Below are 72,089 nucleotides of genomic sequence, written 5' to 3' on the forward strand. Positions count from 1 at the left end.
GCTTCTAGGGTGGCACAATAAAGTGATGCCTCTTACTCTGGGTTTGTGGCAAATGCACATTTGAAAAGATATTTGGGGTTGGGACCATTCTTTTGTTACACATGTACCATGCTTAGCACATGGGATTGTGATCCCAGGTTGGGGTCCCTAGGTTCAATTAATAATATAATATAATATACATAGTGAGATGTCCTGTCCTGGGAGAGGTTTGTTTTTGTACATACTTCATTATTCTTTTTGAGCATGAATTGTAGAATAGAATTTAATACAGAATTCTATAGCATATGATGACTAGTTTCTCAGGTGATTTCTGAGATCATAATTTTACGTTAGATATTATATCACATGATCGATCGCTCTCTTTTTCTCCTTTTTTTTTAAGATTGAAAACATTTAATTAGGTGATTTGTAATAGGAATGTGGCCATAAATCCCTCTCAGTGAGAGACAACCTGAAACCTGAAAGAATGCAGCAGCTAAGGCACACAATGATCCTACAGCAGATGTACATGCGCTCCTAGCTAAATTGGAATGATTGAACCAAAACAACCATCCTTATCCTTTTCAGGGAAAAAATATATTTTAATTATTGGCATCTGCAATCTTCATCTGCTAAATACAGCTGAAAGTGCATGCCTTTCAAATCCATGTGAGATGAATTTGACCTTTACAACAATTATTGAAATACTTTAAAAGGTCCAAATTTGGTAGTTGAGGCTGGGAGGGTTGTGATGGTGAAGATAACTTTTTCCTGGGCACTATTGCTTTAATGCTGAGTATCTCCTTCACGGTGCTGAATACCTTCAACTTTAATTGACTTCATCATCCACTTTTGTATGAGCTAAGTGTTTATCACTTTTGAGGAAGTACTCAGCGCCTTCCTGGATTAGGATGCAGTACCATAAATGAAAGGGTTAGCAGATGCACTTAGATTCTTTATATCTTTCATTAGGAATAATCACAGGAACATTCTACCTACAGTTTTTTCTCCCTCTAGGAACCTCTTTTAATCTGAATACAGTTTAGTGATGGGGGAACCGAGATAGGTCAGGACATTTATTATAGCTTATTTAACTGAATTGATTTCCTACCCTTCTCCTTTCTCTTTTTGCATATAGATGTGACTGACCTAACCCCTCTCCTTATGTGTCACCTACACTCCCTAACTACTGACCCTGTGAATGTTCATGTTATCAGACACTGAAAATCTCCTAATTAATTTTTCTTACCATTATTTTAATGGCATCTGAAGTTTACAATTTAAGCACTGTTTTCCCATTTCACTGAATGCATGACATCTACATGAGCAAAATGTAGCAAGAAGAAAATATTTTTCACAGATTCAGAAACTTGACCACTAAACTGCTCACACATGAAACATATGTATTTGGTGAGGAATCACAGAGGCTCTAGCCATAAAGAGAGACAAAGTATTACAACATATTGCTAAAAGTGTCACTTGTGGAACAACCTATGTTGTATAGAGAGATCTCAAGTGGAGACGTGAGGACAAAATCAAACATCCAATGACTCTGGACACACATTTAAGAGTGAAGTTACTTGAATGAACATAACAAAGGCTTTTTTTCTCTTGAAAAATTCCAAATGAAACGTTTTCAGTCTATTTTACTCATTTATTTTTTCATGAGAAAATTATGAAACAAAATTTTTTTGGTTTCAGTTCAAATCAACATTTTCATTTCATTTGTAATAGATTTTATTATTTCCTTTAGGTTTTCAAATATTGAAAAATTCAAAATTTACACATTTGGATTTTTCTCCCTGTTTCTCCTTTATTTTTTTATTATTATTAGTCATTGAATACAGCAGAATAAATATCATCTTGGGATGAAAACAAAATTTATTTCCTCTTTCTCTTTTTCCAGACTGTTTCTTCTATGTGTTGATACTGGACACAGTGATCAAAGTGAATACCAGTGAGACATGGTACGCCCAATTTTCAGATCAATAAGGTTTAATGTGCAAGGTTTTCTATAGACATACTAGTTGAATACAAAGCCGAAAATGAACTACAATATATCTTACTTACTAAACCTGGAGAGCTAAGCAGTCACTCAGAAGGCTGTATACAGGAAAGGCTTTCTTCAGGGACTCTGCCAGGGAGTCAGTGGATCCTCTGATCCGACTGGCAGCACCTCCTGCGGAGTCAGGTGCTGATGGAGCACGCCCCTTTGTCTAAGTAGTAACTTCTTATACTCTTCCATAAACAAATTTCACCTAATTACCACTCTACTCATTATCATATGTACTAATTACCTACACTGGGTTTTCACCCTTAACTACATTCTATTCTTAACATCATAACTGGGGTCGTCAAACCAACATCTGGTGATAGGAGGGGCAGTGTAAAAATATGCATATTGGCATGAAAAAGTGTACCCGCAGGCGTTCAAGGATAACTTGTTGTGCCCATCACCGTTATCTATGTGCAGTTGCAAGCATACATGTTGTGTATTTTGTCTCGTTATGTGCTGTGGTATGCAGAAACTGAGATATGTGCAAGGTTATTCAGTAGTCCTATTCATCTCTGCCAAGCGGAAGATGTCGTGCTAGAGGGGTCAGAATAGCCAAGCAAGCAACTAAAGCTATGCTAGGCCTGCAGGACAGTGGTCAGGCAACTCAAATTGTACTGGGCCTCCAACACTGTTCTTCTCCTATATTGGGAAAGTTATAGAGTAGCAAATGGAAAGAGGAAACACTGTAACTCTGTCCTGCTGTATATTATAAAAACTTCTTCCACATTTGAAAAGTGTCAGAATGCCAAAGTGGCAGCATGTCATTTTAATGTTAGAGCATTCCATTTATCACTCTAATTTCTCCAAAGGAGGAATTTTTTTTTGTTACCTAATTGAACGAGAGTGCAAGAATTTACAATATCAATACATTTACACAACATTTAATTTTGTTTTCCACATCTAGTTGCACATTCCACTTTGAATTTTTCTTTTGGTGAACATGTGAGTTAGTCAAACTTGATCACAATATAGACAGAAGGTGAAATTTACACCTGTGGAAAAACCCAGCAAAAAGTCCATGCATAGCTTAAGTACTACATAAGCCCCTCCCACCCCTTTTTAACTAAACATTTGGAGAGCTAGTGAAGTTGTTTGAGAATGGGACAATATGATTACGTTTCTTTGAGGAAGTTAGCAGCAGCATTCTGAACTTGTTGGAGGTCTGGAAAGCTGGAAACTTGGAGAGGCTATGAGGAAGGGAGTCTCAATAGCCAAAGCAAAAAGAAAAGAAGCCATGAATGAGGATTCTATCAAAGGCGAATCAAGGGAATGCAGTCATGGCCAATGTTGCAGAAGTGATAATAATCAGAGTTGCAGACAGAAGAGGTGTGGAAGAAGAAAGAAGATTTAGGTTCAGAGATGATGTCAATAATACGGCAAAGTCTGAGCTGAGAAGGGAAAGAAGATAGAGCTGTATATGAGGCTGTTTTATTTTGGAAGTCCAAATAGGTAGAAATGTAAAAGATTCTGATAAAAAGATTAACCAACGTATCTAGACCCTCTCCCTCAAAGCAGAATTGTTCTCTACAAAACATTTTAAGTATTTTGTGCAATCTAGTTTTAAATGTGCCACGTAATGGAGTTTCCACTACTATTTCACAGCATAATACATCTCATTCTCAGTGACCTTTTCAAATAGTCAATTTGAATTTCTCCTTTTTAAAATTGATCTACTTATTTTTAAAATAACCTCTCCCACCTCTATGTTTACACTGCAATGTTTCCTCTTTGTCTTTTAACCAAGATTTATACGTTCAGTTCTTTTAATATTTCCTCATAAATCAATCCTTCCAGCACCTTGTTCAGTTTTCTTGCCTTCTTTGAACTCTCTCTAGTTTTTCAATCTCTTTCTGATAACAATTTACTCAGGAGTGTAAGTAATATTCCACATACAGTGGCATGCAGAGAACCACAAAGAGGGGGGTTCTGTCTCTTTGGTCTGTATTACTGCTTTGTATTCAACCCACCTTATGTTGGCCTTTTTATCTACCACATAATATTGTAATCTGCTTTCTAATTTGCTGTTTAATATCGCCCTCTAGGGCTCTTCACCACCACAATGTATTGGTTTCTCCCAGCCATGGTATATCTGTGTGAGAGAGATACGCCACTAAGGAGTCAATAGAAGTGCCTCCTACTGTACTTGTCACGAGCCACATGATGGCATTTCAACTCTTCAGAGTTCCAGGCTGCCAAAAAGGAGCACAAAGCTGGAGCAGCTTTCCACAAAATGAATAGAGGTAAAGCCAAAAAAATTATTATTTAATGAGCTATCAAACATATTGTTGCACAATAAACATCTCCCTTTAGGTACAAAAACTGTGCATATGTCTTCTTTCCTTACTTATTCTTGCCTCGAAAATTCTGCTGTATTTATTATTCCCCTGCTTGTTTTTCTGGCTTCTTTTAACTGCAGTTCTGGGTCATTTAGCATTTGTCTCTCCTCCAAATCAGAACTTTGTTCCTGTGGGTTTAACAGTTCAGTCTTTGCCTCTTTTAGTAAAGATAGGCTATATTTGATGGATGGAGGTAGTGAAATATACAACATGCTGTGAATATCTTACACACTTTAGACATATAATATAGTTGTGAGCCACTGGTTTATCAGCACATCTAGAATACATTATTAAGATGCAACATGTCATTTCAGTGATTATTCTTAGCTTTAAAACTTGATTATAATTTTCCTCTGGGGGATTTTGAGGACAAAGAACCTGAGTCATTATCCCTTTCTGCAAAGGATACATTCTGTCACCTAACTGATTAAAATGTAACAGTTTAACTGCATATTGATCAATTTCTGTTAGAAATAATTATGCCTACCCTAGTACTACCTTATTTCCTGTCTGAACACTTTTAAATGGATATGACAAATGGATATGAGTACGTAAGAGTCATGGCAAATGGATGACAAATGGCATGACAATGGCATGTCATGGCAAATCCATGACAAATGGATATGAGTACATGAGAGTCATGGCCAAAATTTTCAGAATTGTTTTGGGGTACCTTGGGTTTTGGATGCTCAAGTACAGAAACTTTTATAGGGCCTGAATTTCAGAAAGTGCTAAATACCCACCCTCTCACGCACCCCATGTTCCTTTAACACCCAACATCATTCCTAGCCTATGACTTTATTATTATTTACATATCTCCAGATGAGTGCCTGGCTGGTTATAGACTTGTAAGAAAGCATGGTACCTGCCCTGAGGACTATGCAATCTAAACTGCAGACTATGGCATGGTATCATCCTTTTGGATCATAGGACTGAGAATATCCAGGACTGGAAGTTATAAAACTCCATCAGAAGACAAGGGACAACAAACAGGGCTGGGAAAGAACAGAAGCTGGTTAGCCTACTTAACAGCTTACTTAAGGAAGACTAAGTCAGCTTGTCGGCTCCTGGGTGCCTAGGCTACAGTAATGTTTGTTTCACTCCAGCCAGTAAACTGTGTAAAGAGACCTTTCTTTCTTTTCTTTTCTTTTCCTTGGAGGAGGGGAGGAGAGAAAGGGAGCTAAGCTGTGTTTGCCTTTTTGAGCCTGGAAAGGGCTTTCTAAATACCCTGGAGTGGAAAGGGTTTGGACTCTTATTTCTGCCTGAAAAAGATTTCTAATTTTTTTCTCTGGGATACTTGAACCCAAAGACTGTGTCTTGGCTTCTGTCCTACTTGTCCTGGGGCCCATTCTTAAAAAAACAAATATTTCAGGAGATTGGAAGAGAGAAGTAATCTTGGGAAGGCAGGAGAGGGTTTTGGAGTTATTCCTGGACTGCTGCCTTTGCTCAAGGCCCAAGCCAGAGCTCACAAATGAGAAGAGCATGGGAGTTCCCTGTTTGCTCTGATGAGGGACCACCATAGGGGCATCTCTTTAACATGTAATAGAAGAAGTGTGACTGAGACCTCCCTTGTGGTGAGAAGGTATCATGGAACACATCCTGCACTTGATGGTGCAGCAACAGCAGTTCAACACAATCAAGAGCAGCAAAAGCAGCAATGTGCCAACAACTCAGGAGTGCATGCAGCAGACCCAGACTGCCTTGCTGTGGATATCAGTAAATGGTCCAGGAGGACGTGCAATTGGTGCACCAGGAAAGGAATTACCAGTTCCAAGAGTGTCTCCTGAAGCATGTCACTGACTTGCCCTGTATGGCAAATCTGTGGATTTTCAGAAGAGGTCCCAAGCATCCAGAGCCTTGTTCTATCTAACATGGGCCGAGACAACAGTCAGCAGGCAATCCTAAACATTTTCAAGCAAGTTGCTGCCATGGCCACCACTAGCCAGACTTTCACCCCAATTATTTTGGAAAAGATATTAAACTCTCCTGCCTCAGGGCATAAACTAGCTTAGAAAGGAGGGGTTAGGAAGCAACTTTCCCTGGTCACAGATTATTTCAGAACTCTTTAAAGCAAGGTTCTCCCATCTTCCTTTGAAGCATCTGACCCCCTCAGAGACAGAATATTGGACCGGATGGACCACCAATCTGATCTGCTGTGGCAATTCCAATATTCCTGAGAAAAAATTACTGTGATTCCTGTACTATAATTTCTCTACTTCCTGAACTATCATTGACTTCAACGGCAGTTTGTCAGGAAGAACTCTTAAAGGTCTGGGCCTCATCTATATTATTAATATGTAAATATCGTGCCTCATGTTACAAAAAGTTCTAGTTATCATTGATGAATATATCTCCAAGAATCCCAGTTTCACATAGTGTTCTATACTCATATTTCTCATCTTCATCATAAGTAATTTATTCTCTAGTTTTTTTTCTAAACCACCTTTGGCTCACTTCTCAAATCGTCTTTTCCTCTTTTTTTCTGGTCATGATTTTCTATTTCTTCCAAGATAAATTTGATCAAATACAATGTGACTTATCTCCTTCTCGTTCCCCCAAAATTCTCTCCTTTCTCCCCTGTCACATATGTAGAAGTTTTACCTCTACTCTCCTCTTCTAACTCCTCTCCCAGTTTGTCTCCTGATCTTTCTCATGCTCACTCTCTTCCCCACCCTTTTTCTTCTCTTTATCTTCTCGTTCTCCTTTGACTCTTTCCTATTCCTATACAAGCATACTTTAGTCTCGCAAATCTTAAAAAACAAAAGCAAAACAACCTTGACCTCACTTGTGTCTCCAAATAACGCCCCATCTCCCATCTCCCTTTCATCTCTAAGATCATTGAATGCACTGTCTACAATTGCTGACTGGAGTTTTTCTCCTCCAATTCCATTCTCAACCCTCTCTAATCTGACTTCTGCAAGTGAACTCCACTGAAAGCATTCTTGTCAAAATCTCTGATGACCTGGGGCTTCTGTCCAGCTCCTTGCTGCCACGCAGCTTCCAAACCCTAAACAGAGCCTTGTCACTTGTTGGTTCAGGACCTGACCTGGCCAAAGGAAAGAAATGCAGTGGGAAGTGGGTTGATGAAAATTCTAGTCCCTTGCTTAGCCAATCTATCACTCCAGTATAAGGTATATTTATACCAGAATAACTGTATCCACACAACGGGCTATGTGACGGACAGTGTTTGCTGGTTGTGTCACCTGCTGGTTAGGGCGTTAGGTGGCTGGTTGCTACATCCAGCACCCAGGGGTGCCTTAAGTCTTCCTTCCAGGACTGCTTCCTACCACCCATTCTTGTCAAATCTTTCAGTCTGTTCAGACTAGGGGGAGAAAAGATACCAACCGAACCTTCAACCCGCCCTGGGGCTCAGCAGGCAGGCCTTTCCAGGAGAAGGTTTATGCATTGCCCTTCTTCAGGAGCTTTTAAGGCAGGTCCTTCTCCCTGCCTTGTCAGGCTTCTTCTGATCTTTGAAGCTCCACTTCTATCTGGAGCATGCTTGGCAGGTGTGATTGGATGGGGTTGACTGGCCCAGAGTTGCTCCTTGACCTCCTCAGCTAGAGGGCTGGATTTATACACCCCATCACAGACTACACCAGTATATTAAATTGGTAAAACAATCATGCCCTTAACCAACATAGTTATACACCATGTGTAGATCAGGCTTTTATAAAACATCCTTGAAATATAAAAAAATGTACTTTAATGGAATAAGAATAACATGAAAATTGTATAGTGATGGTAGCTGAAGGAGCTGATCAGATCTGGAGAGCCTTTGAGTATTTAAGTTGTCATTTAGAATCTTAATATCCTGGTCCACAATGGGGTGGATTTTTCATATTTCTAACAGCATAAATTAATAGCTTCTGTGTGTTTATTTCCCCCCTGTAATTCATATTTACACTTCGATTGCTATTCTTTTCTCCCTCCTCCTTACAGTCTTATACTAAGATTAAAGAGTTTAACTCTCTTTGATGTCAAAATATTCATTTTATTATTTAGTTGCAAATTATATCTCTTAATAAATAGGTTTACTGAACAAATGCCTAAGAAGCCAATAACACACACGAAAACATCCTTTCTAATGTTTATACCTCCTCCTCCTAGAACTTTACTATTATTATTTGTACTGTGATAACACCTAAGAGCCATAGTCATGGGCCATTGTGCTAGGTGCTGTACAAATTCAGAACATAAAAAGTCAGGTCCCCAAACAATTAATAATATCATTAGGGGGCTTATGATCTAAAACTCTGTTCCTTTTAGTGTTATAAAGCCATATTTTCATTAATTTTACTGATTTTTATATTGTCAAATTCTGATGTTCAGTGGGATTTAGACATCTTACTCCCAGAGGAACTCCTGAAAATGCTATCCCTAGGCCAACATTTTAAATCCTGGGGGCCTGAAATTTGGCTCCTAAAGTCATATTAGGCACTTCACTGAAACTGTTCTAGTTTTTAAAAGTGCTGATCTTCCCATGGTGTGTGAAATAAGGGTGTTCAACACCTCTGAAAATGAAAGCTACATATTTAGGTTCATAAATATAGATTTAGGCATCCAGATTTGAAAATTCTGCCCATTGCTATTAATGATAAGCTTCATCAGGTGACAGTGATTAAGACAGGCTCTGTTGTATGACACTGAATTGTATTATGGAGAAATAGCATGATCACAAAAATAAAGACTATTAATGCATATGAACACAAAGACAGAATTAAATTTGCATTCTTAATTCAAGCACTTCCTGATGTTTGCCTGCTTAACTGTCCAGCTCTGATTCTCTTTAAATATGGGGCTGGGGTTTCTTTGTGTATTTATCATTAAATCACATTTAGTGTCTTTCATCCAACTGGATCATACAATGCATCTCAACCAATTTTACTTCATAGACACAAACACAAGTAACATGTAGATTAAAATATATTATACAGATATGATATATGCTGTACTTGTTTAATTGTGTAGTTTTAAAGGCAATGAGACAAATTCTCCACACAACAAAATACATTTTTTTAGCATAGGTATGCTATGTAGGTTTACAGTGAAATCTTTTTAGAGAAATCAAAACTCCACAATATAAAGGCTTCATCGATGGAAGCCCAATTAATGCTTCCGGGAATTGCATTGCTTAGTTATAACAACACTGTACAGTGATAGTGCACTGACAGTTAGCCCTATTGCATTTTACTAAAACTGGCAGTCAAGTTCTTTCAGTGAATGGGTGGGAGAAAAAAGAGATGAGGGAAGATCAGAATTAAAGACAAATTTGTAAGGTTTATGGAGTTTGTCAGAGGCTTAGAACTTAATGTGACTTTGAATAATTCAACAATTCCTTAACTTTAACTATGAGAACAAATGGAGACAGGTTGTGCTTTTTATATATCTTTTTTTGAGCTGAAATATGTATTAGCATACATCAAACTTTTACATTTAATTCTAAGTAAATGGAGGATACATTATCAGTTCTCCTGGGATATAAGATAGATTGCACTAGTAAAGGGAATGTCCTGATGCAGACTTTTTTAAGACATACTGATATACAAGTTGCAAAAGCTCTTTTCACTGTGCTCAGAACAATGTTATGCCTAGGCTAGAGGGAATAAATGTGTACTATTTAACCTGGGAAGTGGGCGGAGGGGAGGATTCACTGGACCCAGGACACAACTAAGTGCGTGGGACAACGAATGAAAAAAGGAGCGGGTGTGAGGGTCACAGGTTTAAACGAAGGGAACCAGAATGGGACAATGAGCAGGGAACCTCGGACAGCGCCCACTGCTCCCGGAAGGCATCAAGGGAGCCAGCGGACGCTGCCCAGAGGAACTCTGCCTGGATGCATGAATGAACAGAGGAATGGAAGCAGGCCCCACAGTCACAGAGCGCCCCCCAACAAACCTCCTCTCCCTGATCTTGTAGATGGCCACTTTGGCCAGGGCTAGGAGGAGGTTGACAAGTAGGTCCCGCGACTTTGTGGGGCCATGGATGGGGTGTGCATAGATGTACGGGTGCAGGGAGAAGTGCAGCCAGAACCTCAGCATGAGGTTCTGGAGGAGCTAGAACAAGGGCTGCAGCCTGGTGCACTCCAGGTACACGTGCGCCAATGTCTCCCTCACGCCGCAGAAGGGGCAAGTGTCGGGGAATTAGTTATCATCAGTCCAAATGTACAGGGCTCAGGAAGGGCCATAAAAGACTGTGCATATAAACTAGAATAGCATTTGTGTCCCTGCCATATCACATATTTAAAATATATTATCTCAGGGTTCTGTCAGGCAGACACAAATGCTCTGTGTCCCAATCGGAGGTTGAACATCTCATCATCCCTGTGGTACAAAGCTTCTATTGCTAAACATGCAATGCTTCAAGATGTCACACTTTAAAATTGTGACAAAAGCTGCCCCAGGACTGACTCTTGCTCAACATTGTTCTTGTGGCGGAAGGAAGACTGGGAGGAGGGCATGCAAGGGTGGAAATTTCTCATCTGTGGGTAGTTGGGGGAAAAACATGTGGCAATTTAATTTTTTTTTTTTAAATAAATTAGTTTGAAGCTGCTCAAGAGTTTCAAAGGCCAAAATAAATTCCGGAGGAGATTAGCGAGCAAAGAGCAATTAAGGCAGGCAAAGGGAACGATACATTAATTTGTCACATAACAGTTTTGAAATATATCACATGCCTATCACCCTCATCTATACTTATAGCCTGCAATGCGTGGACGGGCTACAACTTCTCAATAAGAGAGGTATGACATTTTTAACGTGGGCAAAATAATGTATTTTCCCCTAATTTCACACTTGGAAATCTCTGAATAGTTTTAGTTGAAACTTAATAAAATAAAACAAAATTCAGCCTGGGAAAGATGGAAATTAACAATCCAAACAGTTAAGTTTGGCAAAGTGTCAGGCAAACTTAACTATAGGTGTCAATATCAGCAGTGTCTATGTATCTCTATGTCTGCAAACACACAGAGTAGTCAAATTTTCAGTATTTCCAACCCATGTTCAAACATCATGAGTCAGATCCTAAAATTCATGAAATTGACTTAAAAATCATGACATTTTAAAGTATGTTTTCAGTTCTTTTTCCATTTATTTTTGTTGTTTCAGTTTTCGACTCCTTTAGGATTCATGCAGGAGACTAGAAACTTATCTTTTTTTTTTTTTTTTAATTTCAAGATGAGAATATCATGTAATTACATAAGTCCAGGAACTGGGGCCTTAGGAAAACGTCCAAATTTCATAAGTTTTGTGATAAAATTCCAAGAGATAACAACAGTGATTTTTCAAAAGAATTATTTCATTTTTAGAGAGACTTTTATTTTCAGTAGTATTCCCCATTTTAAGTCCAGTTATTGGCAAGAGGGCATTGTATTTCTGATCTGGCTGTTGGCTTGTTGTTCTTGGCAGCCTACCAGGCCATCCTGGACTCAAGTGATCTTCTCAGAGAAATAAAATAATTCCTCTCAGTAGGATGTGTTGAATTCTGGGTCTTAGTGGGTATGTCTACACAGCAAAGAAAAACCTGCTTCTGGCCCTTGCCAGTCAACTTGGGCTTGTGGGGCTTGAACAGTGGAGCTGTTTCACTGCTATGGGCTTGGGCTGGAAAGCTTTGGGGCTTTCCCACCTTGCAGGATCCTAGAGTCTGGGCTCCAGCCTCAGCCTGGAAGTCTACACAGCTATGAAACTGCCCCACAGTCCTAGCTCCATAAACCCAAATTGACTGGCATGGGCCAGCTGTGGGTGTCTAGTTGCTGTGTGGACATACTCCGTGAGGGCCTCTCACTTCAAACAAGGAAAGAATATGAAAGTAAATAAACAAATAAATACAAATTCTGAGCAAATTAAGAATCCTTGTAGGAGCAGCCTCTCAGACACACACATGCTCCTGCAGCACTGAGGGCTCCTGCCTCTCTGTCCTGTCATTGCCTTTATGGCTCTGTACCTGGCATTCAGAGGCTCCAGAAAAGAAGGGAACTGTGGCTGAATCAGGGACTTGGCCTGCATGACAGAACCACAAGCCTCCTGCCAATCCTCTACAGCTTCCAATAGTATTCATTTAGCCAACATCTATCCAAAATTATGTCCATAATGAAGCATCCAGGAGGGGGTTGAAAAACTCAAGGCAATCCCCAGCACACCGAGATGGTTGGAAAGAACGTACTGTTCCTACAGGCAGAGCTAGTGCAACTACTTTTTGGTTCACCCATTGGAGCTTTTGTCTGGCCTGAGTGTCCACTTTAGAGAATATGAGGACACACACACACAATAAAACCAGCTGTCATTCCAGTATACTCTGGTAATTGGTTAATTGCATTGTAGTATGTAGCCACCAGGCACAAAATGCAAATCTGCTATGATCCCCTCACTCATGTTGATTCTTATTATCAGCAGGTAATGTTTTGGTCAGGAAGAAGATCAGTGGGCTCGTGATGATATTTTACAATAATATCTCTGCATTTCTCAAGCAAGCATTTAGTGCTAATTCAATAGGTATTCTGGAAAGTTTCCCAAAGCTGAAGACAATGCCACAACCCTCTCTCCCCCGTGCAACCTCAAAGGCTTAAACTAGAGCATGGAAAAAAGGGGTCCTCCACTTCATTCCTGGTTGGGAGAGGAGTGCAGCCTTGGAGGCATAACCTGAGCTTGTAGCACCTGGAAAACCCCATACTGGGAAAGGGTATATAAATCCAGGCCCTCCAGTCTGAGTCCCTTCTCACAACTGGGTTAGCATAAAAGGGATGGAGGCCTGTGCTTAGCTCACGGAACTTCTTTGCTCTCTTTGGCTTCTCTCCTTCAAACTATATACAAATCCATTTCTTAAATGCTGTCGTTTTCTTGTGTTCCAAAATATCTGAATTTAAGTTTTCTACTCATCTAGTAACCTCTGTCAGCTCCTATAATAAAAACAAACAAACATTTTTGAAGAAAAATAAGAGTTCCCCCATTCTTTCATCTCTTCATTTCTCAGTGTCTGAAATTTGGGAGCTATGCTTAGGAGTTAGGTGGTTGGTTTTTTTCAGTCTCTAGGATTCTTGATTTTTTTTTTTAATGGACATTAAAATGGTGATCTGGAAGAGGGCATGAAGACTGCAAAGCAGGAAAATTAATGATCTGTGGACGATACTAAATTTGGAGACCTTAATAAATTAGGAACTTGTGTTGGAAATTAAACAGCAAAGCAAAGCAAGACAAAACAAAAATAACCCCAAGATGCTGTGGTAGAGGCATAGAGCCATTTTTTTCACCCTCTTATACTGTCACAGTACATGATATTTTTTAACCAAAATCAGTCAGATTCTACCCAAGACGGCCTTCACACTCACTCAATCTTTTTCCTTCTGTTTTTTTGCAGGTCATCTGAAAACCATGGTGACCTGTAAAGATGAAACCAATGAAGCGGGGTTGCTGTGTCAGTGATGAAGGAAAAAAGATTGTTAACTTTTTAAACCCTCAGTAGGGTGATCTAATGGAAGAATGATACTGTTCCTCAGAGATCTCTGGAATCAATCACTCCTCGAAGTTGGACCACCAGATTAGGTCCTTGATCTGAGGGACTACATGCATCCTGACACAAACTGGAGGATGCAATGGCCAGTGCATGACAAGACCTATGAATGAACTTTTCCTAAGGATGGTCAAATATAATTTGTGAGCCTTTTTTGTGCACACTTGTTTATCTTTTTCCTTCTCAGGTTCCAGTAGAATGACTGGGCTTGCTCTCTCTTTGACCCTCACTTTCATTTTTTTCACTTCCTTTTCTTTTTTAGATTTTTTTCAACACACTCTTAATGGGCACCAGGTAAACAACAGTAGTTTGTTGTTCATGAGCTCTCAAGGGTTTTTTTCCACAAGAGTTCACTGGAGGGACATGCAGTTCATTGGCTTGGCCAATCAGTTTTACTAGCTCAAAAGAAGACAGTGGAAACTGTGCAAGTTTTCACTAATTGCTGATTAGTTCAGCTCAGCAAGGTTGTAAGATGATGATTTCATCTTAAATAATATTTCTTGAAATAAATTAGGTGGCTCTTTTATGAAGACAAACTTTTAAAGATCTGAAAGTCAAATACCCCATCTCTGTTATCTGTGATCAAAAAGCCAAGTACAGCATAATGCTAGTGTGCTTTTATCTCTCTTCCCCTTTGGTTTTCTCACTTAAGATGAGAGCACTTCGATCATTTCTGCCTCGGCCACTTGACCACCAGGGATATCCTGAAGGATTTCCATTTCCATTTCTTTCTTGTTTTCAGAAAGCTTCACTTAATTTTGGAGAGATATCTGAATCCTCACTTACTATATTTGACAGCCTAATGGCTACAGTCATAACAGCTTTTCTGATTCAGAACTTCCTTGACAGTACATACTTTACCATCTGCCCACACTTCTCTCTATACAATAAGAAATGCCATTGTATATTATGTCCACAGTTGTTATGTTACCTTCACTTAATGGATAAAATGGCATTTAGAGGCATTCCAGCCTTTATACACATCAAATATGGATGCCCATTTTCCCTGGAGCAGAGGATTGTCTTCAAAAAGTGCTTTCCTGGAACTCAATGTAATCATGATGGCATGCATCTGCCAATACCTGTATTGAGCCATAAATCGGAATGATTATATTGGATTGTTCTCTCTTACCGCTTGAGAGAGATTGCAATAATAGCTTCCATTGAGTCAGGTTTATCATCTGCAAAAAGTTAGTTTCTAGAACAAAACAGTAGCGTTTGCACTGCTATGTAGCCCTTGACATGGTATTTGGTTACTCACATACCACCTAGACTGTCACAAGCTAGCTGTGATATAGCACATCCAAGAAGGCATTATGTGATCAGTTTAGTTTTTCCAATGGAACTCCTTGGGTACTAGCCTGCTGAGAAGAATGAAAAATAAGCATTGCAGAAGTTCTATGATATTTCAACATTTCCACTTATCTTTCAGAGCTGAACTGGGTAAAAATATGCCCTTCTTAGGCCAAAATCAACTAGGATATTCAGGAGGAAGGTACATATATATTTCAAAGCAAGACAGATGAGGAAAACTTTTATCTGTATTTAATTGAGGGTTTTCTATAATGTCCTTGATAACTTAGTATTTATTTGCTTTTGGTTCAGAAATCAGTTGCTCATCTGAACAATCCTTGATACACAAGTATGTCATCCTTACACAGAAGCAGGAACAGGCTTTACAAATGCGAAAAAAGTGTGTATGTCATATCAGTATTAAATGGTTGTAGAAAGCCAAAGTAGTCCACACAAGATATTCCAATACAAAACCTTGCATAATAGTGCTGTGTACCAGAAGGACAATAAATTAGTGTTACTACAAAATTATTAAAATTTATCATAACATTATAAAAGCTATAAATTAGTTAAAGCTTGTGTTTTAGATGATTTTTCATAATATTACTATATTATTACCACATTACTGCAAGAAAAAATCCAGCCTACAGTTTTTAGATCCATTCTGCTAAGCACTGCACAAATACAAAGAGAGAGGCAGTCCCTGCCCCAATGAGCTTACAGTATAAGTAGACAAGATAGACAAAGGGTACAAAGGGACACAGGAGATGAAGTGGATTACCTAAACTCACAGAGAAGGAGAGTGACAGAGCCAGGATTAATATCCAGGTCTCCTGACTCTCAATCCCATACTCTGTCCACTGGTCCAAGAGTAATAGATAGTAATGTTCAATAACTATCATTTTACTATACTTGCTATTTTATTATAAAAAGAAAAAAGAAATTATTGCTTTAGAACACGCATACTTTTCTTTCTGTACCGTTTTATGATCAAATTTAACTACATCTACTGTAAAAAAAACAAACCCTATAACTAGGGCTAAAATCCAAATTCATGCTCCTATCCAAAGGCTTCGGGGCAGGCTTGGTCACATGCAAATGAACATGAAGGTATACAAATTGGACTGTACAGTCATATGTACCGTTATTTCTTGAAGGAAGGTGTCACATTTTAAAGAATAAAATATTTTATTATTCAAAGTGAAATACAACAGTGGAATCTACTGAATGTTTCTTGAAGAAATAAACATATGAATTTGAAAGGATTCTGAATATCTTCTGTTCATCCAAGTGATATGTGTTATAGATGTTTTTTCTACTGTCTTGTGTTACTTGAGGTAAGAGCAAATTGAATAGAAATGTGCAAAAGAGTCATTTATATATTTGTGCTTACAAATTGCATCTTTCATGCTGCAGTTAGCTATTACAGGTTATTCCCCTAGTAATATTCTCCAGACCAGTAAGTATAAACTTGTAATTGATCTGAGAAAGAATTCTAAGGGTGATAAGTTTGTCATATTTATCTTACACATGTAGAATAAGGTAGTTTGCAATAGTAACCTTTCTTTAGTTATGAATGCATTATTTTAAGAGTATGGGTGTGTATATATATATATATATATAGTATAATACTTTGGTAACATTTAATAGATCCATATAATTTGACTTGCATGAATAAAAATACAATTTACACATTTTCTTCAGTAAATGATCAGTATTTTTTCAAGCGTGTAATGAAACTGCACCCTTGTGTTCATGTTATGATTAATGCATACCTTAATTTTAAAATATTAAAGAAACTGTGTATATGCATGTTTATGACCTAGGCAGTCTTTTGCTATTTTGCCATCCAAAGATATTTTTAGAATAATACATCTAAGGGAACAAAAGGGTAAAGATTACATACAGAAGGTTAAGTCTAGATTCAGTTCAGAATGAATGCATGCACAACTGAGTTGATGCATTTTTCGTGATTAAATCTCTGCTGTCACAGGCTATACCTACATGGGCATATACACTTGGGTACTGGATCATGTACCTACACACACATGTTCCCGATACTAGCACATATGCTGTTCTGGAATGGGTAGAACACGGTGTACATGCGTATACCCATGTCCAAAATGCCATTGTTGTCATATGAAGTTAGCATTACCATTTCAGGGATGGTATCCCAGGGTTTTGTGTTAACAGGGAGACACTTTCAGAACAGCTTTGGTGTGTGTTGTTGGTTCTGTGCCCTGTCTTCAAACATTTACTGATGACAGTTCCTGATCACATCACCCCTCACTGTTATTTCCTGCCAAACTGGGTGGAAGACGTAGAGCACTGGATGATGATTTGGTTCTGCTCCTGATCGTTAGTGTGAGACAAATAATTATGCAGTGGTGTAGGCAATCAGTGAGATTCTCGGTAGTATTTGGGCAGAACTTTTGGAAATGTTGAAGGTGGCTGACCTTGAGGGTTAATGACAATTCATCCACTCACATGGTGAATGCCAGTAGTGCCTCGGTATGCCCTTGGTGAACTATCACTTCTGCTGCAGGAGAACCAGCATGGTATGGTGGGATCACATCATTCTGGAAACCTGTAATGACCAGCAGTGGTTTCAGAACTTCAGAGTGAGGAAACAGACCTTCATGAGCTGTATGAGGTGCTTGCACCAAACCTGCAGCACCAGAACATTTGATTTAGGGAAGCCAAATTGGTACAGAAGCAGGTGCCATGTGTAAGCTGACAATACCAGACAGCTATAGTTCTCTTGAAAACCACTTTGGAGATGGAAAGTCCACTTTCGGAGTTTTGCATATTTGCAAGGCAATTAACACTGTGATCTAACCCAGGTGGTTACCAAGAGAAAAGTTCCAGAAATAATAGCTGGATTTGTGCAAGGCCATCAATGGCACCTATAGCCCAATACTTTGCACACCAAAAGGGGAAAGCGAGCATCTGAACTGAAAAAGTTTCTATTCACTTTTCCTGCAAGGCTTAGTGGATCACAGAAGCAGATTTATGACTACAGACATGGGAAACGCTGGAAAGGTTCATGATGCCAGGTTGCTGTGGAGATCAGGATTGTATTTGAAAGAGGAAGAAGGGACTTTATTCCCCAGAAATGATATTGTTATATACAGTGTGTTTGTCCCAACTGTTATTTTGAGGGACCCCACATACCTGCTTCTAACTTGGCTCATGAAACTGTACCTTGTGATTAATAAGCCTAGAAAAGAAAATTCAATTGCAAGGTCAGCTGCTGTAGAATGGTCACGCAGTGTGTGGATGGTAGGCTGAAATCTACACACCCATCAGGATGCTAATGTGGCCAACACTGTTCATATAAAAGTCACCTGCTGCATGCTCCATAATATTTGTAGGGTAAAGGGGTGTGCTTCCATCCAGAGTGGGCTTAGTACAAGTCAGTTTACATACTTTGTACAGGTAGCTGGGTTCCACCCATGCACATACTGGTCCTGGTTCCCAGCAGGCAAGGGAAATCAGGGAAGTCATAGGTGCACACCGTTGGAGGCCCAGTATAATTTGAGTTGCTTGTCCACTGCTTACAGGCTTAGTTGCTTGCTTGGGTATTTTGACCCGGGTAGCATGACATCTTTCAGTTGAATAGGATTACTGAATAATCTTGTAGATGTCTCAGTTTCTGCATACCACAGCACATAACAAGACAAAATACAGATACTGTATTGCTTGCAACTGCATATAAATAATGGTGATGGGAACAACTAGTTATTCTTGAACATTTGGGAGTACACTGTTTCATTGCCAAGGGGCATACTTTTATACTGCCCCTCCTATCACCAGATGTTGTTTTAACAACCCCAAATATTATAATAAAAATAAAATGTAGTTAAAAATAAAAACCCAATGTAAATAATTAGCATATATAATAATAAGTAAAAAAGTAATTAAGGGAAGGCTGTTTATAGAAAGGTATAAAAAGTCACTACTTAGACAAAGGGGAGTGCTCCATCAACACCTGACTCCGCCGGAAGTGCTGCCAGTCAGACCAGACGATACACTGACTCCCTGGCAGGGCCCCTGAAGAAAGCCTTTCCTGTATACAGCCTTCTGAGTGACTGCTTAGCTCTCTAGGCTTAGTAAGTATAATATATTGTAGTTAATTTTAGGTTTTGTATTTAACTAATATATTTATAAAAAACCTTGCACATTAAACCTTATTAATCTGCAAATCTGGCGTACCATATCTCACTGGTATCCACACTGATCACAAAGTGTCCAGTATCAACAATTGGCGTCCCTGGGTGGACTCGATCAGCTGTGAGTGAGATGATCTTTGAAGCGTATGGTACAAGGGTTTCTCTCACTGCTTGTCAGCAGAGTAGCAACCTGTCTGACACAGTTCTCTGTGAAGCTGTATTTGTGTTTGGATTGAGGAGAAGGGCATTATGTCCTCTACAGGAATGAGCTGTGAGTCAGGAAGTCAAGGGGTTGCCACTCCTGCCCTCCTTTCGTTAGAACAAGTCTCTGATATGAAAGCTTTTTTGAATGACCTGAGAAAGGACCCATGGTCTGGAGGAGCATTTAAGGTTAAAATGGCATATGCAGACTTAATGCTCCAGTGGGAACAATTCATAAAAACAAAGCCTGATTGTAAGAAAAAGCACTTGGCTGCTTTACATGGGCTCATTTTAGTAACTAAAATCCTTACTGAAGAGTTAGGGAAATTAGCCAAAAAAAACCCCAAAAAGCTGCATGAACAATTAATAGCATGCCAAGGTCAAGTACAAAACTTGAAAATAAAGTATGAATCTTCAGTGTCCCACTGTCTCACTCAGGCTAATTTGCTCTCTAACTCTCAGAGCAATGCAGAGGGGTACAAAAAGGAAGCTAGGCAGTGGGAAAAAACATCTCATATCTAAGAAGTGAAATGTAAAGACATGCAAGCTGCAGTACACGTCGTCCTAAAAAAGAAAAAAAAAGGAAACTGAGGGCCACTCCCATGCAGTTTGTCGGCAGCAGTTGTCTCAGCATACAAAGCAGTTGGCTGCTGCTCAGGGAATTATTGCTGCCATGTAGGCAGACAGAGGTTGTGACGGTGCAGAGAGTGTTGGTATGCAGGACTTTGATCTGTCAGCCCTTCGTCATGCAAAAGCTGCGTAGAATAAGAACCAGACAGATCAGAGCATAGAATGTCCTTCCCCTTATGCTCCTCTCAGGAAAATAGTAAAACAGCTGGCTGAGGGGGATATGCTGTGGGCTACTGTGCCCCTGGATCCTGTAATAATAAAAACAACAACAACAAAAAACTATTAAAAAAAACTCCACCACCCACCCTACCAACAAAATAAATAAAATACTAACACCTAAGCAAGTGCAGGCACTAAAAAAAGCTTAAAAAACCATCACCCCTAACAATGTGGTTGTCTGGTTTGCACAGCTTACCACAGTGTCTCAGTTAAATTATAGTAATTATGCCTGCTCTTAAGGGAATGTTTCCCATTAAACACCTTTTTGAGACGTCCTGTGGATACACAGAGAAGAGAGCACAGAGAGTTACCCTTATAAGGGATGTTTTTAAAGTAGTAGTCCTGGCAAGCACATTAAGATGCATTCTTATTAGAAGCAGCAAGCCCTAGGGGAACGCCCTAATGCTTATTTACGAAGTAAAAAAAATCCTGTAGTAAACTATGGGTCATAAGAAGGAAGGTCAAGACCTTATAAACACAGACTTTCCAACATGTTTCACAAAAGAGCTACATCTGCAAGTAAAAGTTGTTTTGGGTACTCTGAATTTAACAGCTATGACGTGGAAGGCACTGTTACAAAAAGTTCGGCAAGCTCATTTACTAGTGAGCCAAGCCTTCCCTAATGAGCCCCCCCCAAAAAAAGCTGCTGCACAGATGGGAGGACAAGTGGCTGCTCATATCACCTTTCAGAATCAAGGGAACATGGGTATGGGATTGTGCCATACCCCGAGGTATGTATTTACTCACACTCCTCAGGCGTGTTAGCTTACTTGTCTTCTATTTGCCTTCAGACATGTGCTTCTGGGGTTTAGATATGGACAATAAGGGGGTTATTGCACAACCATGTGCATGGACACATGGATATTTGCTAATGTAGATGTACCCACAGTAAAAGAGTGATGATTTTCTGAAGGGATAGGCAGGTGTTTTCAACCAGGAGTCTGAAAGCAAACGGAATTTCATTTTATGAGGTATCTGGCAAAGATGTGTAGAAATCCTTTGATAGATTACTCTTGACACATTAATAAAACAAGATAAAAATGATACAATAACTTTATAGAGCTTAGGGAATCAGTCTCTCTCTAGTACTTAGTAAATAGTTCAGTCTGTGAGCAGTGTACAGTACCAAACACACAGTCAGTGCGCCATTACTAATACAAGAATCTAAAAACCTTTTGTGGAATATTTACCTGCTTTCATTTGAGCATCCCAAAGCAATTTGTAAATATAAATGAAGTCTCACAACACCCATGGGAAGGGTCCTTATCCCCATTTTACAATTTGGTAAGCACAAAGCGATGAAATGACTTGCTCAAAGGCATGTGGTGAATTAGTGGCAGAAATGGAAACAGAACAGTATCTCCAGACAAACAGTCCAGTGCTCTAACTACTAAACAAAAACCCATACACGGGGTCTTCTGCGTCTTCTAGAAACAATAGAGCAGGCAGAAATTCAAGATGTTTAGATACTAATGATGGGCAGAAGTATAAAACCCAAAGGCAGATAGCAAAGATAGGATTTTTATTCAGAAAATTAGGGGCATATCTCTCACTGACATCAGTGGGAGTTCCATTCATTGGATGAAAGTAGAATGTGGTCTCAATCTTCCTTCAGAATTTTCTGGTTAAATTCTCCTCTTTGAGATAAACAGCGGAGCTCTTTAGGGATATTCTGATCTTTTTACATATGCAGAAACCCCAGTGACATAAGTGAGAGTTCTTTGCATTTAAAAAGAGCAGAATAGATATCAAGAGATCCATTGTGAAGACTAGAGAGGAGAACTGAGCTTTAATGAGCCCATTACTTCCTGCTGGACTACTAGGACTTGCCACCTGGAATAAGCCAGTAAAGAAGGAGCAGCTCTTCCTTTTATTGAGACTGAAAATGCCATATGTGAAACTTAACATGTTAACTTAACTTGTAGGGTTCAGTAACTTGGTAAATGGTTTCACTCACCTTAGACTGTTGTATTTCATTATATTTTAATGAGTGTTTCATCCCCAAACACTGCAAAATTGGATAAATTATTTATTTTAATTAGGATGAGTCACCAAGGTACTGAGACAATGGATGCCATTTACAAATACATTAATAAACTCATCAAATCAAATAATTGTTCTGTTCATGTATTAATTATGTATTAAGCACTGACAGTGTGTTTTGCTCTTCATGTAAAAAAAACACAGGGAGCTAAATTTAGGGATGAATCTGACAGTATTCCTAATGCCAATCACTGAAATCATGAGTCAGGTACCCAAAAATCATATCATTAAAGTACTATTTCTAGTAGGGTTCTTTTCATTTGTCTTTTGTTGTCTGTGTTTTTTATATGCACTGAGGTTTTTTATATGCATTTTCAAGCTTTCCTCTAAAAACACGAGGACTAGAAATTTTATTTTTGTTTAAATGAAAGATGAATGATTCTCATGTAATCAGATATCTCCAGGATCTGGGACTTTAAACAAAATACATAATATCACGAGACTCACAACACAAATCGCCAGAGTTGACAACACGAACCTAAGTGCCTCATTCTCGTATACTCCAAGGCCCCTTTACACTACTCTGGCCATACATATCCCTTTAAGGCCCCTTTACAATGCCACAGTAGTATAAATGAGGATCAGGCATTGGGCCATGTCTGCACTACAAACTTTGGTCAATGCAAATTACAACAGCATAAAACCGCTGCAGTTAATATATCATTTGTGTGCATGCACGCTTGGCTGCTTGCATCCATGCTGCATGTACTCACTAGGAGTGCTTGAGTCAATGCTCGGTGGGATGCTCCATGGGTAGATATCTCCATGTGCCGATACCACAGTTTGTCTCACTGAATTTGGGAAATTTTCAGAATGCATGGTGAGGCAGAAACAAATCATGTAGGGGTGATGTGAGCAAGGGTTCAAGTTCCAATCATGCAGCTTTCTCCATACCACAATGACATCCATAGCCCATAATTTTTGTGTCATTATTTTTAGATTCCTCAAACCCATGTTGCACATTTTGGTGTCTGCCATTTCTTACAGAATCATGGCTCCTACAGAGAGCTGCATTATTTTCATGAATATTGCAAACATAGGACAAATGATCCTCTGGCATTTGCAGAGCCTCATGAAGAACTGCAAAAAAGGGGGATATGCTGATTCCTTTCAGGACAGATTTCTATGGGAAATAGTGAAAACCAATTCAAGGTTGTTGGTGACATTCATGGAGCAGGTGCAGACAGTGGAGTGCCACTTCTGTGCCTGAGAAATGAGCACTGAAGAGTGGGATCCCATTGTAATGGAGGTTTGGGATGAGAAGCAATGGCTGAAGAACTTTGGATGTGAAAGGCCACATTCATGGATCTATCTGCCAAGCTCATTTCAGCCCTTGAGCAAATGGACACCAGAATAAGAGTTGCACTGACGGTTGAGGAATGAATGGTGATCTCACTCTGGAAACGTTTGATGCCAGATTACAATCAGTCAGTGGGCAATCATTTTGGAGTTGGAAAATCCACAGTGGGAGCCATTGTCGTGCAAGTGTGTAGGGCAGTGTTTCTCAATTGGTGTTCCGTGGAACCCTGGGGTTCCGCGGGAACACTGTTAGGGTTCCGCGAGAAAGTGACATCGCGTCGCCAAGAGCAGCTGTTCTCTGCGCCGCCAAAAAAGGGAAGATGTCCCGGATTTTTTGGCGGAGGGTATCGAATATGAGTGTAATTTCCCCATGGAGCCTAAAGGAAATTTAATTGAGAAACGCTGACCTAGTTGTTTGTATAAAATTTGCTTATTTCGACATTTTTTTTGGCCCCATATGTAAAAATACTGTTAAGAGTTTGGGGGTTCTGCAATTATTTATCGAGTTCAAAAGGGTTCCGTGGCCAAATTTAATTGAGAAACACTGGTGTAGGGCCATTAATTGTCTCCTGCTATTCAGGACTGTGACTCTGGGCAATGTGCAGGACACAGTGGATGGATTTCCAGCAACGGGGTTTCTGAATTGCAGTGGGACAATAGATAGCACATACATCCCTATTTTGGCACCAGCCCACCTATCCACAGGCTACCTCAATAGAGAGAGCTACTTTTCTATGGTTATGCAAGAGTGGATGGATAACTAGGGATACTTCATGAATATCACTATGAGCTGGTCAGGGAAGGTGCATGGTGCTCGCATCTTTAAGAACACAGGACTGTTCTCAAAGCTGTAAGCAAGGACATGATTTGCTGATTCATTGATTATAGAACAAACCTGCTATACCACATCTTCCTTGTCCATTTTGTCAATTACTAAGTTTATCAATTACAGAGCATTTTTAGTATTCCTTATCAGTTACACCATTTTGCCCATTACAAATAACATCTATAATAACAGCATCTCTTATACTATGTGTGTTTACAGACAAGAGAAAATGAACTACTGACTGTGGACTTTTTTCCTCATGGTATCTGGTTTACATAATTGATAAGCTAATGACATCTGTTCCACCATCCATCTGGTTGAACCATCTGGACATTTACCTAAGGGTCAAGAGGTCAGAGTAGAAAGGACACAAAATCCATTATTTAATAATGTGCTAAGATCCAGCTAAAATTTAGCTTATTGATAACACACTAGGGTCAGCTAAAATTCAGACTAAAAACAGAGTGAATGATATAGTACAGGCCTACTTGGACAAAAAGTTATTTATCCAGAACAAAAACCCTCTTTAACAATAGAGTTTACCAAGAATCTTCGGGTAACACAGAAAAGATTCTAAGTTATCTGTGAGTTTAATATAAAAAAAGAATAAAAGATTAATATTTACTAAAAGGATGCAGTTCCTGATACCACATGGAATGTTGTAGGGTGTATGGAACTGCTAAAATGGAATTCTCCATCGATTGCAAAGGGAGACAAACCCATGATTGTTGGACCTGTAGTTCAACAAGAGTCTGCAGTGTTTGTGTTTGCTGTCAGAGAAGCTGCATTATGTCCTGGCACATATCCTTATCCTTTTCCTACTAGAACTCCTGGGCCTGTCAGCTCTTTCTTTCTCCTTGCTGTCTGCCATATTCACCCTCCAGGCCATCAATTCATGGCTTGACACAGCACTGACTTGCAAGATCACTGAACATTTCCTCCCTGGTCTGTTTCTTTCTCCTCATTGTTCCAGAGGAGTGGAGGGAGCACCCCTCAAAGTTGCAATGGCAGCAGCGACAGATAAAAAGACCGATGTGTCATTGTATTTACAGTCACATTGGAAAATGAAAGGTAAGTTTCAGAACTCCCTTCTCTGATCCCATAAGAGTTTTACATAAAACATGCTTATTGAAACTTCAGCTTTGGAGTTCCTCTGCACAACACCACTCTCCAGTCCTAGCACTGATGAGTATGGCCTGTCAGAGTAGTGGGAAAAATGAGGAGGAAATTGTTTAGTTGCATCAAACAATAAAATGTAAGTTCCTATTCCATGGTTATGAGCATAGAGTAATGGCACTGAATACTGTTTTCAACAGTTGGTGATGATTTTAGCTAATAACTGTTGGCAATATACTATTCACGTAGCTCTCTGAGAGACAAAGCAAAGCACTGGCACTGGTCTATAGCCAGACTGGCTTGCTGGGAACATCACAGTATAAGACAGGGTGCTTAAAACATTTAAAACCTTACCTTGGTCAGGAGGGAGAGAGACATGAGTTTCAACCGAAGAAAGGTGAGGTCTGGGAGCCGGAAACTTTACGTGGGTGCCCTTGAGGGACCAGTGAGGGGGAATACAGGTGCAGTTACCCTGAAAATGTGCCAACAATCCCATGATTTTTGGCAGTCCAACTCATGATTTTTGAATATTTGACATTGGCAATACTGTGTGTTGAGGCAGGCAACCCATATTCATTTGTTAATGTTATTATTAAACATGTTCATTATGCTAGTGCTTTGTGTCTAACCAAGAGTGCTAGGCATTTTACAAACAGAGTAGTAGATGATCCCTGTCCCAAAGAGCTTACAATCTAAATAGACAAAGTTAGGGGAAAGGGTAGAACAATCAAGCACAGTGAACAGTGGCGTATTAGTTTCCACAATTTTTTTTGGGGGGTAGTGGTGAGTTTAGTTAGGAGATCAGTTAAATGGAAAGAAAAGGGAGGTGAAAAAGGAGTGGGATGGGCATGAAGAAGAGGGTAAAAGAGGCATATGTGGAGTGAAGCTGACATGAAGAGACTGAGGGAGAAGAGGGGAATGAGTGAAGCCAACAGCCAATCAACACGGGACAGAGAAAATCTAGCTCCTAGACATTCCAACTCCTAGATATTGCACCAATTTCCACTTCCTTTCACTCATGTACACTCAGTAATTGTGTGTCTAAGTCTAAGTACTATCTGATAGTAAATATTAACCTTTTTAGTCCTTTTCTTTCTCTATAAATTATTCATTTATATATTACTTATTCTTTAAAATCTTTAGGATATTAACAAAAAGTATGTTGAATTCTAAGGTCCAGAACACCAGTCCTTCACTAATAAGTAACACTATTCAGGAATTCTGGATGTTAGATTGTATCAAATAATCCATGTCATCTCTAAATCTGTAAAACTCCTGGTATTCTTGGAACTCATCCCCTTAACATATACATATAATGCTTACATAAGCATATATAAACCCGGGTTAACTGCTAAGAGATGATTGTCACAGCAGATAGGGAAGAATGATTATGGGGGAAGAAACATTCACTGAAAGATATTATCTTGAAGAATTGTTAGTCCTCTCAGCTGTAAATAATTATGCTCTCACACATAAATCAGGTAAACAGAGAATGTATAGAAATGACATCAGAAGATATGTTTCTTTTAGCAAAGAGGGTCTCTGTTTGAAAGCTCTATATAATGACACTGGTGTTAAAATTTAGTTGGAGAATGAAACTGCTTGTCCCTCCAGTTACAGTAAAGAAGAGACACATAGCCAGATCTTTGTCACATCATCAAATCAAAGAGTTGTAATGTATCTGTTCTTTCTCTATTCTGTATAGTGCTGTGCTAATCTTGGATTGATAATCTTTGATTAAATAATTCCAAATGAGCCTGTTACTCAACAATCTTGAGTCATCAATTCAAACATGCAACATGGGTATAATGAGTTTTTATTTACACCATATTGCACATGTTACATGCATGTAGTTATGTTATGAATTTTTCTCAATACCACACATTGAAATTTTTAAGACCTGTGTCTGTCTGCAAAATCAACTGCCATTTTGTAAGATGGAATGAATACAACATGTTATACAGGAGATACAGATTGTTCACAGGAAGAGTTTATTTTCTTGTTTCTTCTTTTGCTGTGTAAAATATCAATGCTGCACACTGTAAGTATATGGTCATTCTTTGCCTAAGGAAAAGCACGACAAGAATTCTTGGAACAAGGACTGAACCTAATTAAACAAAGAGCAAACAGAAAGTGAAGAAGTAGGAAAATTTTTCACAGACTGAAACGGATGATAAATAATTTTAAAAAATTGTCATCACTATCTGAAATATGGAAGTTTTCCAGATTAATGAAAAGGATGTAGTATTTAGAACATTTATTCAGAGGCTTGATCATTGTTCTTACAGAAATAATATCTACTGAAATGGGTCTAAAAAAGATAACTTTTCTTAGCATGGTTGGCAGAGTGATATTTGCAGTTCTTAAAGACATATTTCCCATAGGGACTGGATGAAATGAATAAAATAGGGGCATTTAGAAAGCATTATGGACTAAACTAACCTTATGCGCAAAAACCATAAATTTAATCAAAAACACTAAATGGAAGTAGAAATTATCTTTGAATTTCAAGTCAAATTTTAAAAGTTTTCTACTACATCTTGTTTTGCTACCTTTCTGTGTGAAGCTCTTCAAGATTGTTTTGTGTTTAGAAAAATAACTCAGAATTAAGAAAGGCTGGTGAGCACTGTTCATTTAAAGATGCTCACCCTGGAAGGGTGATGGATAGCACTTTAGAAACACATCTTCAGCCAGTGCTAATCATCACAGCTCCATTGACTTCAATGGAGCTGTACTGACATGCAATAGCTAAGGATCGGATCCTTAGCCTTAGTCATTGACTCCAGTGCACCAGGATTTTACCATATGTGTTCAAGTTTAGAAAGAAAAATGCTCTATTACACAAGCAAGCACCTCTGCCATTTGATGAAGACATACTGGTGAAATGAGGTCAGACACATAGATGGATTTTAAGTGGCAGGACAGGTCTTTCATTTAACTTAAACACAGGGCAAGGGCACTACCTGCCCATCCCAAATGCTCTCCTATACCAGGCATTTAATTGTTTTCAGTGTTGGGTGACAGAGCTCCTATCTTATGAACTACAGACCGGTCAGCCTCACCTCAATCCCTGGAAAAAAATCATGGAGCAGGTCCTCAAGGAATCCATTTTAAGGCACTTGGAAGAGAGGAAGGAGACCAAGGGCGAATCATGCATGACCAACCTGATTGCCTTCTATGAAGAGGTAACTGGCTCTGTGGATGTGGATAAAGAGGTGGACATGATATACCCTGACTTTAACAAAGTTTTTGATAAAGTCTCCCACAGCATTCTTATCAGCAAGTTAAAGAAGTATGGGTTGGCTAGATCATTGGGCTCAACGGCTAGTGATCAATGGCTCCATGTCTAGCTGGCAGCCGGTCACAAGTGGAGTGCCCCAGGGGTTGGTCCTGGGGACGGTTTTGTTCAACATCTTCATTAATGATCTGGAGAATGGGGTAGATTGCACCCTCAGCAAATTTGCTTATGACACTAAGCTAGAGGGAATGGTAGATACCCTGGAAGGTAGGGATAGGATACAGAGGGACCTAGACAAATTGGAGGATTGAGCCAAAAGAAATCTGATGAGGTTCAGTAAGGACAAGTGCAGAGTCCTCCACTTGGGATGGAAGAATCCCATGCATAGCTACAGACTGGGGACCGACAAGCTAGGCAGCAGTTCTGCCAAAGTAAGTTCAGTAACACCTTGATTTCCAGTGCCCTATCACCTGCACCTTCTGTGGGCCAAAACCCACTGCAGCTGCTGACATCACTGCCCTGATCCTTAAAGATTGCATACCAAATGTGCCTAGGTCAAGACTGTAGTAGCTCATGGTTCTTCTCAGTGACAAGGCAAATTAATACTTTGTCAGGAAGCTGCCTTCACTGTGTAGGAACAGCAGACCCAGAAGCTGTCCCCAGATTTTTAGTAAGTCTTTTACAGCTTTTATGGGGCACAAGTGTTTGTCTGAACATTCTTTCAACACCACATAAGCTCCCCCCACCCTTCCCTTTAGGTCCATTTTGAGTATTTTTGCATTTTTAAATGCAAGTATGCTGCTCCTACATGTAGTTGTACAACCTTTAAGTTCAATGCATGCCAGGACCTGTCTTCTGCTGCCGAAGATGTCAACTCATTCATTCTAAAAGTGCCAAAGAAGGCAACAATGGATAAATAAAATGGCCTCCTTTCCATAGCTGTAGACCCGTGGTAGAGCCTTTAATAACTTGGTCAGGGTTTCTACGGTTATGGGTAACCTGTCATCGCTCCAGTGCCTGCCTTCGTTGGTCACCCTTCTAAAAGCTTCCATACTATGAAATGCCCTCATGGGCCTGGGAAACCCAGCTGCCCGCTATCCAGAGAAAGTGGAGGGAGCCAATCTGCGGTGAGTCAAAGACACCACATATTGCACCGCTGTGGGTAGGTACAGCCCTTCTCCCCTCACCAGCACAACACAACTGAGTCCTTGATTTAGCCGTCATGAGCCAAGGTTCCAGATTTGTTGGGGCATTACACACAGAGACTTGCTGGTTATCAGGGCAAGTTCCTAGAATCTGTCACCCTGAAATCGAGAAAGAACATCAGCAACAATATTATCTATTCCCAGGACATACACTACATGAAAAAGGAGGTTAAACTTCAGCCATTATAAAACAAAGGTCTGGTTTTGTGTCAGTCAGCATCTTTAAGCCTAGGTAATGGAGATTGGTTCAACATTAATATAGTTCACCAAGGCTAATGGCACAATTTCAAGTGGCAGGCCCAGAGTTTCTGTAACATAACCATGAAGACTATCTTGCACTCCTGACTCTTGAGGACTCATACTGCAAGCAGTTTTCACTCTATCTGTGGCAATCACAGCAATTTTTGATGCCTGTGGACTCTAGGACAATGCATCTGCATCTACATTGCTTCTCTCTGATCGGTACTGAATGCTGACCCAGTAGCTGGCCACCCATCTCTGCCTTGTAGCATGCAGCTTGGCACATGTTAACATATAATCAGTAATCAGCGAATACCATGAAGAGACTGGAGTTGGTCCCTTCAGCACAGACACATCAGAGACTTCTAATATGGTTGGGCCATACTAATGCATCAATGTCCATCTCTTCTTTTACCCTGGCAACCTCCTTTGGAAATTCCAGGCTGACTGTGACATACCTTTGGTAGGGCTAATCATCCATACTGAAGCTACATTGGCCAAGTCCTGTCAGTGGCTGTAGGGGAAAGTGCTTAAGCATCTGTTGATAAAAGGATTGAAATATAAGAGTCACTTGACATCCGCTGTCATGCACTGCTTTATATTCTGTCCCTTCCACCCTCACAGTGGCCTCTGCTCAGGCCCTGTCTGTCCTGGTGGGATTCTGGATTGACAGTCCTTTCCAGGGGAGCCTTTAAGTCCTGAGGGTCTGGGTAGCCTCCTTCCTAAAACCCTTTGGCAGTTCCTCCACTCCTCCCAACTGGTCCTCAGCTTTTCATATACTCAGGAGGGATTTTCTTCATTTAAACAAGAATTTTGCCACCTCTCAGGTGAGTGGGGTGTGGGATATTCTGATATGGGGCTCTCTCAGTGTCTCCTGTTGAAGCTGTTGCACTGTGGATAAATAATTAAAGAGTCTTTGGACCTGAAACAATAAGCACCCATGAGAATGTAGCCTGGAGGGTACAGTATTCACCTGGGACACGGGAGACCCGGGGACCAGTCACTCTGTTCCAAAGACTATTTTATTGGTTAGCCACTCTGCAACAGCTTCAACAGGAGACGCTGAAAGAACTACATGAAAGAACATCTCATAGCACAGTGGTTAGATCACTCACTTAAGAAAGGGCAGATCTCCATTCAAACTCCTTCTCCCTCTCACGTGGGAGTTGCTCATATCCCAGGTGAGTACACTAATCAGTGGGCTAAAATGTATGGGGAGCTCTACCTGCCCCCTCGCAAAAACAGGATAGGAGGTCTCATTTTAAGAGAAGGTTCACAGCTGAGAATCCCAAGTGGAAGAAGGTGCCTGCCTCCACTTTGGACTTAGATTTTGAACTCTCTGAGAGGGGCAAGGCTTAGGATGCATCTCACTCCTTAGCTTCTTCTATGGCTACCTTAAACAGGAATCATCTAGGTCTTTGGCTGTTGTGAATCCTATTCTGAGGCACCTTCATTGTATTAGAAGCCTGAGTGCTGAAATCAGGTTTTGTGAATCCCAGTGATTTTTCTAGGCATCTAAAAGTTAGCTATGGCAACACTGAGCATCTTCCTTGTAATTCTAGAGCCTAGCATCTGATATAGTTTCCTTTATGATAATTGTTAAATTATTCTTTTTTTAATTTTCCTCAGCTATCTAGAAAACGGAGCTAGAGAAAAATAGTTGTTTAATAATTGAGATAGCTAGACAGTGTTTTGGTAATTATGTGTTTTCTGTTTTCTCTGAAGGCAAAGCAATGTTTTCTGTGCAAACTCTGTTATTTGAGCATGCAGGGGAAAGCTGTATACAAATTCTGCTGGGGTAGATATCCATGGAGTTACACACTATGCTGTGTGCTTTGTGTAAATTCTTCTGCTGGAGCAGCCACGAGGGAGAAACTTGGCTGGTGGATCAGTTTACACTGTAATACAAAGCAAGAGTCTGGTTTGATTACTCAGCCTTTTCCATTTTCTGAACAAATTCTCGTCTTTGGCTGGGCTTACACATAAAGAATATAGAAACTGCTGGCTGCAAACCTCCTCTTCACTATGGAAGAAACTCAGTAAAAGCCATTAACATTGCTAACACTTTGCTTTGGATGAAGTGAAGCAGAGGGGAGTTGGTAGGATGACGGGGCTGTGCTTACTATTATTTGCTACATAGGATCACTAGGGTGACTGCTGGCCCTGACTGTAAATGATGTTTGGAATCTTCAGAAAAAGGATTTTGGAGAGACTGCTTGGTAAAATGAGACCATGTACCTGCTAAAGAACTGGAATAATAAGGGCCAATCCATCCTCTACTGACATCAGTAACAAGACTGTTGCCCCTTTTCAACCTGAGCAGCTAGTCAAATTTCTGGGTCTTGAGGATGTTCCACGGAGGGAAGTAGAAATAGATGGAGTCTGATATTTTCTTTTATGCAATTTTGTCTATTTACAATGAATGTACAAGTCTTGCTTCTCTGAACACTGGTGGAACCCAAACCAAACAGAACAGTTTCTCAAGCCTCTTTAGCCAACACTATACCCAAAAACTCTCTCCCCAATTTACTTTAGGGACCTTTGTTCTCACAGGCTACTGACAGGCTTTATGCCCCTCTCTATGTTCTTGTCTGTTCTCCCTTTCTGTGTGATAACTCTTCCCTCTCACACACCACTGCCCAAAACAATATTAAGTCAAAAGTTCCTGGGTAGGTTCACACACACTGTCTTTGTCTTACAAGGGGGCTTATCAGTACAGTTATGCTAGTAGAAGGGTGAATTCACACCTATCAATCTCATGGGATTTGAGTTCAGCCCATAACAAGTTTTCACACAGCTAACAGGATCTTTTGGACTGTAGCTCTGTGATGAGGCATACAAACCCCATACTGGAGAACAAGAGGTTAAAAAGCAGCTCTGGGTCCAAAAGACTGCACCTGTGACACCTGCAAACCCTGCAAAAGGTGGAGGTGGAGTTTAGAAAGGGAAGCGGAGCCACTCAGAGGAGGCAGGCAGTGGAAGTGAGCAGACTACTGCTTTGGAAAGTATGTCGCAGAAGCTCCTGTTGCCTGAGTCCTGGCCATACAGACCTAACAAAGCCTCCAAAGGAGAGACTGATGACTGTTTGTGAAGGTCAGAAACTTTATTTTTGGTTCTTTAATTTACCTCATGTGGAAAAAGAGGACTTAGATAGGAAGTGATCCTGGGATGCAGCTTCTTAGCACCCTTAGGTGCGGAACATAGCTGCCTGTCATTGGGACCTGGATTGGATCCCAGTCATCAGGCTCCCTTACCAACTCTGAAAGACAGTACTATAATAGGAGCATTTACCTCAGTGGGGAATCCATCTGGGGAAGTCCCTGAATCCTCGTGTGTCTAGCCCCCAAGTCCCTGAACTAAGGAGAAAAGCTCTGAAGCCCTTGCAGGCATCAAAAGACTGCACTGATATTGGACTTTGTTTTGTATACCCCAAAAGGGGTGGACTGCAATGTGTGACCCGACTGGAGGGCTGAGCCACAAAAGAGGGGTCAGACCCCAGAGGGTAGAACTGTAATGAAAAAATCCAGACAATATCCAGGAAGGAGACAACCTGCCATACTCTTGCCTGACCACTAGGTATCACTGGTGGTGAGCATGCCCTTTCATAAGCTCTGAGAAAGCAACTTAACTACATCCTTTCTGTTCACTCTCTTGAGCACACAGGATAGATTCAGAAACTCAGGAAACAAGAACCAATACTCTGATCAGATGCCTTCTGCTCAGTCAATCTCAACCAACCCAGTTCAAATTTCAGAACTACACGATAAAAACCAGCAGCTAAATTTTTGCAGACATTAAAGTACTATAACAAATTCTGATTTCAATAGCATTTTTGGTTGTATAAGAAATTCCAGGCATTTTCAAGGAAACCTTGCAATATACGACAATTTATTAAAGTTTTCATTTTTGAAGCACATGCTTCACACAACTATAAAGATAAACATTACTAGAACTGGAATATTTAAACTACAGAAACTGCTTATAGAAGATGAAAATATTTCTCTAAATTTCTCTCTATTTCAATAGAACATATTCTATTGGGTCTTATAGTGCTATATAACAATGAAGTGAATTTTTCAGAAATACACAGATAACACATGATGAGTGTATCCTTTATTTGGGCAGCTATCTGAATAATACAGATGCTGAAATTAAAACAAAATGTAATTATAAAAAGGTCCCAGCCAGAAATATGTCAACTTGTTCTATGTGTTTGTGTGTGTGTATGTGTGCATGTATTTAATTTACTGGGAATTAGGGTCCTAAGTTCCCTAATATCAGTGGTAATATCTTCTGGCACAGAGAGTCAAGTGCAATTTATTATCTTTCTGCTTTTTACACTATGGTCCGGAAGTGACTCTGTGGCCAATGCTGCCTGGAACATTGTTCCACTACGTTTTCTTATGGTAGAAACAGTAACATTCTACATACTTTATGTAGAGACCTTTCATCTCCTCACTCAGATCCCAAACCTACTCAGTCACTATCCCCCACTGCTATAACCAGTGATGTCTCTGAAGACTGAGAGTATAAGGTATAATTTCCAGTTTGAGGAGAGATACCCTCTGATCGAACTACCATGCTAAAAATTGAAGTGTAGTAATGGTGGTAAAAATGGCAGGAGAGGCTAACTGCCTGAATATATATCGACGGTCTCAGACAGGATTGTACTTGAGGTAGTCAACCTGTCCCACTGGCCACACTACAGACTGAATCTCAACGACATTTAGGATGTTCAGCACCACTATGGCAATGTAAAGCAGCTTTAAGGTGAATGTAAATGTAATTTCTGCCCACCTTATGGCCTCTTTCCACTGTCAGAGAAGTCCTAAGGGGACTTAATGTAAATGAGAATCAGGCTCTTATGCCTCTAACCATGCTTATATACATTTTTCAAACTTATTTAAGGTGACCAAGGCCATACCATGATATAACCAACTTATCCTAACCCACTCAAAGTTACAACATAGACTTACTCAACTGTACCAATTAACCACCGCTGTCATAGTTAGATTTATAGTGTGCACTGGAGTCTAATTGTGCACTTAAACATTCTATTTATTGGGAAGTATCTGAGAGCATTCTTTACAGCAAGTAAAAGTGTGATTGTAACATTCGTAGGCAAGTTATTAAATGGTATTTAGCTGTGTGTGAAATAGGGGTGAGATTCTAAGCTCTGCTATTTTAGGAAAGAAGTTGTCAAATCCAAAGAATAAAGGAAATAGAAATAAATAATATGGTAGGTATTTTTTCTTGTACCTGAGTCAATATAATATAGTACATCATGTGCAGATTTTTCAGATTTTAATGGTCTAATTTTAATTGGGACAGTTGCTTTATAGGAATAATAGGCTGTCTATTGTAGTGGCCAATTAAAAAATTCTCCTGTGTAAATGAGAGAGAGAGATCATTTAACTCACGCACATCAAATATTAAAAATAACACAAACATTCAAATGAATGAAAAAAGTTCTGTGTATTGAAGAAAACTAGGAGCTTACACAATAAATATTCCATTTACTGTGTGTCCCATACAGGGCCTGATCTATCTTTCATTTAAGTCAATAGGAGTTGGATTGGTCACATATTACCTAAAGGCTGTTCTCAACATTTTTCTGAAGTATTCTCATACCTTACCTTATTTTTACCCATCTGTTATTTGTCTTCTTGATATTTAAATATTCTATTCAGCATGAACTGTCACTAACTTTAATTATTTGGCACTCCTAATATTACTTTTCTCAAAACCAATTTTTAGCTGTACCACCTCAGTGAATTAAAAAGCTCTTTTACCTTTTGAATATATTTTCTGTGAAATGGCAAAACTCATGTACCATACTGCAGGTTCACAGAGAAATTTAGGATCTTTTTTTAAAGATATTATCAACTGAGAAGTTGGTACAAGCTTTGCTTTTAAAAAAAATAAAATAAAATACAAAACTATGCATCAGCGTAAGGTTAAGGGTCCCATGTTAAACGCTGGGAAGTCAGGCTATGCAAAAATGAAGGTGGATTTTATAACCTTAACTCTGCAGTGTCAGTTCCAGGATATTAGAGAGACAAAGTGATATTTTTTTATTGGATCAAATTCTGCTGGTGAGAGAAAGACAAGCTTTGGAGATTACACAGAGCTCTTCTTCAAGTCTGGGAAACCAACTCAGAGTGCTTCTCTTTTGGCCTTCAATCAACCCCCTAATCTCTCCAACCTCATCATCAAAAGCAAGCTCCCTCCAGACCAGGACACATCAACTCAAAGTGGCACCAGACCCTGCTAGTACAATAAATGCAAAACCTGGAGACATATCTCCACTGCTCCAATGATCAGCACCCCCTACAACACACTAACATCCATGGATCCTATCATAACATGTGGTGTATCTCATCCAGTGTGCTAACTGCCCCAATAACAACTATGTGGGCGAAACTAGACAATCACTACTTTTTTGAATGAACTCACACAGGAAAATGATAAAAGACAAAAACACCCTATCACCTGTAGGTGAACAATTTTCAGAAAGTGATCGCTCTGTCTGACCTATCAGTCCTCATCCTGAAAGGGAACCTGCAAAACACTTTCAAAAGATGTGCCTGGGAGCTTAAATTCATAACTCTGCTAGACACTAAAAATTATGATCTGAACAGAGACACTGGATTTATGGCTTATTCCAACAATCTGTAACCCACAAACAACCCCTCCCGCTGCCTTATGACTGCAGCAGTGTTAACAGGCCACTTCACCTTGACTGGTTTCTTGAAATATGTGTTAATTACTTATGCTGAATAATCTGTTCCATCTTGTATTTAGCTTTGGCCTTCTGAGTTAGTTTCCCAGACTGAAGAAGAGCTTTATGTAAGCTCCAAAGCTTGTCTCTCTCATCAACAGAAGTTGGCCCAATAAAAGATATTACTTCACCCACCTTTGTCTCTCTAATAACCTTAACTATGTCCACTTGCAAGAGCCATATTGGGCTATTGTTTTGAAGCAGAACTCTCCATTAAAGTGAAAGGACAGTTTACTTAAACTTGATAATATGATATGGCTATATCAATTGTGACAGGGCCAGACCTGATGGCTATAGGAGAGTATTGGAGGGTATATATATTAGTCCCAGAATCAACAAATCCTTGTTCTCTGGGTGATTCAGCTGGGGTTACTCCAGGGCAATTAGGCCAATTAGGCCAGCTGAGGCCAATTAAGGGGCTTGCTTCCAGCAGTTAAAAGCCTCCCTGTCAAGCAGACAGGAGCAGCTGAAAGGGAGTTGAGAGGAGGAGGGGCTACAGAACTTGGAGTGATTGTTGGTGCTACCACAACACAAGGTGCAGGAGTTCAGGAGAAGCCCATCCAGGCAGGACAAGGGTCATAGGTACAGAGACCTGAAGGAGGACCTGGCTGCCCAGACAACTGAGTAATGGATTGAGATGGGGTGACCTCACCCAAACAGGGAAGGATCACAGGGACAGAAAGGGGGAGGGGGGAACCCTTGTCCTGGTTCCAGGAAACGGACCATGAGCAGTGGGGCCAAGGACAGGCAACCCAGGGAAGGTAGTAGCTCTCACAGACCAAGCAGTTTGAGGCTATTCCTCACAGGGTCCCTAGGATGGGGCCCAGAGTAGAGGGTGGGACCGGGTCTCCCCTCCCCCCCCAGGTCCCACCCAGTCATACCACCAGCATAGCCAAAAAGGGTGCAGGACCCGTGGAGGGGCAGAACAGGTCTCCCTTGCCACACAATATATTAAGATTTAGGCCTTGATCCTGCTTAACCTTACTCACATGAATAGTCATATTGAAGTCCTATTCATTTCAATGAGCTTTGGACCAGATCCCATGTGCATAAAGTTGGCATGTAGAAGTTTGGAGATCAAAGCCATAGTTTAAGTACCTGAATACATTATTATTCAGTAATATAATGTGGGTGGCATTTTTGAAGGAGCCAAAGGGAGCTAAGTATAATTCAATGGGATCTGGGCACTTAACTCCTTTAGACTCTTTTGATAACCCCATCCTGTGGAATCATTCTTTCTACAATGTTAGGTAACCTTGTGTAGCTCTTGCAATGTTGCATAATTTCTGGTTGCATAAACTACATGGGTTCCTAAAAGTCATTTAAATGAAAAGTATGCAATAAAATGTACTTGAATAGTGTAATGTAGATGGAGTATAATAAACTATATACAGAATTTTCCAAAGAGCTGCGTGCCCTAAGTCTGCTCCCATTGAAATTACTGGGAGTTTTTCCCATGTCTTTGATGGAAACAGAGTTATCCAAGATTCAAGAGTGTTAAGATGTGTAAAAACTTGATTTTAAGTATGTATGGTAATAATCTGCTGGCTACCAGATTATCTGTTTGCAAATTTAGTAGCAGAGACAGATATTATATACAGTTTCTAATCTGCCTGACTATCTAGATAGGTAGACATATGGAGGAAATGAATGGGCCAACAGGCATCCTTAGTAAAGATTAACACACCCATAAATAAAATTTTAGAATGTAATAGTCAGCAGTAATTGAGGTGTGTGTAAGCACAAATATTTTAAAATGTACTTAAAATGATAAGTTCCAAAGGGGTAGCTATGTTAGTCTGTTTTTAGCAAAACAATGAGAGTCCTGTGACACCTTAAAGACTAACATATTTATTTGTGCATAAGCTTTTGTGGGCAGAAATCCACTTTGTCAGATATATCATAAAATAACTATTTAAAATTTTTCATAATTCAAATATGGGTGAATGAACTTTGCCCAAACTCTCAGACTCCAACTCTGGTCTGAAATCAACCATGGAATATTTCATCCAGAAAGGAATTATTTTCAAGAAGTTATGACATGTGAAAGCAATGGATTATAATGATAGTCCTCATGTAACCTTTCTGAGGAGATACATTTAGACTTCTGTAAGGCATTTCACTTGGTTCTGCATGATATTTTGTTTAAGAAATTGGAACAATACAGAATCAATGTGGCACACATTAAATGAATTATAAATTAGTTATCAGATATTTAAAACTACATCTTGAAAACTGGAGAATCCTCATCAAGCAGTTATGTTTCTAGTGGTGTCCTGCAGAAATTGGTTCTTAGCCCGGTGCTATTTACATTTCTGTCCCTGACCTGGAAGAAAACATACAATCTTTTGTGTATGTGTGTGCAGATGACACAAGGCTTGGGGGACTGGTAAACAATGAAGAGGACAGGTCACTGTTGCAAGTTGATCTCAAATGCTTAGTAAGCTGGGCATGAGCAAACAATACAGTAGAACCTCAGAGTTACGAACACCAGAGTTGCAAACTGACCAGTCAACCACACACCTCATTTGGAACTGCATATATGCAATCAGGCAACAGTAGAGACAAAAAAAAGGGCAAATTGCAGTACAGTACTGTGTTAAACATAAATTACTAAAAAAAAAAAAAAAAGGGGGAAAGCAGCGTTTCTCTTCTGTATAGGCAAAATTGAAAGCTGTATTAAGTTAATGTTCAGATATAAACTTTTTAAGAACAATCAAAATGTTTTGTTCCAAGTTATGAACATTTCAGACTTATGAACAACATCCATTCCCTAGGTATTTGTAACTCTGAGGTTCTACTGTATGTCTTTCAAATGTTAGATCATACATCTAGGAATAAAAAAAGTAGCCCATACTTAAAGAATTGTTGACTATACTGGAAGTAGTGACTCTGAAAAAGACGCTGGGGTCATGATGAATAATCAGCTGAAAATGAGCACCCAGTATGATGTTGTGACTAAAAGGCCTAATGCACTCTTTGGAAACATTTAATAGGAATTTTGAATAGGATTAGAGAGGTGATATCACCTATGTATTTGGTGTTGGTGTGACCATTACTGGAATACTGTGTCCAGTGTTCTGGTGTCCACACTTCAAGAAGAATGTTGATAAACTGGAGAGGGTTCAGGAAAGAGCCATGAGAATTAAAGGATTTTAAAACACTCCTTATAGTGATGAATTCAAGGAGATCTATCTATTTAGATGATCAAAGGAAGGTTAAGGAGTGGTTAGATCAGAGTCTATAAGTACCTTCATAGGGACAGAAATTTTATAATAGAGGGCTCTTTAATCTAACAAACAAAGGTACAACAAGATCCAGTAGTTGGAAGTCAAAGCTAGACAAATTTAAACCAGAAAAGGGCACAGTTTTGAGGAACAATTTACCACGGACTCTGTGGTATTCTCCATCAGTGGCAATTTTAAAATCAAGAGTGGGTGTTTTTTCTAAAATTTATGCTCTTGTTCAAACAGTAATTCATTTGAGGAATGTCCTATGGCTTGTATTATGCGGTCAGACTAGATGATCACAATGGTCCCTTTTTGCTTATTATCAATTAAAACTGTTGACTTATGCTTTTCTGAAAGCAATAGCAAAGGCATATTTAAAAGATGTGTTTTTCTTTTTTTGAAAAACAAGAATTCGTTGTTAATGAATACAGTGGCAAAGTGCAGAAATGTGTCTAAGGTAGCTGGAGGCAGCAAGGGAACAAGTAACAGCTCAGAATCAGATTTAGTGGCTATAAACAATTCTTGGTGCAGTTAATGATGTAACTGTCCTGTCAGACCAAAATAAAAGTCTGACAGATTCATTAAAGAGATCCATTTCGCTTTGTAAAACAAAAGGAACATTTAGTATCATGTGAGATTTATATGAAGAAAGGGACAACCTTGTAAAAATTACATTTACTTTGATACATTACTTTAAATTCTAAAAGACTTTATTGATTGAGTCGGCTCACATAGATCAAGAATTCTCAAACTTTTTTAATACGGTGTGTCAAATTCATAGCGCTAAGTGCACCTTTGTCTCTTTCCTGGTCTATGAATGCAACCGCAAAAGTGTCAGGGTTGATTACTTTACCTTTCCAGGGGTGGGGCCATGCAATTCTGCTAGACTTAGACTGGGCCCTGGGCTACAATATCCTGGATATCAACAATGTTTACACAGCAGGACCAATTAGGTTCAAGAATCTGTAACTTGTGCTGAATATAGTGATCAGACAGCCTCCTTAAAACTGAAGTATAGTTTATTGTAGGAACAAAGCATTTGGAGAAATGGGATTTTAAAACAACAGTCTACATGCATGTTGACTTTACCAAAAGTCTTACCATCCTTTGATAGTAAGCTAGGCAAGCCTAACTTACCATCTTTTGTGTCAATGTGGTCCCTCCAAATAAGTCCTTCTGAGAGAGAAAGAGAGAGTCTCTTTTAACAGATCCAGTGTTCTTTTTTTCTTGTCAGTTCCTGAACTTTGGCTCAGCTTATCCAAACTATAAATTGGCCAGAGCCAAGAGGAAGAATCTTCACAGCTAATAGTTTGGGCATTCTCTGAACAATCCTTAAGTGTTTACTGAGAGATGGTTTATTTTAAGCCATTGTTTCTTTCCTGTTTGATTTTCTTTTCAGCCATCTATTAAATTAAACAAATATAATTATACAGTACACCTATCAATAAAAGGTCAATGTGCAGTATTCATAAATTATTGCAGCCCATTTTGCTATCCATTCACAATCATGTTCATCCTTGTAGCAATTTCAGCAATAAGTAATTGTGTATGAAAGGGAGAGAAAATTCTAGAGCTGAGATGCCCTCACAAGTCAATGCCCTGCCAGAAAGCCTCTACAATTTCAACTGGGGATGCTCAAGCTTGAGCTTTACTATGGATCATAATTGTGATGCTTCTGTGGGGGGAAGGAAACAGTTCCTCGAATAAACAGTTTTTATACTTTTACCCCTATGGCTTTATAAGTGAAAACCTAGATTCTACCTATAAACAAATAAGAAGACATTGCAGATTACATATATGTCCACATAGAGAAATGTAGTGTATCATATATTCCTCCCAAAAAGGCACAGATTAAAAAAAAAATCTATTGAGTGTTTCTGATGATTACTACAGTCACTTAGTACAATGTTTTCTTATGACTGGATGACATGATATCCATTAGTATACATAGATTATTATAGTATTATGTTTTTGTGGATTATAGCCCTTATCACACCTTTCTTTTGACTGCATAGAGGATCACAAAGACCACGGTTAGACCTGGGTGAGTTTTTTTTCATCTAATGAGGTGTGCGTGTTTTAAATGGCCTTTTTATGGACTTCCCCACCCCTCCAAACAAAAGGTGTTTGTTTTTCTTTCTTTTTTTTTCTCAAAAATGTTTACCATTTTCTGACCATTCTTGCATGTGATTTTTCAAAAACACATACTACTTTCAATAAATAAATCAATCATATGGCATGATGTCCACCATCTTGGATGACACAAAAGGGATTCAACTGAGAATATTCGAGCTAAAAGCATAAATTACTATAGTAAAAAATCCAGGCTTTTTACCTGGGGTGAGTCCCATTAAGACAAATTTGGGGCCCTGACACATCATATTCACTTGGGCCCCACCACCTCCAATTTCACTGTGTTTATACAGACATTAAATATGTTTTGGGGTGCTCCCTTACCTCAGGACCCTGGTACAGTTGTCCCTCCTTATTCACCATTTTGTCAGCTCTAGTTGAGGTGGTAGGAGACTCACATCTTCTGTGGATTGGTGTAGAAGGGGGGAGGGAATAACACATACTCACCAGTGGCTTATACACTTCCTGTAATCATGGGAAACTCATCCTGAACATCTAAGACCTAGAACAGTGGATCCTGGATGATCTCACATTATGTAAGGGCTGCCATTTTGGTCAGAAGCAGTGATTGAATTTTAAACCACATGAGTTACAAAGTCATGTCTATTTTGCAACTATGCTAGCAATGCAGTTCAATTAAAGAAAATGTTGGAGTCCAGATGGGCATATCATAGTAGCCCAGGATATTTCCATCTAATTCAGGCAGTTTGTTCTAGATGGCTAATCACTAAAGGCAGTCTACAGTTTTGTTTTAAAATGTTGTAAAATGTAAGATTTTGTAGCTTTCCCCAGAGAAAGATAATGTAGTCATAAAAGCGCCTTCGCTACATTTTATAAATCATTGCTGATTATCAAATGATTCATTAACAGTTAGCTGCTACTGAAATAAGAATTACACTTATCATATTAAAAGAACTCTGCGTAATTATCAGTTGTGATTGTAAGGAATCTGAAGTGGATGAATCTTTATTGCTCAGCTCCCAACTTGATGACAAGTCTATCTACAATGATTAAAAAAGTATGAGTAAAGCAGCGTTGCAGTAATTTCAAGAATATGCACTAGCCCAGGCAAAAAAATATTGACTAACTTGATCTCTACTGTAATAATTCAGTGAAAAAGCTAATAACATTACTCATCCATCATAACCATTTAAACACATAACCCCAAAGTGAGTAAATAAGTAAAATTTTCTAAGGTTGGATAGAAGCAATAAGAAAAGCTACATATTCAACACTACTATACTGGAACTTTAGTTTAATATTATCTAAATAATATATTATAATATACACTTTTCTGTCAATTGCAGGACCTACAACATCAGTGATATGAAACAAGCAAAAGAATAATTAATCTAAGTATATTGCAGGTGTACTTTATTTTGGCCATCTGTAGCTATCCATATTATAATCTAGATCTTTTTTTGAATATACTAAGCAATTTTTTCACTTTCTGAAACAAGAATGAACTTTCCTGTTTCAGCTTCTCCTGGTCCAAGAGTTCTCCTTAATTCTTTTTCTATTTGTTTATTTTTAAGGACAATATTGGATATCTCAATGGTAAACAAATTTGTTTTAATATTTTCCTTAAAAGATCAGTTAAAAATAATATAAGAAATCACTATTAATCCAGTTCATTTTAATCATGTTCAAAAAGATTCAAAACCACATATATATCCACACCCTCTTTTAGGTAATTTTTCCATCCAGCATTGCTGTGTATTAGAGAGATAAAGGAAAAAGGTACAGATGGGAGGGAGAGAAATGACTTGTAGCCTTCAAAACTAGCATTCTAATTAGGTATCTGTCATAGTTAATCTGTTTTAGCTCAAGGTTAAATACATAAAACAAGACATAATAGTGAAGTGTCCTGACTTATCATGGTAAAATGCTTTGGACTGCTAAACTAGGCTGATGAGTTTCTTTTCTGGCTTAGTCAAACGAGTCAAAGTCAATTGATATCTTGTCATTTTGAATATATTTCTCCAGAAAAATGAGCATCAGACTTAGTTTCCTCATAGATCAGTACTTTGAGTTGTTTAATTATTTTTCTAAATGCACTTTTCATTTAACTTATATCCATACAGCTTTAACTTTAGATGATTATAATGATCTTATTTAAATCAGACCAATAACACACATTATTTCTAAGATATATTCAATTTGTGCATTACATTTGGACTTTTAGTTTTTTTTCCATCTCATAAACACTTCATATGCATTTGTCAAACAGGAAAAAAATCAGAATACTAAATAACAAATCACAAAAGTTCAAATAACACCTTATGCCATGTCCTAATACCAGACACTGAATTGTTCATACTGAAACCAACAACTAGCTAAAGAAGAATTCACACTCTACTCCAATCACACTTGACACAAATTCTTTACACTTTAAAAAAAAAAGTTAATTAAAATTATGCAAATTTCAGTTTAAATTGTCTGTCTGTTCATTTCCTGACACCTCTTGTCTTCTTCAGGCTTCAGAACATGCTGCCACCCAACTTAAGAAAGGAGTCCACATGGCTTTAAAGTTTAGTTTGCTTATAAAGGAATCAAGCTCTATTTCTGCCACATGTGACATTGGGGAGAGAAATTTACTTTTTCGTAAATTTGTATTTTTTCACCAGTGCTCTTCCACTATTGTCAGTTCCTAAAATGATTTCCTGTGGCGGTAGTTTAATTTTTTGCTTTCAAATAATAACTTTTACAGTTTTCTGCTTTATTTTTTTTTTCTTATTCTATTATTAGGGCTGTCTGAAAAATGAGAATTATGTTGTGTGAAAATACTTTGAGGTTTTGGAATTTGGTTAATGATGAATCAAGAAAAATAGAGACTTTTTGGAAAATTAAAAAAAAAAAGTACACAGACAGGCACTTCCTCCCAAATACACAACATGGATCCTCATGAATAAAGCATTTACCTAGGATACCCAGATTGAAACTCCTGCTCTTCCTGCTTCAGACCTGAGATGTGAACCTGTGCCTCCCACAGTTCAGGAACGTGCTATAACCATCAAGCAACTGACCCTTCTCATGTTGGATTTTCTCTCTCTTATATTTGACCAGAAATTCTATTCTGAACCTAAGAAAACTTCTGTACAAAATTTCAATAAAAAAACCCAAATCTATTCAGAGAAACGTTTCTGTTTTGATAAATTAGCATTTTCTGATGGGGAAAAAATGCTTCAATGAAAATTTTCTTTCTGGCTCTCTCTATTCTATCAGTATACTGCTAATGTTTGTAGCACGGTCAACAACTTAACGTAAGGAGGATGTCCCTGCCCACCCAAGCAGGGGTGGGACAAGGAGGAGAGAGATGCAGAAGAAGGCAAAACTCACATTGACTTCTGTGGGTGCTTACCTGACAAAGGATTGAGTGAAAGTTGAGGTAGGATCTTGGATTTGGTGCAAAAAGGAGTTCTGAATGTTCATGAATGTTTCCTTCTTCCAGTTACACTATTGTCTTTAGTTCGCTTACTGCACTACCATACCTTGGTAGTGAGAGCATGAGAAACACACATATAGAAACCTAGTGAAACCAACAAAACTAAACTAAACTTACTTCATGGCCCCTATGTGCACAGAACAAAACCTCTTTTCTCTTTCAAAAAGTTACTTTAGATTATAAAATAAGCAAAAATCACAAAACAATCTTCTCTCTGTTATACTGGTGCAAAGCCAGAGTAACTGGAGAGGAAGGATGGTGAAGTTATTAGGCTGCTAGAGAGCCAGGATAGCGGGTTTCAAGTTGTTGTTTCACCACATTTAGTTTTTCTGTCTGGTCCCCAACCATAAAAGGGAATAATAGCACTTTCCTATCTCACAGGAGTGTTGTGAGAATACATTTATCAAAAGATTGAGAATTGCTCAGATACTATGGAATTGGGGTCCATATAACTACTTAACACAGAGCTTGATTCACTAAGGATTTACAACTGTGAGGTCATTATGGGCCAAGCCCAGCCAACACCCATGTGAGAACCTCCACTCATTCAAGAGAGATAAAGTAGGTGAGGTAATATCTTCTACTGGACCAACTTCTTTTGGTGAAAGAGACAAGCTTTTGAGTGACATGAAGGTTGTCTTCAGATTTCAAAGATGATCTCTTTCACCAAGAAAAATGGGTCTAGTAAAAGATATTACCTCACCCACCTTGTTTCTCTAATGTCCTGCAACCAGCACAGCTACAACAACTCTACTCATACAAGCTGTTCTATTGACTTCAATGGCACTTTCGTAAGACTCCAGTTATGGGCTTATTTGGAAGATCAGACCCTATAGCTGTGATTTTCTTTCTTTAAATATAGCTTGTGCTATTCATCCAACAAAACATAACAATAGAGAAGAATTATTGTCCATATGAAAGAACCCTTACATGTGTACACCTGATTCATTCTCTCAACCCATAATTTTCTTCAGGCTATATCTCAGATGTGGCATGCAAGACTATATATATTTTAAAGGTGTATCCACAAATCTTACTAGCCTGACAGCAGAGATATAAGAAAGAAAGTTTCTCTGGGGCTATACATGTGCCCCTTAACATCAACTTCTGCATGCCTGACTCCTGGAACACAACAAAAGAAGTACACATGTGCTTCCCATATAGAGCACAAAGATAAAGAAAGACCGAGAAAGAGGCCCTGCAATTTAAAATGAGCTAGCTGCCTTATTAATGGAAAGAGAAATATAAATTATTTTTCACAACCCTTAGAAAGTTTTAGCACTTCCTATATTTTCAGTGATAAAATTGGTTATACATATTTGTATATTCTTAACAAAGAGACAATTATCTATCCAGAGTTAACTTTACAACCAACCATCCATTATACAAGCACATTTTCAGTTTTTCACTTCAGTTAGTAGAGAAGCTTGTGTTTATTGTGTCTAAGCTTTTAACAGAGCAAATAAAACTCTACGTGGGATTTGGTGTCAGCATAATAATTGTTGTTTTGTTTTGTTGGTCGTTGTAGTTCATGTGGATGAGACTGATATTGTACATTACAAACAATAGAAATAGCAAGTGAGATAATGTGTTTGTTTATATATTTTATTTTTGCTTTAAAATGTTATTGCACATGACAAAGTCAAATACTCTTAAAACATATGGACAAGATCTTAGTCTTTCAATGATTACATAATCAAAATTAGATATGTAACTTAATGAAGATAAGCAAACTTGTTGATATGAACCTAGACATTCTGTTTAGAACATATATGTGTATATATATAGTTGTGAAGTTTCTGTAAAAGAGAGAAAAATGTGATCTCTGGTGCTTTTCTTATTTATCTATTTGTTTCCTGGTAATAATTTTTTTTTAATTTTATTTAGATATTTTAAATTTCTTCACTTTAAAAAACCCTCTCTCTCTGACATTAAAATAAGAGAGATACTGTACCAAAGCAGGTGACAGGAACTTTGTCTGCAGTTTGAGAGGAGAAAGAATTGTGTGATGTTCCAACTTTTAAGAAATCTGTTATCCACTGATGATTGTATTCATGTCAGTTTGACAGAACGGGATATGTCTGTATCAAATTGTGAATGCCATTTTGTATTAGGAACTCCATTTTGTATGATGTGCTGAGCACAGTTCTAAACTTGACTGAGGGCAGCCTATTGAATTGCATTCCAGGTAGCTGGTATGCCCAGAAAAGGGGCTTGATGCCTCATTGAAGAAATATTACATTAAAGTCATTAAGACTACACTCTGGGAATATAAACTTTTAATTACTCAACTACTGGCCCACCCCCATGGAATGCCTGAGGTATGCCGGCTGGGCTGGGGGGGAGGGGAAGAGGGCATCATGGGTGTTGGAAGGGGCTAGAAAATTCCCATAGAGCACATGGCAAGGAGACAAAGACTCAATTTAAGAGGAGGATGCTGCTCTGAACCAGTCTGGAGTGCTCTTTACTTGCTTTGCTGTTAGAGCAACCACTCCTGGTCTGCTCACACACAGCCTCCAGCATGTAAGTTACTCCCAGTTATATTATATGAGTGATATGTCCAGCCACTCATGAATTACACTGCAGAACAACACCAGTAAACTCCCAATTACAGACTTCCCCCTGAAATGTATGTTTTGTACTGCCCAGCCCTCTCCTGGACAATACAAGCTCATATAAAGTCCATTATTTTATTAATAAAAAATTATATGCACAAATTTTGCTATCTCAAGTGGAGTTTCCCAAGCACTTCAATCCAAACATGTAAAACACATTTATTAACTACAGAAAGATAAATAGTAAGTGTCTATGAGTAATGAGGCATAAAAAGTCAGAATTGGTTACAAGAAAACAGAAGTAAAATGCAACTAATGCCTCACTTAACAAACTACATGAATTCAAAGCAAAGATCTCTCTCATCACAGTCTTACTGGCTGAATCTCTTTCAGTCAGGACCTCTCCCAGTCCAATGCTGCTTCTTTTGTTCTTTAGGTGGTGTGGATGCCAAGGGTAGAGAGAAAAGGAGAGACAACTTGGAACATCTGCTTTCCTTTCTTATAGTGCCTTCTCTTTTTTTGTGAATCATCTCCAGCTAAGGCTCAGGAGAATGAAAGTCTTTGTAGATGGGAACCCCAAGCTGTTTCTTTGTCAAGATGTAGATTTTTCACCTACCTCCTCTTTCCTGCCAAAGAATGGCCACTTAACCAGATGATGGCCCATTTGACATTGTTGATACCTGACTGAGGCGTTAACTAGCCTTTTGTCTTTGATGGAGTGGTTTGACTGTTCCCTAGACTTTTCTAAGCAATATCATACACTCTTGGCACAGATATTTCACCAGGAGCATAATAATAATACAATTATGAATTTTCAAATGATACCTCACAAGGCATACTTTGTACAAAATGTATCATAGTTCTGTAAAAGAGATGAACATAAGGGTACAGATTCTCACAGTAGTATTTCCTGCAGGTCTGCAAACACAGGGTAAATATGCCTGCTGTGTTTTCAACATTCATGATAATATTGAAGAGCTCTGCAGGTCCATACTTCTTTCAGAGGTGACAGGCACCGAAAAGTGCCACATGGGTTTGTGGGATCTTTAAAAAAACAAGTGCATACATTTTTGGGCTATGGATGGCATTATGGGATGGAGAAAATGGCATACTGGGAACTTGACTCCTAGTTCCCAGAGATTCCCCAGGCAAGTGATTTCTCTCCCCACACATTGTGATTTCTCTCCACAACACATTGTGAAAATTTCCCCAAAGGCAGTGAGCCAGATGGCAGTGCATGGCACACTGGGATACCTACCCATGTTGCATTGCACTTTACATTGACAGAAGAACTCCTGGTAAGTATCCACAGTTTTGATGAAAGCAGCCAAGTATGTACGCACATGAGTGATGTACTAATGTTGGCAGCTGTGTGCTAACATAACTTGTGTCAAACACAGTTTGTAGTGTACACTTTTCCTTAGTATTTGAATTATGGTTAAATAATATTCTTAGAAAAGCAAAAATACTGAAGGATCATTGATATTTGTGACATGGTAATATGATCATTCCTCAGTGCTATTTGTCCTGTAAAATGTAAACTAGAGCAATGATTGGACATTCAAGATTCAAATACAGCAAGCAGGCCTCTGTTTTTCAATTTTGGCAGGCTATAAGGCAAAAGAAAAAAAAGAAAAAGTAGCTTATTATGGAAGACTTATACAATGCATGATGATCATACAACAAAAAGTGGGTACCAATTCGTAAAACAATGATATCTTATGTTAACTTGGCTTGAGATTACACTAAGCTGCCAAGAGAAACCCTTAGCAGTTTGAGCATACTGAGGTGTACCGCAAGACCAACCAATGAGTAAACACTGAAAAATATTATGTTCCGCTTGAAATAACTTCTTAGAAAACTAGATAATTCTAATGGATCTTGCATGTAATGCTAAGAAAAGACTGGATGTAGAAATAATAATAGCTGTGAAAATATAAGTAGCTTGGAGAGATGTTATCTTATCTTGTGGAAAACGCACACTATGTTAGCTTGCTCAGTATTCTGTAAAGTGCTTGCAAATGTAATCAATCAGAATCAGTCAATGAATGACAACATTCCCCATCCATCTCAACAGGGGGGCATATTTTATTGCATCCTGAGTGAAGGGAGTAGTCTTGGCTGCTCTGCGGTCTTCATCTCTCCAAAACACACATGGAGTTTGTGACTGGGTGGGAAGAGGCTGGGGAGCTGGAGAGATTTTTTTCCACCTCTCCCTGCTGCCAGTAACAGGACTGAGATGGGAGGAAGGTGGAGGTGACAGCCTTTTGCATCAGTCCCCTTCCTGTAGCCATGCACTGGCCATTCTGTTGTGGTTGCTGCCCTGCCTTACGATGAAGATAGAGACTGAATGGCGTTTCCAAGATGCTACTGCTTTGACTGATTACTAATTTTGGGGATCAAGAATGAATTTTTTCCTTGGGTCAAGATTGACAAGGTACCTCTCAGCATCCAGTAATACCTCTGCTTTGCAAAGAGTTACAGCAACAACATCAAAAATCTATGTTTTTCACATGATTTATTACCTTTGTTTCAACACGCAAGATCAGACAGACTGAGACAATGAAACAGTTAAATAAACACATAGTTTCCAATGAGTACAGTTGAGGTGCATATGATCTAACTTAATGTGCCTCACAGAAACTGGAAATTGGATTAATATTGCTTGCTCAAGCTTGAAGCACAGAAAATTGCTCAAAGGCAGATGGAGAGAGAGCTAAAAATATAAAAATAAAATTCCCAGCAGAAATGAAGATTTTCACAGTTCAAATTGGTTTGTTCTAGAATATAAGTCTCAAGACCCCAAAGTAACTAAATTACAAATAGGAAGTTTAAGAATATTATGTAGCTGGAACATATTGCTAAATAAAAAGAACCTGGAAATATGAAATACAGAAAAAATATAATCATACAGGTTATTTGGATGTGAAATACTTGAAAATCAGACATTCTAAAAATATATATCAGCTACATATGTATAGTGTTAATTATCTGCATTTTCATATGATGTTACTTATAGTTTTATCACTTCACTAATCCAAAAGAGTGTGTGTGTGTGTGTGTGTGAGAGAGAGAGAGAGAGAATGAGTGAGATCTGGTAACATATCAACAGCAATGGAACACATGATGGGGCTTGTAGCATTTTGCAACACATGTCCTGTGAATATTTGAACTGAGTAACATTCTTCTAACCACAGTTTTTTTCCACCAATTGGTGAAAAGCTTAGTTCCCTAGCTACTAAAATTGTAATACCTGCAAATAGTCCAATTAATCTGTAGATAGCAGGGCAGGTGATCAGAGTAATTACAAATACAGTGGGGGCCGCAAACATACAATATTACTGTTACGTTATTTAATGTTGTGACAGCAATATATGTTAATGCACAATACATGCAGTCTATTTAACAATGATTTTATAATGATAATAGAATCATATAAATGTTGGGTTGGAAGGGACTGAGAAGTCATGAAGTTCAGCCTCCTGTCTTGAGGCAGGATGAAGTAAACCTACATCATTCCTGACGGATGTCTGTCCAACCTGTTCTTAATAACTTCCAATAATGGGGATTCCACAATTTCCCTTGGAAGTTTACGTTCTGGAATAATTACTTTCATAGTTAGAAGATTTTTACTAATATCTAAGTAAGCTGATGTAGTCATAGTGACAAAATGAGGACAGACACATGCATGGAATTAGGCGGCAGGCCGCAACTTTTATTAAACTTTTAACAGAAGGGAGGAGCAGTATCCTCCCATCACCCATGCTCTCCTATACCATAATTTTAATTGGTCCCAATGCAGAGGTTACAAGGCTCCTTACCATACAACTCATAATGCAGGGTAGAATCTCCTTCGCATACCCCCAGGACCCTGCTCTCCCCGAGTTCCTAGCACCCTCCCCACTGCAAAGGGGATAGAGGGTGCAGCAGGGTGGGGACCTCGTCATGGGAGGGTCACAAGGTCTGACCTCAGCCTGCATGGGCTCACCGTATCACATAAGCACAAAGCCCATTACCAAAATCCCAGGTATTTTACCTCTGTGAACCATTCCTTTTATTCTCTTAACTGCACTGGAAACTGGCTACAAGTTGCACCGAGGAAGCAACACCACCCCAGTATCTCAGTTACATATCATCTGCATTCCTATTTAACCCACTGTGGCTTGCACGTGCTGTGAAGAATGAAAAAATGTCCCTCGTCTCCACCAGTTTGGCCCTGAATTCCTTCCTGATTCTCTAAACAGGCATTCGGCTAGACCCGCAGTGTCTGTCAGCCTGGGTTCACATTCATACTTTGGGGTGATGGGAGGTAGCGTGGGCTGCTGGAATGGAGCCAAAAGAGGCTCCACATGGCCCCCGCTCTGGACTAAATACTGGGAGATGGGGAATGCTGGCTAATCAATACCCCCCTTTCTCTCAGCTGGCTAATCGGTGCCAGATTCCCATGAGAGGTGTTACATATTGTCCCTTGGCAAGAGTTTCCCTCCTTTGTTAATGGGACTGTCCCCTTTCACTGCTGTCCCCATCAATTTCCCCCACCAATTGATTCAGGTGGGTCTCATTTCTTGTCCTTCAGTGGATAGTGGAGAACAATTGGTCACAGCCCTTAAGATACCTGAAGACTATTATCAGGTTCTTAAGACAAAACATGCCCAGGGATTTTTTAACCTTTCCTCATAGGTCAGCTTTTTCTAAATCTTTTATCATTTTTGTTGCTCTCCTCTGGACTTTCTCCTATTTATCCACATCTTTCCTGAAGTGTGTCCCCAGAACTGAGGGGGACTTCACCTGAGGATTAATCAATGCTGACTAGAGTGGAACAATTGTCTCTCATATCTTATATATGACAGTCCAGTTAATACACCCCAGAATATATTAGCCTTTTTCTCAACTGCATCACATTGTCGGCTCATATTCAATTTGTTATCCACTGTAACGTCCAGGTCCTTTGAAGCAGTATAACCACCTGGCCAATTATTTCCCATTTTGTATTTCTGCATTTGATTTTTCCTTCTTGAGTGTAGTACTTTGCACTTGTCTTTATTGAATTTCATCTTGCTGATTTAAATCAATTCTTCTATTTGTCAAGGTCATTTTGAATTCTAATCCTGTCCTTCAAAGTGTTTGCAACCCCTCCCAGCTTGATGTCATCTGAAAATTTTATAAGCAAACTCTCCACACCATTAACCAAATCATTACTGAAAATACTGAATAGTACTGGATCCAGGACTGAACCCTGCAGGACCCCACTAGCTACATCCTCCAAATTTGAAAGTGAATCCTTGAGTGCTGTCTTTCAACCACTTTTGCACCTATGCTATAGTACTTAGTATAGTAGACCACATTTCTCTAGTTTATTTGTGAGAATGAAAAGTGTACTGCTTTATTAAAAGCAAGATATGTCTACTGCTTCCTCCCAATCTATTTGGCCAGTAATTCTGACAAAGAAGGAAATTATGTTTATTTGGCATGATTTGTTCTTGACAAATCCATGCTGGCTATTCCTCATAACGCTATTATCCTCTTGATGTTTACAAATTGATTGTTTAATAAGTGTCTCACTAACTTTCCAGGTATCAAAGTTAGCCTGACCGGTCTATAATTCCCTAAGATCATAAGAATTTTCATACTAGTTCAGATCAATGGTGCCTCTAGCCCAGTATCCTATTTTCCGACAGTGGCCAATGCCAGGTGCTTCAGAGGGAATGCACGGAACAAGCAATCATCAGGTGATCCATCCCCTGTCACCCATTCCTAGCTTCTGGAAAACAGAGGGTAGGGACACTTCAGAGCATGGTTTTGCATCCCTGCCCATCCTGGCTAGTACCCATTGATAGACCTATTCTCCATCAATTTATCTTGTTCTTTTTTTGAGCCCTGTTATAGTCTTGGGCCTTCACAACATCTTCTGGCAGAGTGCCACAGGTTGACTGTGTATTGTGTGAAGAAATACTTCCTTTTGTTAATTTAAAACCTGCTGCCTTTTAATGTCATTTGGTGACCCCTAGTTCACGTGTTATGAAGAGTAAATAAACACTTCCTTATTTACTTTCTCCACACCCGTCATGAGTTAATAGACCTCTATTATATCTCCCCTTAGTCGTCTCTTTTCAAAGGTGAAAAGTGCCAGTATTTTTAATCTCTCATATGGAAGTTGTTCCATACCACTAATCATTTTTGTTGTCCTTTTCTGTATCTTTTGCAATTCCAATATATCATTTTTGAGATGGGGCAACCAGATGTGCACATAGTATTCAAGATGTGGGCGTACCATGGATCTTAAAAGATGCAATTCAATATTTTCTATTTTATCTATCCCTTTCCTAATGATTCCCAACTGTTAGCTTTTTTAACTGCCACTGCACATTGAGTGGATGTTTTCAGAGAACAATCCATAATGACTCCAAGATCTCTTTCTTGAGTGGTAACTAATTTAGACACTTATTTCTATGCATAGTTGGAAGCATGTTTTCCAATATGCATTAATTTGCATTTATCAACATCGAATTCCATCTGCCATTTTGTTGCCCATTTGCCCAGTTTAGTGAGATCCCTTTGTAACTCTTCACAGTCTGCTTTGGACTTAACTATCTTGAGTAGTTTTGTATCATCTGCAAATTGTGCCACCTCTCTGTTTACCCCCTTTTCCAGATCGTTCATTAATATGGTGGACAGTTATGGTCCCAGGGCAGACCCTTGGGGGCACCACTATTAACATTTCTCCTTTCTGAAAACTGATAATTTATTCCTAACCCTTGTTTCCTATCTTTTAACCAGTTATTGATCCAGGAGAGGACCTTCCCTCTTATCCCATGACAGTTTACTTGGCATAAGAGCCTTTGGTGAGGGACCTTGTAAAAAGGCTTTCTTAAAATCTAAGTACACTATATCCACTGGATCACCCTTGTCCACATGCTTGTTGACCCACTCAAAGAATTCTAGTAGATTGATGAGGCATGATTTCCCTTTAAAAAAAAATGACTCTTCCCCAACAAATTGTGTTAGTCTATGTGTTTGATAATTCTGTTCTTTACTATAGTTTCAACCAATTTGCCTGGTTCTAAAGTTAGGCTTACTGGCCTGTAATTGCTGGGATTCCCTCTGGAGCCTTTTTTAAAAATTGGCATCATATTAGTTATCTTCCTGTCATGTCATATGGAAGTTGATTTAAATGAGAGGTTACATACCACAATTAGTAGTTCTTCAATTTCACATTTGAATTCCTTCACAACTCTTGGGAGAATACCATCTGGTCCTGGTGACTTATTACTGTTTAATTTATCAATTTGTTCCAATATCTTCTCTAACGCCACTTTAATCTGCGACAGTTCCTCAGATTTGTCATCTAAAAAGAATGGTTCCAGTTTGGGAATCTCTTTCACATCCTCAGCCGTGAATGAGTGCTCCTTTAGCACCTCGATCATCCAGTGACCCCACTGATTGTTTAGCAGGTTTCTTGCTTCCGATATACTTTAATTTTTTTTTTGGCTGTTACTTTTTGAGTCTTTGGCTAGCCGGTTTTCAAATTATTTTTTGGCCTTCCTAATTATATTTTTAAACTTCACTTGCCAGAGTTTATACATTTAAATTGAGCCTCTATTATGGTGTCTTTAAAAAGTTTCCATGCAGCTTCCAGGGATTTCACTTTTGGCACTTTACCTTTTAATTTCTGTTTAACTAGCTTCTTAATTTTTGTGTGGATCTCACCACAGTGTATTCAACCTTTCAATTCTTTGCTTTATTTTTCTGATGAATTTAGTAGTTGTAGTGTGACAATAATGACCATGTTTTGCTCGGCACTGTGTACACGTAGGGCGACCTATGTGAATGCAATTCTTGTGAAAGGTACCCCATTGATAGATCTGGAGATTCATGTCGGTATTTGTCCTAGTGAAAATATATATAACAAATACCTGAACTGAATCTTCAGAGCTGTCAATGGGGCACCTTTCACAAGAATTTCACATAGGTCCTATATAGAAACATGGAATGGAGCAGTCCACTCTTCTGCACAGTGGTTCATCCATGTGCCCCAACTGTGACTTGGAGAGTCCACTTCTGTGGACCAGACAGTAGTTCAGCCTCTTTGCTAATTCAGTCCTTAGAATCACTGCAGAGACTACCTACAAGTGTAGTATTAGTACAAATTGTCAAAGGACAGACAATGCTCATAATACTCACAACTACCATGGACAGAGTGAGGAGAAGAATAGGAGGTCAAAGCAGACATAGCTGCAGCAGGCACTGCTGTCACTGGCAAACACAGAGACCCCGTGCCTCAGGATAGCCACAGCCCACTCTTCCTTCCCCGCCCACTCAACCCTCCCCCAGGCCCAGCAAGAGGACCATAGTGCTCCACGAGGACCACATGCAGCAGGAGGAGGAGGTGAGCAAGAACAAGGGGACACACATATCAGAGTCAGGAAGGGGTCCATCACATCCCAGGGCTCCACAAAAAACATTTTTTGGTTCCAAAATTCCCGGGTTGGGCTAGGTATCCTCCCCTCAACCTTACCGCCTCTCTCCCCCCCTCGCTCCCAGGCAGAGTAGCAGCATTCCTCTACATCTGGGAAGATTGTAAGCCATCGGTTGCTATGTAAACCAGCGGTAAGCTCCTGCTCAGGCTAGCATGCTACCAGTCCATGACAGCAGAGATAGGTGCCCAAACAAAGGGAGGAGTCCAGGAAAGTACAAAGGCACTTATGTCAGAGAGTGATTCACAGTTCACATCAGGGGGCTGGACTTCAGGCACCTACATGCTTGCCCAGTGCCAAGTGTGGATTGGATATAAGCTGCTAACAGATGCTTGGGCTCATAAGGTCCCAGGGAGCCATCATTCTGGAACATGCAATAATAAGATGGAGCCTAAGTCATATTTGACCTGCACCCCTGCACCAGAATGGACAGTACGAGTGAGGGAACAGCTACTGAACATGCTGGGGAGGGAGGTCAGCATGGGCAGCATAGACATAATTTCTCAGAGGCAGAAGAGTGGGCAATATGGGAGGGAAGCTTGGGTGCCCCAGCTCCCCAGACACCTGTCACAGTTCAGGGCAGCTGCATTTGTATTCCCCCTCAAAGATCCAGCAAAGGCACCCAGTCTAAGCTCCCAGCTCCCCAGTCATCACTTCTCTTGGGTGGAGAGCCGTGTTTTCCTCCCTCTGGATCAGGGTGCTTCCTGGCTGCACAGCTCCCTGTCCACACTGTGAATTCCTCAGGAGTCAGGCTGTATAAGCAGTCCTGCTTTACTTTTCTCCTCAGAGACATTAAACAGTACAATTACTACAGTTAAACTATGCCACAGCTCTTTCTAAGCAAGCACATTTATTCTTATGGTAAAAGTATTGCAGAGAAAACATATTAAAACAATAAAAGAACCTATATACATGCTAATAAGCTTACCAGAGATCAGCTCCTACTCTAACAAGAGCTCTGTCCAATGAAAAGACCTTCAAACTCCACCCAGGGTTTTTTCTTATGGTCACAAGTTCATAATATTTTTCACTCAGAACAAGCACACCAACTGGATTAAGTCCTGCCAATACTTCCTTGGAAAGTTTGGGGACCTCTTGGACACAAAGTTATGTCCATTTGTTGGATCAGAATGAAGGCCCTATGTCATTTTTAATTCAAGCTATTAATTAAAAGTTCTTTCTTTTTCTTTTGGTCCCTGAAAAATCCAATGTGAACCAGGTTAGGTGAGTTCCCTGGAGGTATTACAACCTGAGTATATTTGCCTAATCATTCTCCACACACACACTATTCTTTGTTCCTGAAAAACTGTGGTCCATATCTCCCATGGAATTACACACAATCCCTGGCTCACAAGGATGCATAATTCATTCATTTACTACAATGGACTCCAAAGTTATTAATCTTTCAATAAAGATTAATTCAAAATTAATTCAATAAAGTATGCCGAAGATATTGTAGGAAATTGTCAGCACCTCCTCAGCATAGTCCGTAGGGGGACTGCGGAGCTGGACACCACACGGATATGGCACCAGCCATGCAGTAAGTATAATCAGTGGGACAGATCCCCAAGACAAAGAAAAGCAGGAAGGACTGCACACATGCACTTTATGAGTATGTAGCAAGGCTCTGTGGCCTTCCTCGGAGCTTGGGCCCGAGGACGGTCCATGGTGCCCCTGCTGGACCGATCAGGGCACTGCAGGCCTGAGACCCTGGGAGCAGAGGGGTGAGACCAAGACAGGAAGGGGAAATACAAAAGGTTGGCTTAGCAGCTCACTCAGGGGGAAGCTGCTGCCAGAGAAGGATGTCCTTCGCCATGATGCCCCTGCTGGATTGAACTGCCGATTTACAGGATGATTGATCAGAGTGGTCAGAAGCCTGGATCAGGTAATAAACAAGCACATGCATCACTGCACAGGTAGGGACCATGGCTGCAAAACAGTAAGGTTCCATTCCCCTTCACTCTCCACAAGCTCCCACCCTGCCCACCCCAACCCCAGCCTCAGAGTCAGCCACCCACTGAGCTTGACCAGCTGGATCATCACCCTACTGTCACCCCCCACTCCTATCCCTGCTCCCAAACTCAATGTGTCTGATGTCCTTTTTCCTCTTCCCTATCCCTGCTCCTGAAATCAAGGCTTGCTGTGATCTTGAACACCCCCTGAAGAAGTCTGTCACGGGTACGCTGGCCTCTCTCTCTCTGTTCACATACATTGGGCAGAAGCTGCTGTCACCCATCCTCAGGAGCTACTATTCATGGTTCTTCCCCCTCCTCCTCCAACACTTCTGCTTTCCTGTATTTATTTTCATCTCTCTCCTCCTCCTCCTCCTTCTCCTTCTTCTCCATTTTGTCTGTCTGTAGACACTGAAGGAAAATTATTACACACTACATTGCCATGTTATGCAGCAGGCCAGGAATATCTTACACACAGTTTGGGGGCTGTTCTGTAGTGTACAATCAAAGGAATGGAGACACTTCTACTGCATTTTCAGAAAGCTGAAGGCTCTCTCAATCACCGACACAGTAGTTGCATGGGCACATTTATACTGTCCCTCTGCTTCAGTATTAGGCTTCATGGTGGGCATGAGTAGCCATGATTGGAAGAGGTAGCCTCTATTACCTATGTGGGGCATAGTCGATACATGAGGGGAAAGATACCTGTCCCATAGTAGAGAGCCTGTGATAGGTTGGCAGTTGGCAGTGCTGTGCATGGCTTGGACATGGCAGGGGACACTTTGGATCTGGGTGAGACTGTGGGAGGGGAACTAGTCAGAGTGTTGCCTAGAAGCCACCCGTGGGGAATTCTCCCTTGGGGAGCAGTTCTCTCTGCTGAGATTCTGACCAAAGGGGTGCTTAATGGTATGATCTTGGGTACTTTGCCATGACATCCATGAAGACCATCATTTCATTACAGACAGTCATCATGTTCATGGAATAGGTTGGATGTCTGTATACTTTTTATTTTTTATGTTTACATAAGTCCTGTCCATGACTCCTAGCATATGTGGGAAGGCCATAGCCTAGTAGAATTGTATCATGTTTCACCTCTGGACGGCTACATTGGAGCAGAACAGTATGTATTCTGCTGCATGGCTGATGAGGGCTCCCCAAGAATCGTCACAGTATCCTGGAGTCCATGGGTTGGGTGAGGTTTATGGTCTGGGGAAAGGGCTCTGAGGACAGTATTGCCAGGGCTATGCCAACCTGGGGAGCAGAGTGTGGAGAGTTTCTGGCTCCTGAGTGTGGCAGTGGCAAGACTGCTGTGGAGCACATCACATAGATGAAGCAGTGTATCTGGCTCCAGACAGTAGTGCTGCATGCATACATGCCGAGAAAGGCCCAGATAATTGTAGTGGGATCAGCAGACTCAGGGGAAGTGGGCCTCATGGCCACTTGGCCTCAGCCTAGGCCTCAGGCTGGGGGTTGGCTTTGGGCTGGGCTTCAGCCTCAGTCTGCTGCTGCCAGAGGAGAAGCCCAGTGCAGATATACTGCTGTTTATCATTTGGGTAGGTTATTGAGCCTTCCCCTCGCTGCCCATTAGCCAATCCATGTCCCTCACCTTGTTCTACCCACAAGTGTCTCTTCCCACTTCTTAGCCCTCTCTCTCCTTCCCCAGGGTACCCTTCCCACCCTGCTGCTCTTCCTATGTGTGTTTCCCCTTCCCACCCTATCTCTCTACTCCAGCTGTCCCTGACCTCAAATCTGTGCTCCTCTAGGTGCCTCACTAGCTAATCCTCTGCTTCACCCACCCAATCCCCATCCCTGATGGTTACACCCTAGCAGCTACAACTATCTCTCTCTAGCCTGCTGTCTCCTGAGTTGGTCTCTTTTTCTCTGTGTCTCACTGAGTCATGATTGGTACCTCATTCACACTCACCCTAAGCTTCCCTGTGACCCAGTGTGGTTTTTATGCATGGAATGTGGGGCCCTACACCTATTGGTGCCTTGAATTCAACACCCTGACCTGAGAGGGTGGAGGTGGATCTTAAGTGTTAGATGTGGTGTGAGCATATCTACCAGATAGGCCTCCGTGGCAAGATGGGTATGTGCCATCTGTTCCCAGTTGCTTTATGTATCTCTCTAGGACTTAGGTGGGAGAAAGGTGTCCAGGCTGGTGTGTGAGAGACAGCAGTGCACATGCTCAAAGGCAGAAACATAGTCACCCAGAGAACTTTAACAGCAAAAAATTAGGCACCAAATGAGTATAGACACCTACAGGATTCTGCGGGGTGGGGACTATATATCACAGTGGGTCTGAAACTCTGATTTACATGCTTAAAAATTAGACTTATTCTCTTAACCCCATTTGTGCATCCAGGGCTGAGTGTCTCACAACATCCCATGAGGTAGAAAAACATTATTATCCCCATTTTACAGGTGAGGAACTGAGGCACAGATAAGCTTTTTGTCCAAAATCACACAAGAGATCTGCAGAAGAGCATGGAGATGAATCTACTTTTGAATTTGAATGGAAAGTCTTAGTGACAACTAACTGCCCATTTTCTAACAGTAGAACATTTGAAATTCAAAAATACCAACTTGTTAAATTATCTACGCAAGCGTCTAGGTTTGCCAACAGTTTTTTTCTAACATTTCATAAAACTACTAATGGACCTTCAACAAACCTGCTTTGCTCCTGGCTTATGAAAATTGGCCACTTCAAGGACTTGTGAATGTTAGCTGCTAACACAAGTGTCCTTGAATAAGACAAACAAAGGGATGATGAGCTAAAATTGCAAACTCTTCTTTTTTTAGGTTTGTTTTTACCAGTGAGTATATGCTGATACAGATCTTCTGGCTGCATACAAGACAGCTCCTACTGCTTATTCTTCAGTCACAAAGCACTCTAATCTGATATTTGTGGTTTCAAAGGCTCAGGATTTCAGGTCACAGAGCAATAGCAGGTAGGCAATAAAGAAGCTGCAGAGCAGGAGACAGATTTTTTTTTTTTTATGTTGAGAAAAATAGGATTGTATAGCAAAATCCACTACGCTTACATTAGATGAAAGACACCAGGGAAATATAAAGACTTCTGTGCTGGTTTAGATAATTATCTATACAATATTATACTATAAGCTAGGTACCTAGGAGTTCAAATGCAGAGATGAGAGTTAGAAAATGGAACATCCTTCTTAAGATGGAAGCATAATTAAAAAATGGTCGTAAATTATGCTTCAGAACACTTTATTTTCAAAATAGTTTATCTGACATGTTTTAATCTTGAATGTGCAGCTGTTGATTGTAACTTTTAATAACTTCTATCATCAGCAGTATACCCTTGATGATAATATATTATATATTCTAGTCTTCCATAGATATTCTTATAAACAGACATTATCTGAAATCTGGGGGGAAAAAATAGTTCATTTAGAAGTTTTGAACCATTATTCTGAAATGCAGTTAGGGGCAAACGGTGGAGTCCTCATTCACCCTGGTGAACACTTACTCATGCAACACTTACTTACTCACTGAAGTCAAGAAGTGATCATCAATGAGGACGGATTCCACAATTTGATTCTTTGTAATTAAAAAAACAAATTGTGTCTAATCCAGTTAATTGTCAAGTAAATCATTTGAAACGTTTGTAGGGATAAAAATGTAATTTATTGTGGACTTACTTTGGGAATCACCCTGTACATGAAGCAGAATTGGTCCATCTTTCTAAGAGTGGCAGGATATTCCACTGGTTAGAAAGCAAGCCAGAAACTACCTCAAAGATGTAATGCCCTGCTCCACTGCAGATTTCTTGTTTGACCTTGGGCAAGTCATTTAGCCTGTTTTTGACTCAGTTCCCTGATCTATTTAAAAAAGACTGGAATAATAGGAATAATGATACTTCCCTACCCAATGGGAATAGTGTGAGGATCACAACTGTGAGACACCCAATTGCTAAGGTAATGGAAGCCATATCAGTATCTAAGACAGATACATTGTATGATTATGAAGAATCAAGTTAATCTTCAAAAAGTCTGGAAAGTGAAGCGGTGGCTGCTGAGTACCATGTAAGGTAAACAAAGCAAGACAATATAGAGCTAGTAAAAGGCATAATGGCCAGCTGAGTACATGCAATGCATTTTTAACCTGGAGTAATACATCAAAAACACCTTAGGCACAAAATGCAGGAACATTCTCAGTCTGAAGCTTGCCCATAGCATTTACAGAAGAGAAAGTTACACATCAAAGGAAAGGTAATAAAGGACTCATCAAAAAAGTAAACCTCCCGCAACTTCTTCTGCCTTAGCTGCTGTAGGGGCTGTTTAGCAGACACTGAGGCTGAATAACATCTTGTCAAGACAGTGCTGTGTGACATGAATATTTTAAGGAACACATCTCCGTTACTCAGAATTATTCCTGATTTGACTTCACATAACCACTTGTACCACTTGTCATTAAAAAGAATAAGTAAAGCAACACTAAGAACATACTTCATAGACAAATCCACTCTTATGTGCTGTGATTTAACTGCTGTAATTTCCCCATGGAAACAGGATAACTGCCAGAAAAAAAAAAAGTGGTATGTCTAGTTTTTTTTTGTTTACTCCAAGCAGAAAATTTCTTATTAATTGCTGCTCAAGATGTTATTTTAGCAGAAAAGCAAGCTTTTGTTTTCCTGTTGATTGGCAAAGGCAAGATAGAACTCTGTGAACATGAAATGCTTTAGCATGAAACAATGGGCTTGCATCTTTACTCAGAGGCATCTAGGACGGAGCGTTATAATTCATTCATCCTTCCTCTGAGCAAGGGGATTCACATACTTTATAATCTTCTTTCCAAAAATGGACACTCTGTCTCTTCCACAAAAAGACAGATTTTTTAAATGATCTTTTAATGTAATTAATTAGAAGGCATCACAGAATTCTAATGCCTAATATTTAATGATATATGGTGACAAGGGTTGTTTTAAGAAGAAAAAAAGGAAACACCACATCAGTATTTGCAGGAAGAATACGTACAAGAACATTAACATACGCAAAGACTAGTGCTTAATAATTATATGTTTTGTAATGGTGCTTATTTCTGTAGTATCTGAGTGCCTCACAAGCATTAATGAGTTTATCCACAATACTCTTGGGAGGAAGGACCAGAGATAAATACATTCTTCCATGTGGCACTCAGAAAGTATTAATTCCTGTGAGAATTCAGAAAAGAAAACTAAGAAGAAGGGGAGACTGAATTTTGCAATAAATAGGGAGCCAGTGATAGGATTCAAGAAAGAGGATGACATGCTCAGAGTTCCTGGAGAAGAAGATTCATTTAGTGGTTGGATAATGTTAAACTGAAGAAGGGAAAAGGAGGAGTCATAGAGCTCTGGAAGAAGTTCAGAGTAGACTAGGTAAGAGATCTATAACATCAACCAAGGTTTGGGGAATGGAGAGAGGAATGGGTGAATTTTAGAAATATATCAAGAGAATGGCACTTGTCTCTTGGAGGAGCTTACACCCTTTGTGAACATTCTCTGAATATTACTCATTTCAGTAACTGAATAAAATGTATGTTTGACTCTCATACTCCCCATAGCAGCCTCCAAAATGACTGATGGGGAAAAAAGCATTTTCAAAGATGTGCCCCCGTCCCTTTCAAATATCCAGCTGTTGTAAAGGGATTTAATAAATCTGCATTTTGGATATCCCTTGTCACCTGAGCCATCCAACTGAGCTCAGAACTGTAGAAATGTTACTATCCTGTAAAAAGGAAATAGCCAGATTAAATCCAAACAGTTGCAATTCTGTTTTAAAGTTTCCAGACATCTTAGAAAAATGTCATGAACATGGAATTTAACAAATAAATCATCAGCACTCAAAAATACACATACAAACTTCAGATACAGATTTACTGGACAGAAGCAGTAATACACTTGGAAATCACAGGACCTTCTTTTTATATTCCTAATTGACTATTTCATTTGATTTGAATTACATAAGTATGTTATTTTAGTGTGACTTTTCAAACTCAGACTAACTAAAAATACTGTTTGCTAGCCCTTGATAGTTTCAGAGGTTCTCTAAAACAAGTTGACAAACTTAGTTTGTTTAGTGCCATATGCTGAAAGAACAGTTTGGGTGCTTTTAAAAGCAGTAAGACAGGCGCTTGCCTTTTCTTTGCTGACATTTTCTAGAATATCTCTCAATCCTTAGCAAACAAGTTAGATGTGGGATGTGTTGCCATCAATGTCAGCAAATCCCATATTGGTACAAGATGACATAAATATACCTTGAGCAAAATGAACTAAAAGTTCTGCAAATCTCTTGCTTTCTCCCACTAGATATCTGAAAGAAAATGTGTTGAACAGCCATCTGGTATATGATATCTATGGAAATATATAAATCCAAGTGGAAGACCACCTGCTTTTATTACACGTATAGCTGATAGCATTTTGTACTTTAAATTTACCCAAAAGAAACAAATAAATAAACAAACAAACAAAAAACCCAAACAAACAAAATAAACATTTTACAGAGAATCATTTAAAATTAGAATCTACATCTGAGCCATTATTCAGTTTCTTTATCTATGTGTATATTTTCAAGAAATTGCTTCATATATCTTAACTTCAAATGCATTGTTTACAAAAACTGAAAGCTCAAGTACATTTCCTAAATCTGAAATAACATCTTTCCTTTTTATAGCCATACATTTGTTTCATTACACTTAGCAGAAAAGCTACTTAAAAGTATCTCAAGCCTAAATTAACTTCAACTTGAACTTCAAACCTAAAGAAGTTCAAGATACTACTTAATAAAGAAAATCAGTGTTTTAATTTGTGTCAGTGGAGAAGAATCAACTACCACTTCTCTACAGAGTGTGAAAATATCTATGACATAAGAATAATTAAATTATTACAGATGAGCAAACCAGTAAGGACTTTGTAAAAAACAACCGGAATATGTGCCAGGAACTGAAACAGAATTGAAGTAAACTTTTTTTGAGTTTTGTAAAAGTTCAGTTAACTTTCTTTTCTTGACATCTTTGAACATTTTATCTGAGCTGAGGAGGAGTAAGAAACATTGTAAGAGGCCCTTTCTCACAGAAATTCCAGCACAACTACATCAGGAAGTACCGAGAAGCATATTAAGCCACTTGTTCACATGAAAATTCATATCTAAGAATAAGTTCAGTTTCAGATGAATCAGGATTCATCTTAGAAGAGCAAGATTACAATAATATGTCTTGCTTATCTACAGCCTGTACCTGTTGAAGTGAGTTTACTTCAGTGGTTCAGAATAAGGGCTATAATGACTTCCTACAGGATCTCATTACACTTTAAAAATATTAATTAATTTGGACTTACAAACAGCCACTTGAAGTAGATAAATATTTTATCTCTGTTTATAGAGGAAGTAATGGAGACACAATTTAACGTGTTGAGGTAGAATGGTTCCTGTGGATAGCAAGCTAGGTTCAAAATCAGAAGATCTAAGTTCTATTCCTGGCCTGCTATCTAGGAGTTGCCTTTCAAAGGGATTCACATAAATTGGAGCAAGGGACTCTTATTTCAGAATAAGAGTTTCCATATATGGAATTATTCAGGTGCTTTAATTCATACCCTACATCAGTGGTTCCCAAACGTTTTGGCTCAAGGGCCACAGATATCACTTTTACAACCCAGAAGGGCCACCAGTTTCCTCCAGCAGCACCCCACTCCTGTGCCCCTCGCTGCAGCAGGGAAACCACACGTGTCCTGTAGCCCTGTGCGCTCCAGCTGGCTCCCTTCTGCAGCCAGGGGACCAGAAGATCCATGCTCCCTTCCCTTTGGCTCCAGCAGGGACCCAGCACCTAGGGACACAGGCAGAGCACTTTGCTCTCTGCTGGACCCAGGGGAGGGGAGCATTGATCTCCCTTCCCTTTGGCTCCAGCAGATACAGCAATGCTTATGGACCCAGGAGGAGCACTTTGCCGTGCTCCCTCCTACACCCAGGGGGAGGGGAGCACTGATCTCCCATCCCCTTGGCTGCAAAAAGGAGCCTGCACTGGTCTTATAGCCCGACAGCAATGCGCTCTGCCTGGGTCCTTAGGCAGAGGTTCCCTTCTGCAGCCAGCGGGAGGGGAGTGGTGGACCACTTTGAAAAACCTTGTGGGCCACTGGTTGGCCTTAATCCTACCTTAATCCTAACTAATTTTCAAGTGCAGACAAACCCTTGCTCTATATGACCTCAAGCAAATCATTTAACCTTTCGGGACCTCAGTTTCTCAAAAATGGGGATGACTCCCTACCCACTTTTGTAAAGTGTTTAGAAGCACATGAATGACAAGCACTACAGAAATGCTAAGTATTGTATTAGATATTAGAATGCCAATCCAACCCCAGTCTACAAACTGTTCAAAATGATGACTATGTTACTTTGTCTACAGCAAAGGGCTTTTACTGTACCCAGCTCATGTATAAGGTAAGGGGGAGAGAGGGTCCTTATGCCTGCTCCCTTCCTTGTGTACTACAAAGGCTGCAGACATAATCTTGTATTAAGTGGTAACCTGGAAGTTAGTGTGAGATTCGGGTTTAATGATGTGCAAAATGTACTACATACAGGGGGAGAGAACATCTTTCCCTATCTTCCAACTCCACCAACACCCTTGTCAAAGAGGGCTATTCACAAGTGTTCTGTCCAAGATTCAGATTAGGTTGAGGTTTGATTACTGTGGCTAGGATTTTTTTTACCCATGCTTGTAAGCTTTGACCATTTTTAAAGTGTAGAATTGGGTCTAAACATTGTGGGGCCCTTTTAGTATTTTGAAAAATAGTTTTTCCCCACCCCTATTGAATTTGAGGGATAACCAACTGTAATTTGATGTATTGTGGCAGGTTCCATTTTTTGTATAGACCAGTTTGTTCAGGTGTGCAGATCTCCATTGCTGAAGCATCTTATTGTATATGATGACAGCACTATCCTGTGCCAAAACTTAATAATAGTATCATTAACAGTGTTATTTTAATCAATGTTAATTGAATATAGTCCCCAATTCAGTCTCTGCATCACTATTCCACTATCCACTATTACTGGTGCCTGATATAATTTACAATAAGGCCACACTGCTCTAGGAATGTCAACAACCCTAAAAGTGGGTGTAAATATAATTTACATCCATTGTGAGGCCCCTTCATGTGGCCAGAGCAATGTACAGCATTCAAAGGATACATCTATACTGCGAGGGAGGGGCATGTTTCCTCAGCTCACATACATATGCAAGCTGTAGCTTGATAGGACCTACCACAAGTATAAACAGCAGTGTAGTCACAGTAGTACAAGCAGTAGCAGGGGCGGCACAGCTCAACCAGGCCACCTGGTTTCAGGAGGGTTTATATTTGGCACAGCTAAGCTCTTATCGAGATATCACGAATATACATATGTGAGAGGGGGAATAACATCCCTAGCACACAGTGTTGATATAACTTTTTGGTATAAGTGTGAATCAAGCCCAGAAGCCAAAATAATACACATATATGTAAATGAAAAATAGATTGCATTATGTGATAATAGACTTACTCATTCAAGGTGGAGTGAAGACTGATAAGAGCTTTAAAGCCTGACCCGAAGCCAATGAGGTCAGCAAAAAGACCTCCACTGACTTCAATGGGCTTTGAATCAGTGTATTAGTGTATTTGCATTGCAGGCTCAGATGAGCATAAGCTGCTGATCTGCTGCTGAATGGATGGAATGGAGCATGGTGAAGGATGAACCTTTTAAACTTGCATGAAATATTTGCAAAATAACAAACAAATGACTGTTTAAACCCAATTCTGGACAATTCTTATACTCACAGAGACAAAAAGTAGAGCATAAGGGTTTTTTTTTGTCCCATGTAAACTTTCTCTTGATTTCTTCAACCTTGTGTCCTCACACACAATGGGGAATCTTCAATGTCTGTACATGTCCTCAGTAGGAGGGGTTAAGAAGCTGGAGCTTTTCTGTGCCGAATGATAGCAAGCTGTATTGCAGCAATAATGCAAATGGATTGCATTTACCAAATGTTCTTTTTTTTTTTTTTTTAAAGAGGTTCTTTTTTATTGGGTTTGCTCATGATGCTTTAAGCATCAATAAATTTTGGTAGAGAAGACTTTTTAAAAAAGTTGGTTTATCTATTTTAAGTATTTCTATTGTGCCTATCTATGAAGTATCTAAACTGGAAGGACCAGATCCTTGGTTGGTGTAAGCTGGTGTAGCTCTACTGAGCTTGTTTTCTCACATGGGGAATTTATTTATTTGTTTAAAATGTCACTAGAGAAATTTTGCTCACTTAATCCAAATGATACACTGCTAAAATTTTAAGAATGGGCTCCCTCATACTTGCTGGTATTCTCAGCATAAAATACTCTTTGTAGCCAGAAGACGCCAGCAGTTCCATACTATTACCATTTCCAAGTAAATCTCATTCCTTTCTCTCTCACACACACACAAATCTATCAACCCATCCATCTTCTCCCCCTCTCAAACCATCGTTCTTTCCCCAACCCCGTCACCTGTGGCAGGTGGCTCCCCTACCTGATTGCTATTCTGCACAGCAGTTCCAGACCCACTTCAGGCTGGTCCCCCTGTGGCTTCTGCCTTTGAAATTGTTAGCTGGCTGTGGAACAGACAACCTCTGGCGGTGGGCGGGTTGATTGGTTGAGGAATGGCTACCCTTTGACTATTGAAGTGGGCAAATCAAACCTGATTTGTAGGGAAGGAGGTTGGGGTCCTGGGTCTCCTCTGATTTCTAGCACTCTCTCCTAGCTGGTGTGGAAAGTTAGGCTACAGGGAAACACAGCTGTGGTCTCCCTCCCTATTTTTACTCTTCAAAATGTAGGTGTACAGTACCGGTGTGAAGCTTCCTACATTCCGCCTCCTCCTTGTGCACTACAGGAGCAACTGTATGAGATGGGGATTATGTAGGAAATCTCTTATGTTCTTATAGTAGCATTTGTCTTCCTTGATGAAACAGCAAGGTCCACATCATGGCAATTGTGTGAGTGAGCAGCAGCGAGCTCAGTCCTAACCTCAGACAGGATTGGACATTTTAACCTCTTTCAAACGTACCCGATTCCTGCCCACCATTATTTATATCCACACGTGTGGAACTAGCTATGGATTTTGCAGAAAGGTCAGCAAAAGGATTTCCTGGGTACACCCCAAACTTACTTGACTCATTTTATATAAGTGGATTATGTGCGTGTGAGAGAGCATGTCCGTTGTTGAGTCCATACTCATACTCCTTTCAATCCTAGGGATTGGTTTGCATTTTTAAGACTACTTTCAAAAGGAAAAGAACTAGAAATTCAATAAAAATAAAATAAAAGTAAGGTTCACCTTCATGGGACCCAAAGTTCTCCTTCTTTAAGCAGCCTATTGCTTGCTCCTCTTGAATGGTTCTCCTATTCTTTCAAATAAAATAAAGAAGCTTTTTTACCAAATCTCTACAGTAATATGGAACAGCTAAGAGTTATTGTTGTTAAGAAAAGCTGATCCAGTTGGCCACAGATTATGTAGATTTTTCCCATATACAAAATTGAAGATTTAGCCTCACTGTTTGAGACGTCTTTAAACTGTTTTATTTTTTCTTTAATTAAAATGTCACAAACTTAATTGTTATTTGAGAGAACAACTGGTTGGGTCTTTTCAATTTTCTCTGAATAATTTTGCCTTGATTAACTATTCATGCTCATTCTTCATGCATCATTTGTTGTATGGAAAACACCTGCTACGTCTTTCTACTTAGCAAAGGGGAAATATTCACAAGCAAACTATAGTGTTAAAAAAGACAGAAATCAAGTTAAGAGTTTGTTGTTTGATTTGCTTTAATTTAGAATTGTTGACTTGTTTTATTCAGCCAATTTTTTTTTTTTGGCTGGATGGTAGAATAATACCATGGTGATGAACATGGGATGGATGGATAGACACACATACATGGATAGATACCTTTTATGCCTGGAACCAATAAAATCAATAGTAGATAAATTAGGAGGTGATAGGACTGTTGAAAAAGGGCTACTTTATTGGCCTATCCTCCAGATAAGTTGTACAGTCTCACAACCGTATCTATCACATCTGAGTTTTAACATGACTAGTATGATCGTACTATATACTCTGCCTCTGTAGATATTGGCCTTCCCTGCAAATCATCTGATGGTTCTTCAGTGATCTTTAAGTTGTGGTATGTGAGATGCTGGGCATTTCTCCATATACTGAGTTTACAGGCAGCAAAGCTGCTCTGCCATGAGATACAGATTGATACTCACCCAATATTAAAACTGGAGACCGGTGTCCAGGCTTGTACTCACCTCCCTGCACCTCAGGTATTCAATGTGTGGTGAAAGAGAAAGAAGATGCAAGAAGGGAGACAAAGAACTGAGATTAGATTGATAAAGAGATTGTTAGAGAGATAATGAGGATGAGAGCTATAGAGGAAATAGAGAGAACATTCTCACATGTTGTTCTGTGGCAGCTGCATGTTGTGGAAGGTGGTGATTGGGAGATACAGGGTGGGAGGGTGTCATGAAGAGTAAGGTTGGGTGGGACATGTCTGTAATGTCTTCTCTTCTGGATTGAGTCTACCATGTGGTAGTCCTGGAGTGTGTGTTTCAGTGGAAGAAGGTGTTTATAGTGGATTTAATTTTTTTTCCAGTGGGAAGCCGGCACACGTGCAACACTATGTCCTCTAAGAGGTGAAGAGTCCTGGGGAAGGCAGCTCTGTTTTGGCTCCCGTCACATGAAACTGCTCCTTTGCATGTGTGGAAGGGTTCAGGGGACACCATCCATGTGAACATTTCTAGGGCATAAACCTATAGTTCCACGGCAGCCTGTAGATATAGGGTATTTCTGATGTGCTTCAGGATGTGACCGAGGCTTACTTCTTGGTGGATGTCCCTTGGTTGGCATCTGGCAGGCTTTGGAGCCTGTGGAAAAAGGATTTGGCGTGTGTGTGTGTGTGAGAGACGCTGCAGTTCTGTTCCCCCCCATTCCCTCTCCCTTCCCTTAGGTGACTCTGCTGTCCTCCCTATGAATAGGAACACATCTCTCTCTGGTGTTCTCAGGGTGTTTTGGAATTCACCATCTGTGCTGTCGGTGGCCTCTGTTCAGAGTCCTGAAGCAACTGTGCTGGGTGTGTGCTGACCTGTGAGATTTTGAGCATTAAGTGCAATGAGATGATA

This window comes from Emydura macquarii, unplaced genomic scaffold (assembly GCF_026122565.2).
Source record: "Emydura macquarii macquarii isolate MOO-44397 ecotype Brisbane River unplaced genomic scaffold, CSIRO-AGI_Emac_v2 contig_2406, whole genome shotgun sequence".
Lineage (NCBI taxonomy): Eukaryota > Metazoa > Chordata > Testudines > Chelidae > Emydura > Emydura macquarii.